This window comes from Lactuca saligna, chromosome 1 (assembly GCF_052625555.1).
Source record: "Lactuca saligna cultivar CGN05327 chromosome 1, ASM5262555v1, whole genome shotgun sequence".
NCBI classification, from domain to species: domain Eukaryota; kingdom Viridiplantae; phylum Streptophyta; class Magnoliopsida; order Asterales; family Asteraceae; genus Lactuca; species Lactuca saligna.
This window is the reverse complement of record NC_136417.1, coordinates 178,479,771-178,551,859: the sequence shown is the minus strand read 5'-3', so window position 1 is coordinate 178,551,859 and position 72,089 is coordinate 178,479,771. Positions and strand designations below refer to the sequence as shown.

The 72,089-nt window shown below is 39.0% G+C and overlaps 1 protein-coding gene across 1 annotated transcript; it reads right to left on the bottom strand.

The window, feature by feature from the left end:
* Nucleotides 1-27,706: 27,706 nt before the first annotated feature.
* On the bottom strand, nucleotides 27,707-49,459 carry LOC145001522 (palmitoyl-monogalactosyldiacylglycerol delta-7 desaturase, chloroplastic-like). Its single transcript, XM_078960897.1, has 5 exons — nucleotides 49,009-49,459; nucleotides 47,035-47,175; nucleotides 45,923-46,063; nucleotides 28,173-28,279; nucleotides 27,707-28,095 (listed from the first exon to the last, which is right to left on the bottom strand). The coding sequence occupies exons 1-5, from the start codon at nucleotides 49,366-49,368 to the stop codon at nucleotides 27,879-27,881; spliced, it is 966 nt and encodes a 321-aa protein (XP_078817023.1). The 5' UTR covers nucleotides 49,369-49,459; the 3' UTR covers nucleotides 27,707-27,878.
* Nucleotides 49,460-72,089: the final 22,630 nt, after the last annotated feature.

Here is a 72,089-nt window from a genome sequence, read left to right as displayed (position 1 = left end):
TGCTAGGCCGTAAACTCCCATAAATGGGTCTATTTGATGTTTTGTAATCATTCCAAGTCCTTAAACCAAGTTTAGAAATTATCCCCTAAGTGTTGGAAGTCCAAATTTGCACCATAAACCACCCATCATGAGTTTACGGCCGTAAACTCATGGGGATGGGTGTTTTGGCCATAAACTCCCATAAGGGGAGTGTTCCTTTGATGTCCCAACTCATTTCCCAAGTCCCTTGTATCATTCATGTCCCTAACGCCACCCGGGTCCCACCAAACACTTGTATCGGAGTGTTATCGCGACTTGAAGCATTTGTCCCTATCCAAGAATCAATCTAAGTCCTAATTAGATACAAATGTGTATCTTTACATCATAATTAGGAACCTTGTGTGTTTACAAGTCCCGGCTCAGCTCTTAGCATCCAAACCGTCTTATATCTCGTCCGGTGAGTTCATACCCCTACGGCTTTTTCACTGTTTTCAATGTTTTCAGGGGGGAATACAAGCAAACTATAACTGTTTTCCAATCACAACATTGATGTGTTTCAAACAATATCTGACAAACCTATAAACTCTTTTACTCCTTATTTATTATGCTGAGCATAAGGAATGACTATTCGATTTCAACTAAATGGATTTTAGTTAAGGAAACAATCAAACTAATCAAATTATTATGGGAATAATTTGGGGGTCTTTACAGTTCTTTCTATCGTATATTGATATCTATATCGAGTTATTAGATAAACTATGTCTGATTCAGTTTATCTCCGTATCATTTTAATGTATTGTCAGATAATTTCATGTATGTACCTATACTTTACTGTACTATGTTTCATAATCTTCTGTATATCGATATCTTACAAGAACCCTGTGAATAGTTTAGTACTAGTTTGTGAGATAGTCACTACCCTTTATGGATGATCAGTAAATCCTCCCCAGAAGTGTAACCAGAGTCTCCTGGAGGGAGAGCGCGGAATTTGTGAATAGATCTATACGGGACTGACAATCCCACACCTTAACTGCTAGCTACAGTTAGGCGGGCACGCCTGGGGTGACAAATTTCTGGATATCGTTCGACGTCTGACAAACGTCAAGGAGGTCACGTTGTCGTATTAGTATGGTTACCCGACTCACAATATGTATTAATACCAGCTTATTCACAGTTTGGGTTCAGAAACTATATCTCGTTCGGGATAGTGATCCCATGGTTTTGCATCTATATTTTATATCTCTTTCGGGATTGTGATCCCATGATATTGTTTCTAGATCTCTTTCGGGATAGTGATCCCATGGTATTATCAAACTATTTTATATCTATGTCCTATACGGGATAGTGATCCCATGGTTTATATTTAAATCTCTTTCGGGATAGTGATCCCATGGTATTAACCAAACTATTTTGTATCTAGTTCGGGATAGTGATCCCATGGTTTTATGCTTATAACTTGTACGGGATGTCTTTCCCCATGGTCTTTAACTATAGATTATACGGGATAGTGATCCCATGGTTTTGTATCTATAACTTATACGGGATAGTGATCCCATGGTTTTCTAAATCTATATCTTATACGGGATAATGATCCCAAGGTTTTGTATCTATATCTTATACGGGATAGTGATCCCATGGTTTTCTAAATCTATATCTTATATGGGATAATGATCCCAAGGTTTTGTATCTATATCTTATACGGGATAGTGATCCCATGGTTTTCCAAATCTGTATCTTATTCGGGATAGTGATCCCATGGTTTCAATCTACATTTACATATATACATCAACTTATCTCGTGTTTTGTTCGGGATGATAGTCCCATGATCTTAAACCTGTACTTTCAGATGTGTCAAACTATCTTATATGTCTTTCGGGATAGTAATCCCAAGATTTTTCATTATATAGTTTTGTGTGTTAAACTATACTTTGTGATATACCACCGATCTTACAATTAGGAAAAATATGGGATTTTCCTGGGGAAAAATCCAATACATAATCGAATTGGTAACCAATGATAACTTAACCAACTTCACATAAGAAAATATGGGATTTTCTTGGATAACAAACTTTTTCGGAAACTAAAGGAAACCGATACATTTTCGTAAAACAAAACCGCTTATGAACTCACCAGCTTTATGCTGATTTTCAAACCGCTTGTATTCTCAGGTCCAAGTTAGACAGGTACCCGGTGATCTCTTTTGATGAAGACGGAGTGCGTAGAAGACTCGTCTCAACTTTAGTTAATATGATGCATATGTATAACTTGTATAACTTTACTTTTGAACAAATGTAAACTTTCATATATATGTAATGTAATGTTTGTTTACTGTGATTACTATGTACATTGGATTTGATACACAACGTGGTAGTCAAGCCCGGAGATGTTTCCGCCTTTGGTTTTCGGGGTGTGACATATTTCCCTTATGTAAGTTCTTGTAATCCTTTCCATCCTGTCAGTCTCCTTGATTGGTAGAAAATGCGCGGATTTGGTCAATCTGTCGACGATGAACCATATGGTATCAAGTCCACCCGTTGTCTTGGGAAACTTGGTTATGAAATCCATAGTAATCCGTTCCCATTTCCATTCCAGTATCTCTGGTTTTTGTAGTAATCCTGAAGGTTTCTGGTACTCGACCTTAACCTTAGTGCAAGTAAGACACTTACTTACAAAGGTAGCAATCTCTGCTTTCATGTTAGGCCACCAGTACAGTTTCTTAAGATCCAAATACATTTTATCTGAACCTGGGTGAACGGAATACCTCGTGTTGTGCGCTTCAGTCATGACCACTTCCCTGAAACCACCATGTCTTGGTGTCTATATACGGTCCATGAGATAATAGGCTCCGCCACCCTTGATTTCTAGATTCTTTTCCATTCCTCTCAGGGATTCACCCGTCGCATGATCGGGTTGTAAAGCTTCCAGTTGAGCCTCCTTAATTTGTGTGGATAAGTGGGAATGGATGGTCATATTCAGAGATTTAACTCTCCGACCAGTGTATTCTTTTCGACTGAGGGCGTTAGCTACTACATTGGTCTTGCCTGGATGATAACGAATCTCGCATTCGTAATCATTGAGTAACTCGACCCATCATCGTTGTCGCATGTTGAGCTCCTTCTGATCGAAAATGTGTTGAAGACTCTTGTGGTCGGTGTAAATAGTACTCTTCGTTCCGTACAGGTAGTGTCTCTAGATCTTTAAAGCAAATACCACTGCTCCTAACTTGAGATCGTGTATTTTATAGTTTACTTCGTGTGTCTTAAGCTGACAGGAGGCATAAGCAATAACCTTCCCTCGTTGCATAAGAACACAACCAAGCCCTTGATTCGATGCATTGCAATACACTACAAAATCTTCTATCCCTTCGGGGAGGGATAGTATTGGTGCGGTGCATAAAGCTTGTTTCAGTGTTTGGAACGCCTTCTCTTGTTTTGCTTCCCAGTCAAAGACCACGCCTTTCTGGGTTAATGTAGTAAGAGGTTTTGCGATGCTAGAGAAGTTCTTTATGAATCTGCGATAGTAGCCAGCTAGACCTAGAAATTGACGAATCTCTGTAGGTGTCTTTGGTGCCGACCAGTTCTTAATGGCCTTACTTTTGGAGGGGTCCACATGTATCCCTTTTTCGCTAACAACGTGGCCCAAAAATTCGACTCTTCGAATCCAAAATTCACATTTAGAGAACTTCGCATAGAGCTTCTCTGATCGTAGTGTTTCTAAGACTCTCCGTAGGTGTTGACTATGTTCTTCCTTACTTCGGGAGTAGATAAGTATATCATCGATGAATACGATGACGAACTGATCCAAGTAAGGACGGCGCACTCTATTCATTAGGTCCATGAATACTGCTGGTGCGTTGGTTAATCCGAATGGCATCACTACAAATTCGTAGTGTCCATAATGGGTTCGGAAGGCTGTCTTGGGAACATCTTCCTCCAGCACTCGTAATTGGTGATATCCGGATCGTAGGTCTATCTTCAAGAAGTAGCTCGCTCCTTGAAGTTGATCAAATAGGTCGTCAATGCGGGGTAGAGGGTAACGGTTTTTGACAGTGAGTTTGTTCAGCTCTCGGTATTCGATGCACATCCAGAACGATCCATCTTTCTTCTTCACAAATAAGACCGGTGCTCCCCAAGGTGAGAAACTTGGTCTAATGAATCCTTTTTGGTGAAGTTCGTTAAGCTGACTGGAAAGTTCTTGCATCTCTGTTGGTGCCAGACGATAAGGTGATTTTGCTACAGGGATTGCCCCTGGAATTAAGTCGATTCTGAACTCGACTTGGCGTTGTGGTGGTAATCCTGGTAGTTCTTCTGGGAAGATATCGGGGAAATCCCATACCTCTGGGATGTTGTTTATATCCTTTACCTCCCGACTCGTATCGACGATGTGTGCAAGAAATTCCTTATAATCCTTCCGCAAACACTTTCAAGCTTGGATGCACGAAATGATGCGAAGGTTTGTACTTGATTTGTTGCCGTAGATCACTAATGTTTCATGGTTAGGGAGATTTAGACGAACGGCTTTTTCAAAGCACATGATGTCGGCGCGAAGAGGACTTAACCAATCCATGCCAACTATAAAGTCGAAACTTTTTATTTGGACTGGCATAAGGTTGATTGGGAAAGAGTGACCGTCTAAAGTTAATGTACAAGCCATGTATATGAAATTAGTGTTTTCCATTTTCCCATTTGCCATTTCTACAGTGAATGATTCTTCTAACATGCTAGGTTTACGTTTAAGTAAGTGAATAAAGTTTTGGCTCACAAAGCTTCTCTCTGCTCCGTTATCGAATAGGATGCATGGATATGAATTATCGAGAAGAAACGTACCAGCAACTACTGTCGGATCAGCTACGGCTTCCTCGTGACCAATAGCTAATACTCGTCCCACTCCGTCGGTACTTGCTGCCTTTGGGTAGTTTCTTTTGTAGTGGCCCACCTAGCCACAACCGTAGCATGCTTGGCCTACACCAGCATCGGGAACTTGAGTGATCGGCTTTATGGGGGCCTTGCAGAAACGGACAGTGTGTCCCTTTCTGTTGCAGTTGGAGCACTGCATTTCCCACTCCGCCGGTACTTGCTGCCTTTGGGCAGTTTCTTTTGTAGTGGCCCACCTAGCCACAACCGTAGCATGCTTGGCCTACACCAGCATCGGGAACTTGAGTGATCGACTTTATGGGGGCCTTGCAGAAACGGACAGTGTGTCCATTTCTGTTGCAGTTGGAGCACTGCATTTCCCGACAAGGTCCGTGGTGGTGGTAATTGCACTTGGTGCACTGTGGGAGGTTGCCCACATAAGGCTTTGTTGGGTAGAGATTTGTAGGAACGGTAGTAGGTACCGTTGCAGCGTTTACGGAAACCAGTTGTTGTTTCTTCGAGGATTCTTGGGAAGACCCACCCTTCCCCTTATTCCACCATCTCTTATTGTTGTTGTTGTTATTGTTGTTTCCCTTGTGTGGTTCAGGTGCAGAAGTTGTTGAGTTTTGATGATTTCCGTGATCAATAAGCCATTGTGCTAGCTCCTTGGCACTTTCAAAAGTGTTAGGTTTTGAAGCTAACACGCTTGACTGAATTTGGGGCGACAGTCCCCAAATGTATCGCTCTATTTTCTTAATCTCGGGAGCAATCATATCTGGGCAAAGGATTGCCAACTCGCAGAATCTGTTGGTATAAGTTTCTATGTCGGTACCAATCATTCCCAGAGTCCAGAGTTCGTGCTCGAGTTTTTGAATCTCTCCTCGTGGACAGTACTCCCTCATCAACATGATTTTCAAGCTCTCCCAGCTTATTGAGTTTGCCACTATCAGGGTAAGTACCTTAACGTGGCCATTCCACCAAGTTAAAGCCCTATCAGTAAGTGTGTAAGTTGCAAACTTGACTTTTCTGTGCTATGGGTAGGAGCAGATTTCAAATACTGATTCTGTTCTTTTAATCCACTGCCTTCAAACCATCACACCACCCGTTCCATTAAACATCCGGGGCTTAGCATTCGTAAAGTCTTTATAGTGCACTCCCGGGGTTGTCCATGACTATCGCCATGGTTGGAAGGGTGTATGCCAATTTCGGAACCAGCAGTAACAGGGGTATTGATCTGTCACATGGCAGTTGCTACCGCTGTGGTGACTGCTGCCTGGAACATTACAGCATCAAATTGAGGAGGTGGAGGTGGTATCGATGCTTCCCCACCGTTGTTTCGTCTTGGATTTCTACGCGGAGGCATCCTTCAACTAAAGATTGAAAAGACAAGGGTAAGAAGTCCATAGTATAGAAAATGTATGTGTCTCATGAACTAAATTGCTATAGTTCAACAACATATGATAGTATGTGTCTCAAAGATAGAAGGGCGAAGGTTATTCGTAAATCCGAATTTATGAACAAGCGTATGGCTTTTCCCTAATATTTTAAAGATTGAACGAGATACTCAACGTAGTAGTAATAGCGTGCGAATTATATTAATATAATAGATGATACAACGATCACGAAAATTTGACCCTTAAAAGGGTCTCCGATTACAAGAATTTAAAGGAAGTAAAAACTTTTAGCCGAAGTCCTATCTTATAACAAAATTTGAGGTTTTTGCAAGTACTACTTGCGACGTGTGTTGCACTTGGAGCTTGACTCCGCATCCGATTGCTTTGACTCCATAAGACACCTATCGAAGGCGACATGTTGTTCCCTCAACTCTGCGAGGGCTGCATTCATTTGTGCTTGGAATGCTTCGGCGTGGAGGTGGATGTCATTCTGCAACATATCCAGACGACGGATATCGGCCGCGTGGACTTGCACTTCCACGTTGACTTCGCGGATTCGATTTGCTTGGACCCCCGATTGGTAGGACTGGTTGGCCAGTTTACCTACCATGACCGGAAGTGCTCGGTCGGCCGAACCTCCGTCCCTGATGTCGTAGAAGTCTCGACACATACCGTAGGGAGAGCGTATCCCTTGTTGGTGGCTCCAGTGGACGAGGTGACTTCCCCAAACGGGAGTCGGTCCTTGGAAGTTCCTCCTAATGGCTGGAGGGTTGACTACTTCTAGTTCCGAGTCTGTACCAGCGTCGTCCCCTCCATCCAACTCGATAGGCTCTTCATCCTCTTACAGATGCTCTTCTACCCATCCTCCGTTGCCTTGGTTTGGGTAGTAGGGGTCCCCATGCGGGTGAAATCCAGCCATTTGACTATACGAGAATAGGGTTATAAGATTTGAACAAAACTTGAGAACATGTAATACAAATTAATCTATTATATGCACCAAATACTCCTATAGTATCTAAATTGTACGTTTGATACTAGTGTCTATTTTGTTAAGTGTTGACTTGTTGCTCACTACGATCATTCCTCGATATACGTTAGTCTAATTTCGGATAAACATAGTTGATTAGGCTATATTCGTCCCAAATTTGATTACATATTTTGATAACTAATCGTAGTGTCCAACTTGTCTTAATACTTTTGTATAGTTCTCATCATGAAAATATGTCGTTGTATGCATGCATTTTGGATTTTCATGACCTAAAATAATCTATTTAAATGAAATAAGGATTTTAGGTATGAAAACTTTTGTCAGAGACTTTGAGTCCCTAAGCATTTATAGTTTGTATATCTTATGAGGTTCGATATACTTAGTTCACTATAAACATTGTTCTGATACCAATCTATCACACCCCCAAACCGGAATGGCGGAAACGTTCGGGGGCAGATGACTTCATGTGGTAACGTAACAAATCAATACGTAGTAAAGAAATCAATACAACCATCATATATATAATTGAAAGTTTACATTGTTTAAAAGAGTACATGTTCAAAACCAATTACAATATGATGTCAAAATATGAATTTAAACTAGTGCCGCAGCATTCCTTCTTCAAAACCTGTTTGTTACCTGTAATTACTGAATCCCTGGGACATACAAGTAGTTTTGAAAGAGTAGATCAACATTTAAGCTGGTGAGTTTTATAAGTATTAAATGACAATGCTTGTATGAAATGAAATGTTTTTGTTGTTGTTTGTTTGTTCCTAGAAAATCCTATATTTTCTACTAGTATAAATGTAGCCTTCTTTCAAGACCAATGTTTGTTTCTAGTAAATGTATGTACGTATAAAATTTCCAATACGTCTGAAAAACCCCGTAAATCATTCTGTTTTTAATACTCTATGCGAGTTTTATAACCATGCTATTGACAAGGAATGTCTATACACAACGTTCTTCAGGCGTTGGAATGTTCTGACGTTTGTCATCCCAAATGGTAGACTGTAGCTAACAGTCAGGGCGCGGGTTGTCAAATCCGTGTAGATCTATACACAAACACCATGCTCCCCCTCCAAGGGATTCTGGTATATAATACAGGACTTGAAATGTGTACTCGAACCTACGTGAAGTTAATGTCTCACAAAACTTAGTATAAAACAGATTTACGTGTGAAAATGTTCGTTTGTTATTGTATATAAAAGTAGCTTCTTGAAATAGTATTTCCATATATGTAAAAGTTCGTAGTATTCTCGTAAAACTATACCTATTATAGTTTCCTAAAAGTGTGTTTCGTTTGTATAATAAACCCTTAGTGAAAATGTTCACTTGTTATGAAAAGTGTAGTTTTTGTAGTGCCAAAACCGACACACAGAAATGTAGTATAAGCAAAGTATCTGATTTATATAAATACATAAACCGTTTCTCATTTCAAAAGATAAAATGTTGTCGTGGTATAATTTGCATATGAAAGTTTCCCTATAATAGTTTTAAATCACATATGATTCCTTTGATAAAACGTGTATAGTGAAAGTTTATATAACACACAAGAATAATCGAGTGTTTTACTTGTATTCCCCCCCCCCCCCCCCTAAAAGCATACAAAAGTACTCATAAAACATTTAAAAGTGTGAATTATAGGGGTATGAACTCACTTGAAAGATCGGAGGTTACGGGATGAAAACCGGACATAATTTCGACTCGAGAAAGTGGATTTCCTCGAGATTCTTGGGAATCTCGGGAGCACAATCGACCTTCGGGACTAGAGCAAAGTGATCGGGGCTTTGGGGTAGCACGGGCATGGAAAACAAGGCAAGAACATAAGAGAAATGAGAGAAATGGTGCATTTTCTTCGGAACCCTCGCATCCCTTTTATAGGGGTTGGGAACCGACCTCGTACGCTGGGCGTACGCGTGCATCATGCATGACCGAGTCCTCGACTACCTCGGAGCTCGGATGGGACGGGGCATAGCCTCGCATAGGCGCGACGTGGACGATCCGAGGCCAAGGCCTCGCGTACGCTGGGCGTACGGGCTTACGCTGGGCGTAACTCGACCCTATCTGATGACTCCCCTTCGGATAATACCAAGGGTTGTAATTAAAATTTATATTTTAATTATTTAATAAACTTCAAAAATTCATATCTTCTCCATACGAATTCCGTTTTCAACGTTCTTTATATCCACGCGAAGGTGAGACCATACTCTACAATTTTCGTTTAGATCCTGTCGGCAAATTTCGTAATTATTTTTATTATTTATTTTTAAAAGGTTGCGGCAAGAAAATTTCTTTAGAAATTCATAACTTCTTTATCTGACGTCAGTTTTTGCCAAACTTTTTACCGCTGAAATACCATTGTCGAGACCTTCGATTCTCGTTTAGGTCATTCCGGCCAAAAGTCGCTCGATCTCCGATTCGAGTTTTTAGCCGTCTGCGTTAAAGCGAACTTGAAAAATTAATAACTTTCTTATACGAAGTCGGATTTGGGCGTTCTTTTTACGTACGATCACAGTTTAATGACATCTAACATAATAGGTAATTTAATTAGTGATTTTTGGATATTTTATTTTCGAAGTTAATTTTTATTATAATAAACGTGGTTACAATACTTGACTTTCTAGGTCGTTTACATGTAGTTGAAATATCGGGTTGTCACAAGAAATATCCGCATCTCTTTCCAAATCCATGATTTGTACCTAAATTCTAAATTTGGGACGAAATTCCCTCTAACGGGGGGATAATGTGACAACCAAAAATTTATTCCGTCACGGTAAACCATTTCCGTCAGTAAAACCGTTCGTATTCCAATTTTTTTCGTTAACTTTTGGTAAATTAATTAAAGTGAGACTTTTATTTTGACCTCATGAGTTTCCAAACCCATTAGAAATGAGTGAAAATACCCTCGTTATTTATTTGGAAAATTTTTAATTATAACTAAGTCGGGTTACGATAATTAAATCGGGTAAAATTGTAAACCCCATTTAGTGTCGGTATCGGGTAGATTTCCACCGGGCCACAAACTCAAGCCTTATATAAAGGATGAGTGACCTTCAATTAAGCTTTTTACCCACCCTCATAACTTTCTCTCTCTACTCTCTCTCTCTAAAACTCGAGTTTTGATCCAAAAACACCTCTTCAAGCTCCCAAAATCGTAAGTAATCTACCCTACCTTATTGTTTAACTTATTAAGCTTGAAAATCTAGGTTTAAATCATCCAAAACACTCAAGAAATTGTGTTTACGGTTTGGGAACACCTCCCAAAACCGTAAACTCCTTTAAAGGGGGGGGGGGGGGGGTTTGAAGCCCCAAAACCCTTCTAAGTCCCTCCTAGTGCTTAAATATGACTTATGGACTTGCTTGAACGAGCCTAGAACACCAAAATCATGTCATTTGGGTAGTAAACATGAGTTTACAGCCCAAGAACATTCTTGGACTGTAAACACACCTTCATAGACCATAAACACCTTTTAAGGTGTTAAATTGCCCCTTAAACACCTCCAAAGGCTTCCATGAGTGCCTAGAACCTTATATTACTTCATGAGATGCACCAAAACATACGCATATGAACTAAACATGATTTTACGGTTTGGGAAGGTCTGCCAAAACCATAAACACCTTCAATGGGGTGTTTAAGTGCCCTTAACACCTTGTAGGACTTAGAATTGGGTCTAGAACATTGTATACTTAACCTACAACCACCAAAACACATGGTTCATGGACAAAGATGAGTTTATGGCCGTAAACTCATGTGTTTAAGGTAGTAAAATCCCCAAGTGTCCTTCGAGAATGGTAAACTTCTTTTCCAAGGTCATTTCAAGTCCCGGTTACTTCCTAAGCCATGGAATCAACCCTAGAACCTTCCCTTGAGCAATGTAAGACCCTTAATCATCCAAGAACACACCACCCATGAGTTTATGGCTGTAAGCTCTTGGGGACATGGTATTTGGACCGTAAACACCCCTAAGGGCTTACTATTGAAGAGTAAACTCCTTATTTAGGCCCTACACATCCTTAGATGCTACCCGGATCACTCCTAACACTTGAAATGAAGTGTTTTCGTGCCTCGGAGTGTATTTTCTTATTTAATTAGTAGTTCAAAGTCTAATTAGATACAATTATGTATCTCTTCATATTACATAGGAACCTCGCACGTGTTCAAGCCCTGAACTGACACTTAGAATCCTAGCCGACACATTTCTCGACCGGTGAGTTCATACCCCTACACCTTTTTCCGTGTTTTCAATGTTTTCAGGGGGGAATACAAGAAAAAGTACAAGAATATCTTGTACTTAAACTTCTTATTTCTTTTAATTGTTTCATATTCCGTATGCTTTTAACAATCGAAACCGTATTAACCAACCGTTTGACTTGCAGAGTTAGTTTTCAAACTGATTGCAAATCTTATTATATAGTGTTATATTGTACATTTCACAAATGATTTTCCATTTCATTACTATTAAAAATCATTAATCGTAGAACTTTAGATGTCCTCTGTAACACTCCACAGAGATACGCGAGTGGAGGTCCGCCTTTGTAACTAGAACTTAAAACAGGATTTTCCGCATTATTACTTGTAAATTCGTTAATCTTAGGGTTGGAGACACGTCCTATGTAACACTCCACAGAGATACGTGAGTGGAGGGCCACCCCTGTAACCAGAATCTCTTCGTAGGAGAGCGTGACTTGAGTGTATAGATCTATATGGGGCTGACTACCCCGCACCTTGCTGCTAGCTACAGTGGGACCGGCAGGTCTACGGGTGACAAAAGTCATAAATGATATTGGCCTTCCTTTGCCATATCTAGTTTATCGTATGGTTATAGAACCCGCAAACTTAGATAACGGAGATTTACTTTTAAGTAATAAAGAACTTAGTAAATTGATAACCTTAGAAATTAGTTTACTATTTAATTGATAGTTTTATATACGTGTTAAAACTAATGTACCTTTCAAGGATAACCAGACTTTCAGGAAACTTCACACAAACACTACAAGTATGGTAGATTCATGTACACTTCATTCAGATTCGAAAACCAACCACAAACTTTTAAGGAAAATAAGGGTTTTTCCTGGGATAACTGAACTTGTTCTTAACCAGATTGTGTAATAACCGGATAACAAACTGTTCTTAACTAAATTGTGTAACAAATGGATAACTAAACTTTACTTATAAGAAAATATGGGATTTTCTTGGATATCAACTTTTTCAGAAAACCAAAGAAAAATTATTCTTTTACCAAAAAACAAACCGCTTATGAACTCACCAGCTTTATGCTAATATTTTAAAACTGCTTGTATTCGCAGGTCCTCATTAGACAGGTATCCCACGATCTTTTGGAGACGACAGAGTATTTTAGCAATCTCGTCTTCACTTTTGTTATACTAATGTATAGATAAAACATGTATTTCTTTACTTTCAAACAAATGTAATCATTCCTATGTAATGTAATGTTTTGTGTTTACTATGCTTACTATGTACATTGGTTGTGATACTGTACATGACGTCCTCCGCCCCGGAATGTTTCCGCCATCAGTTTCGGAGTGTGACACCATTGCAGCCTTGGCGTCATGAATTGAATTCAATTTTTCAAAATTTATTCTGCATGAGTTAATTGTCAACCTTGAGAGAAACAAGAGGGACAAGTTCTTAATGTACCCTAGGTTTCTGCAGATTATCTTTAACGCCATGCACCCCGAGATCGAGAGAGGAAATGAAACTTTGGATATCAAGTTTGTTGGTCTGAGCGCTTTTGGTTTAATGAAACAGAATAGAGCTGGAAAGTTTGTCTTTGAAGGAAATTTTCCGTTGATAAAATTTGGGATCTTTGCTAACAATAGTGACCTATTAGGATCTGAAAATCTCTCTAATCCCACAGGGACTGAGGATATCGTAATCTCGATTTCAGAGCCTGAGAATGAAGAAGGCCATGACTCTCCAGTGGCAATGGTGGCTGAGGAACATGATCAGCTACATAGTGTGGAGGCTGAGGGAAATTTTGATCAAGAGGGAGGTGATGAGGACTTTAACGGAGATGATGATTTATTAAAAGACTTGGATTTTACTGGTATCAACAATGACGACATTTCTTCGGGTCTTGATCTTAATCTAGATGATGATGATGATGATGATGACTTTGGTCCATTGCCGGGATTCGTTGACAGACACTTTAGAAAGGTTAATGAAGTTGCTCATCCAGATACTAAGATCGGGGATGATGTTAACGCTCTCAAAATTGCTTTCCTCTTCAAAACCAATGGAAGATTCTTCAAGTCTAAGAGATGTGGTTTCAGGGATTCCTCCCCTTGATACTAATGTCTCTACTTCTGTTCCATCTCTGAGTGAACCGACACAGCCACAAACCTCCTTGTCTTCTTCGAGGCAGGGAGGGTTCATTCAAAGTTAAGCACCACCGGTTTCATCGATTGTCACCACCATAACTGTCTCTACACCACCACTTCAAACTGAAGAAGGTCCAAGCACAATGTATGAAGTAGGAGGATCGTCTTCTATTCCTGAATATACCCCCACAAGGCCTCCTCTTGATGAAGCTTCTATCAGGATAGCTAAGCATTTGGCTCAGAACATTTCAGATTCTCCTTCCCGAGGAAAAGGCATATCTTTTGAGGAAGAACATTCAAGGGATGATAAGACCTTAGTGTCTAAGCTTCGAGAAGAGATTGGAATTCTGAGGCAAGAAGTCATTGAAAAGAACATTTTGCTTGAGCAACATGAATCCTATATCACTGAGCTTCGAGAAAGAGATGAACTAAAGACTAAACAAATCACAGATCTGCAAACACATCTTGGTTCTTTAATTGCCTTCTACTTCGGATCGAAGAACATATTGTGTGATGCTTTTGGTGACAAAGTCAAGGATCTGTTTCAGCAACCTCATGGAATTGAAGATCCTCCTATGGCTCCCACCCAGTCCTCAGAAGGTGACCTTCCAGTTAATTAACCTCATCCAAGGAAAACAACCATTGTTAATCGCTTAGACAAAGAGCCTAAAAATTCCAGATCTCGGATCACGATTAAGCATGGAAAAAGGACCGTCACTGCCAATTAAAGTGAAGGATTACTTTTTATGAAGAATTCGAACGAAAATCGCAAAGCAAAAGATCCTGTATTGATAGTGATGGATCTCAAGAAAAGAAAGTTTGGTGACGAGTTTGGTGATCGCTCTAGGATCAAGATGTGGGCCTTTGACCATGAAGTGAACATGTGGATCGTAAAGAGAAACTCTGGAATTTCCGAGTACTACCAGAGCATTCATGACTTCAACTCATGGAAAAAAGTTGATCTTGCCGAACTTTCAAGGTTCCCATTTCACAATACTTCACAGGATCCCAGTACGACCAACTTCAAATGATTTCTATACAGGAAAGTCAAAGAAAAATTCCGAAAGATGAAAACTGCAAAAGCCCTGTTCAGAAAAGATGCAGATGTTATCAATCCTAAATCTGGTAAGCCAATGAAGATCATACAATGGCCAACAACAAAGCAACTGAAAGAAATTCCTATCCCTCAACACTTCCATGAGGGATTTCTTAACGACATGGAATTTTGGGCATATGATGATGAAACTGCTACTGTTGCCATCAAATTCAAGAATAGTGAAAAAGTACTAAGGCTTATCAGTGCAAAAGATCTTCTAAGATTCAGAGAAAGAGACATTCGCACTTTGGCTCGTCACCAAATCATCTGCAAAAAATAAGTCATGGAGGCTGCTGCCAAGAAATTCACTTGAATGGTCGCCACAACCATCAATGGAAAGCTATGGATGGGATCCATGTGAAAAATCCAACCTGAAGTTGTATGAAACTCCTGAAGAATGAAGACCAAGTTAATGCTAGCCACAAACCAAGGGGGAGATTGATAGGCTATATTCGTGTGGTTTGGGCTAGGCATTGTCATGTATAGGTCGTGGTAGGATGTTAGAGTGTGTTGTGGTGGTCATAGTATGTTAGTGGGTGTGTGCGTCCATACACGTGTGTGCGGCCGCACACGCTGCGTGCGGCCATACACGTGTGTACGACTGCACACTTGTGTGCTGCTAATTGTGGTATAAATAGGATGTGTCAGTGTATCATAAAAAGTGACATATGTGTGCGTGTTTTTCAAGGTGTAACTGACATTTATACGTTATAGATGTGTGCATGCTTGGCTTTATTCTCCTTCTACTCCTTCTACACTCTGTTTGATTGTTTTCAATTCATTAATTACTGTTTTGGATCTTTAGATCGGGACTTACACTTACATATAATTTATCAAGAACCATGTTAGGTTTTTCATACAAATTCCAGGGGTCACCCCCTAGTCTTCCTATATAACATAAACCAATGGGTCAGCATTGGTGCCTTCTACCCTCGAGTACAGTGAGGAAACTCAACTGAATCACAAAGCCGACTAAGACTCAGCTTAAAACCGCATCGACCACAACTAACTGCTCTTTAGCCAAATGATGAGCATTAAACACTTCCTTACGATCCACATAAAGCAAACCCTAAGTCTACCTTCTAAAATAGAGATTGACCAAAAGTCAACCCAAGCCAAAAGTCAACGATCAAAGTCAAAGTCAACAACCCAATATGTCAATTACTCAGCCTTACGTCGTGACCATCCCTTGTTCATGTCGTGATAGCTCACTCGATCCGATTACAACTCATCTCGACTCAATCAAGCCAACTTAGTCAAGGAAAGTCACATGGGCTGACCTCATGACATGAGCAGCCTTCTATCATGTCGTGAGCTTCAAAAGCTCGATAGAAACGTGATCATTCAACCCACACGACGTGATACCCTATGTCTCACGTCGTGAGCACAATCTAAAGCTAAAAATACAACAATTTAAGTCCTTAATCCATTAAGCCTTTTACCCTAACTTTCCAGGAGGCCTTATAACTCCATAATGCACTTAAAAGTCAATTATTTTTGGGCATGTATGTCCCATACATGTCTAGATCTCATGTGGGACCAATATTGAAGAAAAGATCATCTAATTTTCATGCAAGGTTAAAAAAACCCAACCATTCACTAGATCTAGACTTCATGACACTGTAAGGACCTTTATAACCCATAAAGTTGCCAACTTTATGGTTTCCATTCATTCAAACGTGCTCAACCAAGGAGAAAAGTGGGACAAAACTTAGATCTAGCCATAAACAACAATAAATATGGAAGCTTTGACACTTACAAGGGTCTAGAAGTAATGTAAGGTGATGATGATGATGAATCCTTGCAAGCCTCTTCCAAAGATCACCTTCTTATTCTTCCTCTCTTCTTCTCCAAATAAAGAAATACTCTAAAATGGCCAAGAACCAATAAAGGGATGAAAGCTAGGGTTTTCTAAGGTGAAAGAGGGTTTGGACGTTGATGATGAACCCTAAAATGGGTTTATACCTGCTTAAATACGAAGAAAAACCAAAAAGATCATGAGCTTGGGCTGCATCAGTTCTCATGTCGTGTGTAACATCCAAAATTTACAACCAATTTTAAACTTTTCAAAAACAACCCATTTTCATTAATTCGTTACAAAAAGGTTTTCAAATTCATTTAATATCAGAGTATTTCCCAGAACCACATCATAAGTACATAAAACATGAGGAGCGGTACGATCACGCCTTCGCCTTGCCACGATCTCCCAAAGTACCTGAAACAATACACTGAAAACTATAAGCCCGAAAGCTTAGTGAGTTACCCCCAAAATACCAACCACATACACCATACACATAACAAATCATATCATAAACAGAACAGCCATGCACTTCGGGTCTACTGTGTGATTGGTCCGCCGCACCGGGCCTTCAGTCCACCTGGTCCACCCTCCGAGTCTAGCCATATACATCGAGTCTGCAGTGTGGGTGGTCCGCCCGCACCAGGCCTTCAACCAACCTAGTCCACTTTTCGAGTCTTCGGTATGACTGGTCCGCCCACATCGGGCCTTCAGTCGGCCTAGTCCACTCTACGAGCCTCGGCACGTCTGGTTCGCCCTCGTAGGGCCTACAGCCTATCCACACCGCTCGTTGGGCCTTCGGAATATCCGATCCGCCCTGGGTATGTTGGGCTACAGCACAAAGCAGGACCTGCCTGAACCCAACCCCAGTCAACCAACCATGTGCACATAAACATATAATCATATAACAATTCATCACTAATCAACCGATCTAGCAGATCACATGCATAGCACACTCTAACCAGTATACCAACCTAATCGGTCACTAACATAGCATTATCATATATATCAGGATTCCAACCATAACCAAGTCTCTAACATATACCATCCTAACTACCAGGATGCAAACATATAGCAAAGCAACAACATAACAACTACCCGGATTTCCATCCGATAAAGGGTCGGCCTTGGTACCTTAGACCCTGTCGATATAGTGAGGATAACTCACCTCGCAACTGCTAACTGAAGACATAAGATCACACTGCTCCAACCTCCAACACAAACTCCACCACTGATCAATACCAAATGACTGAAGTCAATAAATACTAATAATTACCAAAATACTCTTGGAAGTCAACGGGTCAACTCTTGGTCAAAGTCAAAGTCCTCAGTCAAATTCAACCTTCCTGACTGACTCTACTCGCCGAGTCAATCCGCTGACTCATCGAGTCCCTATGCTCTGAAAACTTCCCATGATGCGACTCAACTCGCTGAGTCGCCCCAAGACTCACCGAGTCCAACAACTCTGAATCCCTTCACGCTCAGCTCACTGAGTCATTCCTCGACTCACCGATTCACCAACCAACCAGAAGAGGTTAGGACCCCACGACCAGACTTGCCGAGTCTAAGAACAGACTCGCCGAGTCCAAGACAATCTTTAATAGACTCGCCGAGTTGTTTTTCCAACTCGTCGAGTCCATGCCTACCTTCAGAGTTCACCCATGGAGCTCGCTGAGTCTCTTCAGTTCTCATTCCATATAGAGGCTTTTCAAGCCATGTAGGGACTCAAATCTATAGATCCACTCTTCTACAGCCTATCCCTCACATAAAGTTGCAAACTTTACGTGAAACCAAGGAGATATAAGCTCAAAACACTCTAGGGCTAAGGCTAAGGACAAAAGGGCTTCACCAATAACTCTTAACACATGAACATTATGACATATAGGACCATCACAAGCTTAGGTCTAGCGTAGCATCCTCAGATCCAAGCTTCTATCTCGAATTAGATCTCATATCAATCACCATACATGAATCCATGAAGAAATAGCTTAAGGAAATGGTTCCTTGCCCCTGAAATGAGCCTAACCATCTATAGATTTCTGATCTCCCCAAGCTTCCTGATACAAGCCTCCAAACCTTCAAACTTCAATACCAAAGATCCTCCTCCAAGCTTTAATTCACTCACAATTGGGTTTCCTCACAAATTAGGGTTTTCTGGATCTTAAATGGGCAGCAAAGAGGCTGAGGGGAAAACATAAGGTTTCTTATATTGGTTGCAAACTCTGAAAATAGGGTTTCTCATTCCAGCACCAACTCGCCGAGTCCAGCCTCTAACTCGTCGAGTTGGTCACTAAGCACGTGACCAAAATCGCGAATCGACTCACCGAGTCTATCCATTGACTCTCCGAGTCGATCTTCCTTAATTACACCAAGCACCGTTAACTTGCACTTCTGAAATCGGGGTGTTACAATTCTCCCCCACTAAAATTAGACTTCGTCCTCGAAGCCTGCAACAACACATCCCAGATGACACTCCATAAAAACAGCTCCTGGTCTCAACTGACCCAGGTTCCTCCGAACACTGCTATCGGACCTCTATAAAGTCTAACTCTTCCCTCCCAGAGTTACGACAACTGATTCAAGTCGGCCAACAAATTCTTTCTCTGATAACAACTCTTATTAACCAATGATCACCTGATGATACTTTCATCACTCTATTTTACAACAATCACTTGACCCTTACTAAGCTAGATATCACCCTGAACCATCGGGTCCTGACCCCGTACCAAGTTGCTACCCCTTTCCTCGACTGGCATATCCTTTATCGAATTCACTTCTGGGACTTATCCCGCTTTCCTTTCCGAAACCAACTCATTTCTTTCCGAGCTGACAGGATGGCACATCCTTCAGCTCCTGAGCAACTCCCATGAGCTCTCCCCTGCAGTGACCTACGCATGTTGAACCTGCTCTAACATCCTCGGGCTGGAAAACCCGACACCCTGACGATACTTCCAGACATCCCTAGGATGAATTGATACTACATACATAACCTCCTGATCACAACCATAGAGAAAATCCAAGGCTCCCTCCTTGCATCCCTTCCGAACTCCCCTAGTTCTACACTACCGGAAATCCTTCTGCAACCTCAACAGACACCCAACCCGGATGTGCTTCCATACCTCTGGTACAATCCCAGTACTCAATAACCATAATCGAAATGCTCTCAATTATCCATTCACACTGCTGTTTCACTTCCGTGAACCAACACTTTCTCCCGGAGTTACATACCCTTCCCTTTCCTTATCCAAGGAAATCCACTCAACAACCCTTACCACACCTGCACGTGCCACTGAGCTAAACTTCACTCTACATTATCCATGTAGAGCAACTGCTATTCTCGAACTTCCATAAACTCTGAATCTGTTCACAAGGACTCTCGGGTCCATGCACTGCTTTCCACTAACATGATCAATACTTGGGGTCAGACCATATCAATTATCATCCCATGGCGACGTTTTTCCTCATTCTCCTCATACCGATCCACTAACACATACAGAGCCTTCATCATGACTGGACCGCCTTACCAGGCCCTCAGCCTATCTGGACCACTCTCGGAACCTTTAGCATGTCTGGACTGCCCTCCTGGGCCTTCATCCTGTCTGGACCGTTCTCTGAGCCTTCGACCTGACTGGTACGCCCACAGGCCTTCAGTCTATCTGGACCGCTCAAACTGTCTTACGTCACCCTGAACCATTCTTTCCAGGAATCTCTCCCGTACATACTGTTCTAGCCCTCTTGGGGTTCCGAACTCTAAATCCATTCTTTATACTCAAATCCAGGCCTAACCCTAAGCCCAACATTGGTCTGTATCCCGACCCACTCGTCTGCCACTTACTCATACCAGCCCACACTCTTGGCTGATTGAAACACTGCTGAAACACAAACAGCTAATTGACCTCTCATGTTGTCGATCCTCCTGAGAATTTTCCAATTCTCCCTACTTAGAGCACTGACTACAAACCACCGGTGACTGAACTGGCATAAATCAATCATTCCTACTTAACATACTCCTCTTACCCATGAATTGATCCTAAAGCAAGCAACTTCCACAAAATCACGTTCCAACCGTGCACATCTCGTACTCTAAGGGAGTTTAACCCTCAGCTGAGTACTCCTCAAATTGCAAATGCTATACGTGACACTCAGACCAAAAAGCCTAATTCCCCACCAACAATTCCCATGGATGATACCCAACTAAGACTCCCAATACCAAAACCCTCGATCATACGATAAACCCGACGAAAGAACGAACGAATACCATACCATGAATCATGCGAACGAGACTAGCAGATATAAAATACTCCATAACAACCATAAGATAATAAGATATCAAGAAGGAAACATACCCGCAGTTGTATCCGGCTCTGCCCTGACCTCCTCTGCTATAAGCTGAAAACCATGTCCCTGAGCCCTCGGGGGCTCTACTCCACCCTGACCTCCACCCGTAATCCTCAAAGTGGCTGGTGCTGGAGCCTGCACCGGTCCGGCAGTAAGCTGTTGGCAGTTGGCCCTCATGTGACCAACCTGATGGCACTGATAACAAATCCTCACATCCTGAACTGGGGGTTACTGACGGCAATCCCTCGCATAATGTCTCTCTCTCCTGCACTTGTGGCACGCACCACCGGACCTACAAACTTCGGTGTGACCCTTCCCGCACTTCCCACAAGTGCGGATGCTCTGATCTCCCAACCTGGAATCAACAGTCTTGGATAGTTTTGGCGCCGGCTGCGACTGCACCAGGGCCAGCCTCTACTCTCTCAACTGCAACTCAATCTCCAACTCACGCCCGCAGCTGGATCCGGCTCTGCCTTGACCTCCTCTACTATAAGCTAAAAAGCACGTCCCTGAGCCCTCGGGGGCTCTGCTCCACCCTGACCTCCACCCATAATCCTCAAAGTGGCCAGTGTCGGTGCCTGCACCAGTCCGACAGTAAGCTGTGAACAATTGGCCCTCATGTGACCAACCTGATGGCACTGATAACAAATCCTCACATCCTGAACTGGGGCTAACTGGCGGCTATCCCTCGCATAATTCCCCTCTCTCCCGCACTTGCGACATGCACCATCAGACCTACAAATTCCGGTGTGACCCTTCCCGCACTTCTCACAAGTGTGGCTGCTCTGCTCTCCCAACCTGGAATCAACGATCTTGGACCATTTTGGCGCCGGCTGTGACTGCGCTGGGGCCTGCCTCTGCTCTCTCAACTGCAATTCAATCTCCAACTCACGCCGCTGAGCGGCCTCCTGCAACTCTAACAAGGTATCACATCTCTACGTGGACACAAACTGTCTGATGTCCCTCTTGAGCATACTCAGGTTTCGGGACATCTGAGCCTGCTCCGAAGCAAACTCAAGGCAAAACATCACCCTCTCAGTAAACATCCTAGTGATCTCCATCACCGACTCTGTATCCTGCTTTAGCTCCAAGAACTCCTGAGCCAACCTATCTCTCTTTCTCAACCCGTGGAACATAACGAGTGCAGAACATCTCCCGAAACTGATCCCAAGAAACTACAGCCCTCTGCGTATCCAAATATGACCCTGTGGTCAATCTCCACCAATCCTTCGCCCCGAGCCTCAACAGGTTAAGAGCACACCTCACCCTCTCATCAGCAGGGCATGAACATGTGAAGAAAAATCCCTCCACATCCGACAACCATCGCATCGCAACGATCGAATCTTGGAATCCATAGAAAGTAGGGGGCTTCGTATTATCGAAGTCCCGATACTGGAAACCCCGACTGGATCCTCCCCCTGCTGCTGCCACAGCCACTGCAGCTACCGCAGCCGCTGTCTCTGTGAGAGCTGTATAGCGCTCATCAAAATACTCAACCATAGCGGTCTTGATCGACCCAAACAGTTCCGACAACTCAACTCGGAACATAGCAGCAACCTCATCATGCAGGATCTCACGAATCATGGCATCCATCTCGTCTGTACTCATCTGGCCAACGACCTTAGGTGGTGCTAACCCCTCCTGACCACCCTCTCCGGCTCCTGATCCCGAACCAGATCCTGAATCGAAACGTTTCGTAATCGCCATTCTTCAATACACCAAGAGATCCTCAGAAACCTCGCATAACCACCCATAATGACTCTCTAATCAACCACCCAGGGATTGTGACTTCCTTGATACGCATATGGGTCCTGTGCTTTCAGTAGTACGGGCCATACTACCTTTCACACCTACCCATATTTGTCTCAAGTATCAACACAATGACCCAAGCACTAACGAACATAACAATCACTCTATCCTCACTCCTAGAGGAACACTAAAACTTTCATAAAAGGAGACCCTAGGCTAGCATGCATCACAATCAGGCAACTCTATCATGCGCTTCCTGAAGATTCCTAGCCTAACACTAGCATGCTGTTCTAACATATCACATAATAAATAACTTGTATGGTAATTTTGGGGTAACTTACTAGATCCAGCTGATCGTACCCTCTGCGTCCTCTTTTACTTATTTTTGAAAAGCAATTTTAATTTCTCTTTGAAAACTCTCCTTGATTTAAGACTGGATTCACACGAATGTTCCTCCAATTCACTCAAATCAAGGCTCTGATACCAACTTGTAACATCCAAAATTTACAACCAATTTTAAAATTTTCAAAAACAACCCATTTTCATTAATTCGTTACAAAAAGGGTTTCAAATTCATTTAATATAAGAGTATTTCTCAGAACCACATCATAAGTACATAAAACATGAGGAGCGGTACGATCACGCCTTCGCCTTGCCACGACCTCCTGAAGTACTTGAAACAATACACTAAAAACTGTAAGCCCGAAAGCGTAGTGAGTTACCCCCAAAATACCAACCACATATACCATACACATAACATATCATATCATAAACAGAACAGCCATGCACTTCGGGTCTACTGTATGACTGGTCCGCCGCACCGGGCCTTCAGTTCACCTAGTCCACCCTCCGAGCCTAGCCATAAACATCGAGTCTGGAGTGTGAGTGGTCCGCCCGCACCGGAACTTCAACCCACTTGGTCCACTCTTCGAGTCTACAGTATGATTGGTTCGCCCGCACCGGGCCTTCAGTTGGCCTGGTCCACTCTCCGAGCCTCTACACGTCTGGTCCGCCCTCGTGGGGCCTACAGCCTATCCGGACCGTTCGCTGGGCCTTCGGAATATCCGGTCCGCCCTGGGTATGTTGGCCTACAGCACAAAGCAGGACCCGCCTCAACCCAACCCCAGTCAACCAACCATATGCACATAAACATATAATCATATAGCAATTCATCACTAATCAATCGATCTAGCAGATCACATATATAGCACACTCTAACTAGGATACCGACCTAACCGGTCACTAACATAGCATTATCATATATATCAGGATTCTGACCTTAACCAGGTCTCTAACATATACCATCCTAACTACCAGGATGCAAACATATACCAAAGCAACAACATAACAACTACCCGGATTTCCATCCGATAAAGGGTCGGCCTTGGTGCCTTAGACCCTATCGATATAGTGAGGATAACTCACCTCGCAACTACTGACTGAAGAGATAAGATCACGCTTCACCAACCTCCAACACGAACTCCACCACTGATCAATACCAAATGATTGAACTCAATAAATACCAAAATACCCTTGGAAGTCAACGGATCAACTCTTGGTCAAAGTCAAAGTCCTCAGTCAAAGTCAACCTTCCTGACTGACTCTACTCACCGTGTCAATCTGCTGACTCGTCGAGTCCCTATGCTCTGAAAACTTCCCATGACGCGACTCAACTCGCCAAGTCGCCCCAAGACTCGCCGAGTCCAACAACTCTGAATCCCTTCACGCTCAACTCACCGAGTCATCCCTCGACTCACCGATTCACCGATCAACCAGAAGAGGTTAGGACCGCACAACCAGACTCGCCGAGTCCAAGAACAGACTCGCCGATTCCAAGAAAATCTTCAATAGACTCGCCGAGTTGTTCTTCCAACTCGTCGAGTCCATGCCTACCTTCATCCAACTCGCCGAGTTCACCCATGGAACTCGTCGAGTCTCTTTAGTTCTCATTCCATACAGAGGCTTTTCAAGCCATGCAGGGATTCAAATCTATAGATCCACTCTTCTACAACCTAGCCCTCACATAAAGTTGCAAACTTTACGTGAAATCAAGGAGATATAAGCTCAAAACACTCTAGGGCTAAGGCTAAGGACAAAAGGGTTTCACCAATAACTCTTAAACAGGAACTTTATGACATATATGACCATCACAAGCTTAGATCTGAAGTAGCATCCTCAGATCCAAGATTCTATCTCGAATTAGATCTCATATCAGTCACCATACATGAATCCATGAAGAAATAACTTAAGGAAATGATTCCTTACCCCTAAAATGAGCCCAACCGACTATAGATTTCTGATCTCCCCAAGCTTCCTGATACAAGCCTCCAAACCTTCAAACTTCAATACCAAAGATCCTCCTCCAAGCTCTAATTCACTCATAATTGGGTTTCCTCACGAGTTAGGGTTTTCTGGATCTCAAATGGGCAGCAAAGAGGCTGGGGGGAAAACATAAGGTTCCTTATATAGGGTGCAAACCCTGAAAATAAGGTTTCTCATTCCAGCATCGACTCGCTGAGTTGGTCACTAAGCACGTGACCAAAATCACGACTCGGCTCGCCGAGTCTATCTATTGACTCGCCGAGTCGATCTTCCTTAATTACACCAAGCACCACGAACTTGCATTTCTGAACTCGGGGTGTTACATCGTGAGCTCTTATGTCTCATGTCGTGAGACCAGTCCCGAACAAAAGTTCGAGGTATTCCTATCTGACGTCTTGAGCCTTTATGTCTCACGTCGTGAGGCTCCTTTTCTTCCAAAATCCAACCTTTTGACTCCTTGAAACTCTAATTCGATTTATCCAGGAAAATGGGTGTTACAAAATTGTCACTATTTTCACTGTACACATTTTATGGCGAAAGAAACCAAGTAGAATTTAAAATTCTCATGAAATTGCGTAATAATGTAAGATTTGTTTCTTTTTATTGTTGTGATTTTTATAAATTATATCTCCAAATGGTTTCAATAAAATGCAACGGTTCGATGAAATTACCGAACGAGGTAACCGGATTTATATGCATTTATCTTTTGATTCAATTTTGGTGTAGCTTTTTGTTCTCTTTGTATCCAATGAATCAATGTGGTTGGTGTTATTTGTTCTTGGACTACGGATAATGTTTTCCTTCTTTACATGTGATGTAAATTTTGGTAATTATTGTTTACAACCATAAAAAAAAAAAAAAAAAAAGGATACCCATTTTATATGAGGATGAAACTGTATTTATTATGGATGTCAACTTTGATTATTGAAATGTTAAGGTTTGTGGGTTTTGTTTATAATTGCTTATTTTGATCTCTTATTGATCTACTTAGAGACAACTATGATGAGTTGATATGGGTTTGGTGCACATGAGTGGTATTTGTCCCTTGGCAGCTGATTTAAACGCAAAGAACATAGAGGGAATTTCAATGGATAATGTTGTGTGTGAAGGTTTTCATGGTTTAGTGACAATTTATCAAGGAAAGTGCCAAAGTGGACTACATAAAGAATCAACATTTTTGTAACATGATTAGGATGCTTTCCTTGTGTCGTTGTAACCTTATTTCTATAGCATGGCTAAAGATGCAAACGATGGAAATATTTGTCTTAAGTGTGGAGTGGATCATATCCAACTTTTTTTCCCAATGTAATGTTCGGTAAACTGATGCAAATCACCAAGAGGAGCCAATAGTCGAAGTGGCACAATAAGACATTCAAGAGTATATTTTCAAGGGTAAGTCTCAAAGCAACCTTTATATAGAAAAAAAACTAATTATAAAGTATATAATGTAAATAATTTGCTTATATTTGGTATTACAGTAAGCCATATAGCATACTATATTTCTTTGCTTGATAACTAACTATTTTTATATTGGCTCCATGTGATATAAGAAATAGATACTATATATTATTAGATTTATTATGTTTCGTATTTAAAGAACTCGTTGGTAATTTGTGGTTCAATCCATTTATTTAAAATATGCCATTACTTTTCATTATTATTATACATTGAATTACTTACTTATTCATTGTATTTGTTTCTAAATTTTAGTTTACAAAATAATTAATATTTACACCTTCATATTTAAAATTTGTTTTAATCAACCCGTATAATACATGAATCACTCACCTATATGATAAAATTAGAAATATAGTAAACCAAATCATGAGGACTCCATTTAATCAATCTGATCATTCGTTTGTCAAATAATAGAAAGATCGGTGTTGGGTTTTATGTGCTAGAAAAAATGCATGATTGAAACATGGCCACAAATCTGGTGTTGCTGGTAAATTAAAATCTATACAAGTACCAAAAAGTTAACGGTAAAAACCTTAGAAAGAAAAATTAAAAATCGAGATAATTTTCGTGAACACAAAACTTGAAATAAAAAATCCAACCTAAAATTACAATAACCCTCCACAACAAAAAAATCGGAATTCACTATAGAATGAATGAGTGATAGACATAGGCAAACGAAAAGGCATGGGAAATCATTCAAAATTGCCGATTAAATTTATGGATGATTTATAATTCAATTTAAAAGTTCCATTAAATTTTTTCCGGATAATTTGCCTACAAATCCTCTTATATTTCAAAAAAAAAAAAAAAAAAAAAAAAAAAAAAAAAAAAAAAAAAAAAACTTAAAATCATATAAAATTACACCAATAGTTCCCAAAAATTAATCCCCACAAATTAGGAATCAATATTTTACCATGTGACTTCCTTATTAAAAAAATCTATATGTAATTTTTCTAGACTTTCTGAAAAGAAAACCAAAATTATAAGAAAATAATATTTGACCAAATGTTTAAAAAGATGACAAACCGCAAAATATGATACTAGGTGTTATACTCGTCTATTACACGGGTTGATTTAAAAAAAGATTAAATATTAAAGTGTAAAAAAGATATTTTTTAATGTACAACTTTAAAATAAGAAAATAATAAATGTGTTTATTTCAATTTAATATTATATATATGATATTTAATACTTCACATATATAAGTATATTACTTTAATTCTAAAATTGAAACAAAACCAAAAATTGACCAGTGGATAATATTTATTCAAATATACTACAAAATGACAAGTGTCAAAACTCATGAGAGATTATTATGTGGCAAAAAGAACCTTCATTTATTAAGAAGATTTATTATTAGAGTAGATATCAATAGTTCAGCTTGTAGTTCTATTTCCAACTAAAATCAAAGCATAATTTTGGATATTCTGAAAGATATCAACAACAAACAAACCTTAATATACACACATTGATGCGTATGGACATCAGTACAGACAAAATTATCAAGTTCCAATATTTATTTATTGTAAAGATATGCTTTATATTATAAATAAACGTTCAATCATTTGAATTTATTAACTGAACTGAAATTGGATTTTTTAAGCTTTTGGGCTTCTGTTGGCACTTTGACGTTGGTTGCCAACCCTACTACTTCAAGAAACTTTATAATGTACCAAGTAACATCTATTTGCCACCACTCAAATCCATGTCGAGCTGAATACTCAAATGCATGATGATTATTATGCCATCCTTCTCCGAAAAAAAACACTCCTAACAACCTTCACAATATTTGGACAAATATTTATTTATGTTGGATACTAGTATAATTAGCACATTCAGATATTTAAAAACATACCAGTTGTTCTTGGAGAGATCTCCGGTATTCCAAGATTGGTTTCCCCAAATATGACAAACAGAGTTCACAAAAAACGTGAGGTGATATACCCATACAGTCCTAACACCCTACATAAATAATGTAGAGTGAAATTTAATTAAATATATGTATTATCATGCACATATACGTACTATTTTACATTTTTATACACATTATATCGAAAGCAACATATTGTACTACAATTATTTTATGATTATGTATCAAGTATTTTTTGTTTATTTGACGAGACAATATACGAAAAATCATCAATTCGCTTTGAGATAAACAACATTTATTTACCATCACCAATTCGCTTTGAGATAAACAACATTTATTTAGCATACTGTTGTTCCTTTTATTCTTTGTTGTTGCAAATTAACTATCTATGTTTAGTTAATTTGGTTCAAAAAAAATTATATAAACGATGAAATTACATATGTGCAAGCATCTAAGTCGGATATATTTGAAGTAGTGGTCATGACATTTCCCTTTGTTTATTGGCTAAAAAATATAATCGAAGGGATTTGGTGTTCTATTTCAAAGATATAGGAAGACATGGTAGATCTTGCAAGACTTTTCAAAATGAAAATTAAAAATGGCTCAGGAACCACGCTTTGGTAAGATTGTTGGTTTGTAGATGGGCTTCATTTAAAGCGATTTCGTGGGCCTTGAGGACAGTTTTTATGAAATAAGAAAGTGCCACTGCTTATGATATACAAATGATGATACTAGTATTTTCTTGCGTAAAAAATAGAAACAAAATTTATATAGCGAAAATTTGAAAGAATATAAAATATTTGTTATGGTAGGTTATTTCCTAACAGTGTGGTCCTTTTCCTACAAACCGTTTTGGGGCTTATACCGACTTCTATTGGGTCGTTACTTAGGGGTTGTCTGTTTTTTGTGTGAAGATCTGTGCAACCACTTTTGTCTGTGACGCGCAGACAACGCGCAGATATATGCCCTCGCAGATTGTTTGTTTTTTTGGAAGTGCGCAGATCAGAAAACGTCTATACGAGGTCTTCCTGACGCAGACATGGGCCACTGTCTTCAAAGGTCTTCAGACCTCATTTTAACCTAAACCAAAAAAAAAAAAAAAACATGGGCCAGCGTGCAGTTTCTTTTTTCTTTCTTTTTTTTGTTAAAAATGTATTTTTAATATTTATGACATGAAATTAAGTTTAAAAATTCAATTTATTTTAACAGCCCGCAGACGTTAAAAACAAACAGTCTTCTTATTGCAGACTGCATACATTTGGTTCACCTCTTCTGCCGCAAAGGCTTGCAGATGTGGTCCGCAGACTGCAAACATTTTAACTTCAAAAAAACAAACAGCACCTTACTCTCAAAATTTATCCCGTGATAAAATTTAGTAGTTGAATAGTAAAATTTCATAAGTCTATAGTTCAAAAACCGACAAACCAAAAATCTTGCTACGATTGATCTGCCATGGATTTTGAGACGAATTGACTTAGACCATACAAAATGATACAACATATTATTTTTTAACTCGCAAAACAAGCATTAAATGAAAAAAAAATAATCGAGTTAAAAGTTGCTTAGAAGTGATTAAAATCTTTACAATATCCGATCACCTTAGGTTAAAGAATTAGACGGTTATTGTAATTCTATAATTCACAATGAAATAAATAAAAGTTTCTCTCCAATTTAAATGGGTGGGTTGATACAAGAGGCAAGAGGCAAGGAAAGTTGCTTAGAAGGGTGGGTTGATACAATAATAATACTTTTATTTATTTCATTTTGAATTTTATAAATGGGATGCAAGAGGCAAAAAAAAGTTTCTTTCCAATTCAAAAAAGTACAATGACAATTCATCAATTAGCGTTTGGCATGGGACCGGACTCATGGGATGAGTAGTAGAGGATATCAAAGTGAACGATCCAAAGAATGTTTATACAAGTTTGCTAAAGTTGTGATTATCCTCTATCATGGTCGGTATTTACGCAAGCATGTAACTAGCGACATCCACCAATTGTATACGACACATGAAAACAAGCATGGATTCTCTAGAATGCTTTGTAGTATGGATTATATGCTTTGGGGTGGTCATTACGCCCTAATGTGTGGCATAGGTGATTCATGTCAGGTGATCGAAAACAACCAACAATACTTTCATAAGTAGTGACGTTGTATGATCTTTGGATATGACATACATTTTTAGGCCATAGGGTGCCAACAACGACCTCAATGTTCTAGACTTATCGTCAATATTCAACGAAATCTACCTTGAGAAATTGTATGATATGTCATTTCAAGAAAATGGAAAATTACACAAGAATGGGTATTACCAACTGATGAGATATATCTCAAGTTAGTTGTATTTGTGAAATTATTCTCGTGTCTAAACAATGAAAAATGATTAAAGTTTAAGTTGACCCAAGAATCAGCTAGGAAGGATGTCAAGTGAGTCTTTGGTGTTCTAAAGAGACGTTGACAGATACAAAGTACCGACACAATCATTCGAGTATGGAATAATAAGTAGCATGATGTATGCATGATCATATTGCATAATATCATTATGGAAGATGAAGGAAAAAACGATTTGTCATTATAATGAAAAAGACAATTTACTAATATTCGGAGTAGGTATTTGTACGCTGAAAAACATACCGAACAGAGGGGAAGTATACAACAAAGTTGGACACCACAACCTTTGGGCTGAGTTGGTGGAACATGTCTTAAATGCTACTGTAAATCTCGTCATTGGTGAATTTTACGATAATTTTGTTTAACGATACAAATGATGCATCAAATATGTTTGTAGATGATTCGATCGACGATGATGATGATGATGATGTTATGACCGATGATGATTAAACATGTCGTACTATTATATTATGTCTCGATTATGTGTTTTATGTATTTTTTTAGTATGTATTTTTTAGTTAATAATATAGTTTATTTTTATTAATTTTATATAATTACGTTGTAATAAATTATATTTTAACATATTTAATAAAAAAAAGAAAAAAAAGTGAGAGATGACATAAGTAAGACCATTTCCAATCATTTAAACGGGGAGAAGAGCAGAAAATAATACTCCCTCCGTCCTAAAATTATAGTCTACACATAAAAAACACACAGATTAAGAAAACATTAATTACCACTAACTTTATTTAATAAAATGATAATTTTGTCCTTACTTTGCATTTAATGTTCCATTAAATGCTTAATTGGTTAAGTAATAATTAGGGTATTTTGGTAAAAATTTTATTTATTTTTATAATTTGACTATTATTTTGGGATAAACTAAAAAGAAAAAATAAACTATAATTTTGAGATAGAGGTAACATGACTTAATATGACATACCAAAAAATATGATAAAATGACCATACCCGTGGGTCATTTGCCACCTCTATTACCCACCTATCTAAAAACAATATTTTAATTTACATTAACACTGTTTTTTTATATATTTAATGTTAAACAATAAGCAATTTAATATTTTATGGTATAAATTGCACTTAGGTATTCATAGTGTATTTAATTTTAAGGAGTTCAATAGATTGTTACATCACTGTCAAATCAGTATTTTATTTTTTTATTTAATTATACCCTTTAACATCTACTCTACACTCCATTAAACCCTATAAAGTTTAATGAATTTCTATATTTGGTTTAAAATTTAATTAAAAAAGAAAAGATTAAATCCCACTTAATGATCATGCAACTCTCGCATTCAACTTTCATCCATGTCATCACTCACACTCCATTAAGTTCATGAGCGGATCCACAATAGATCACGGGGTATCCCGGGATATCCCTCAAAAAAATTTCAATAGTATAATTTTTTTAGAAAATTTTTGTTTTATGTAGTGTACATATACATAATATTAATATGTTTAACGAGAAAATAACGAAAGATGTAATTGGTTTAGATGGTTAAGGCGTTAAGTGATCTTTCTAGAAGTTGCAAGTTCAAATCTGCTTCCAAACATTTATTTTCTTTTATTTTCGTAGCTCATTTTATATAACTTTATACATTTATTTCGAATCTTGGCTGTTGTAACGCCCGTGTTTCTAGGCTTGCCATTTTTAGCAATGTAATAGTCTAGGTTAACCTTGTAACTCAACTTGAAATAATAAGAATGTATTATTTGTGAATTATTTGAATTATGTGATTTATGTGTGTATTTTCTTAATTTTTATAATTTAATGAATTAAGAATAAAATAAGCGTCAAAATTTAAGTGTGAGATAAGCCCGACATCTTTGCATAAAGTTGTAGTGGTCGAAACAAGGATTCCGGAGATATAAGTAATGCCAAAATCCGAGTTATAACGAAGAAGTTATGACCTGTCGAAGTTTCGCGACAGAACCGACACGACGCCGAGTGACGTAAAATATGAATTTGAGATCGAGCGGTTTTTAGCCAAAACAATCTAAATGAGAATCGAAGATCTTGTTGTTAGTAGCGAAGCAATGAAAAGTTAGGCGAGAACGGACGTCAGACGAAGAAGTTATGAATTTATAACGAAGTTTTTCTGTCCCGGCCTTCTAAAAATAAATAATAAAAATAAAAGTCAAAATTAGCCGACGGAGTCTAAATGAAAGTTGTAGAGTATGGTCTGACCTTCGCGTGGATATAAAGAACGTCGAAAACGGAGCTCGTATGCGAAAGTTATGCAATTTAGAAGTTTGACAAGTCAATTACGCCCCGCGTAATTTGAGTACGCCCCGCGTACTCAGTCGGTTGCAACTTGTCTGACCAATACTCGAGTGCCACCAGTCGACGCACGCAGTGACGTCAAAGTACGCCCCGCGTAACCCGAGTACGCCCCGCGTACTGAGTACGCCCCGCGTAATTTGAGTACACCCCGCGTAATCCCAGACCCAGCAGCCTATAAATAGAACTCGAATTCAGCCATTTTCTCTTGTTCAAACTCTTCTCTCTCTCTCAAAGTTTTGCCTCGATTTGCGTGCCAATCATACCCCAAAGCCCCGGTAATATTCCCGAGCCCCGAAGTAAGATCCGAAGCCCCGAGGATCCCGAAGAGCGTTATTCCCGAGCCGAAACGCTGCCCGCGAGGAGCCCGGTTTTGTGAAGATCTTCCAGATCTACGGAGAAACACCTCTTCTGCAAGCCGTAGTGCGGCCCGATCATCTCTTGATCAAGTGAGTGTGTAGTTATTTTCATTCCAACACAATATTATGAAGTATTTTCTATAAAATACGTGTTATGTGTATATATTTGGTTGTTATACGTGTGAGTGTATATTCACTCTCTTCTATCTTACAGATCTGATGTATTCTCTATGAAATACGTGTTATGTGTGTATGCCTCATCTGTTATGTGGAATATGTGTTGATTAAAACATGTTATACAGGTTTTTAAACTATGTATAAAAACGTATATTTTTATCTACTAATATGTTGGGTAGAACATGGGTAGGTAATTGGTGTGTAATAAACAGATGAGAGGCCTCGGTGTTATTGGTGTTATTCTAGTCATTCAGCAGAGTATGGATGACGACCACAGACTATTCTAGACTGTCCTGTGGAACACTAGCAGGCTCATTACCTGTAGGTGTTGTGAACGACGTGTTCACCGGTGTACTCTATCCCCCACATGGTTGCCTTTAGGATACTTATTGTTGAGGAAGCCCCTCTGCAGTAATATCCGTCCCGATGAAAAATCCTAAAATAAGTTCCTTATAATAGACGTTATTTTTAGGAACGTAAGGTGAGGATAACGGGAATGGGTAATCGGGTTTATTGTTGATGGTTGAAATTAAATATAATTATTGTGGGTTTGAAAACCCTATATGCTCACCAGGCTCCCAAGCCTGACCCACTCAGTTGATTTACTTTACAGGAAGTGGCGCAAGAGCTTAAGATGGGCGAACATCAAGTTGTTTTTGTTTACAAGTCTGTATATGTATATATTTGTTGAACGACTTGTAATGTTATCGTTTATGCTTTATGACCTGTATCGGAACATGACATCCCGACTTTTGATTTTGAAATGAAATCATATTTCTTTATGAAATGTTTTGATAAATATCTATTTTATCATGTTTTGTCTTTGGGAACAAATTCCGCATCTCTTTTAAAATTAAAAGGATTTACTCTGAAAATTATTTTAAAAAGCATAAATGAAATCGGTCTTTTCTGGCCGAGATTTTGGGGATGTCACAGTTGGTATCAGAGCATTAGTTTAAGCGAACTAGGAATTTGTAGGATTTCTAGACTTAAACTTAGCATTCTAAGTGGAGATTGCGAGGTGTGTGTCTGTTGGATTTTAGACACAAGCACTAGTTTATTTTAGGAAAGTTGCCTAAAATGCTTTTATGTGCTAAATGTTATATGTTGCCATATATGATATTATTTGTTCGGATCTACGGTTTGTTGCCAACCGGATCTGAAGGTTTATGTGTTTAGGATTCTAAGCGTATGTATACGATATTAGAACTAGCATGTAATCGTTTGGAGTAATAAGGTGAAATTATTCGGTGTATAGATCAAAATGGTGAGAACAAGAAGCGGAGTTGGAAATGCTAATGAAAACAGGAATCAACCGCCTATAATCGAACAAGTACTTGTCGTAGCTGCTGCACCTGAGCCGATAACAATGGCTGGTGTACAAATGATGATTCAAATGATGTTGGATCGTCAGATGGAAGAAACAAGACGTCTGCTTAGGCAGAATCGTGAAGAACCGTCAATTCAAGCGGAAGAGCCCGAGGAGAATGGAGGGCAGTCTGAAGGAGAAAACTTTAGTGGGATCATTGGTCAAGACGAACAACCAGTGGTTAGACGCAATAACCAGTATGGAGGAAATGATGGTCGTGGGTGCAAGTATAAGGATTTCATGGCATCCAAACCACCATGCCTATCCGGAAGCCCGACGCCGGTACAAGTTATGGACTGGGTCTCTGAAATGGAGACTATGTTTGAAAGTTGCGAATGCAGCAACATGCAGAAGACCGCTCTTGCGATCCCTCTGCTAAAATCTGGCGTGTTGAGTTGGTGGAAGCTGTTAGCTGACTCTATGCCCAAGGGAGAAGCAAGCAAAATGTCTTGGGAAGACTTTCTGGAACAACTAAAACTGCAATACTGCTCCGAGCAGGACCTTCTGGAAATTAGTAATGAGTTTCAGAATTTGAAGAAAGGGAAATTGAGCGTTACTGAATATGCTACAAGTTTCACGGAAAAGATGAAGTTTATCCCATATTTGGTGCCTACAGAACTCTCTAAGGTCAACAAGTTTGCCCTTGGACTACCAGCGGACTATGGTCCAATGGTTAAGCAAGCAACCACATTGAAAGCCGCCATCTGGGCTGCTAGAAATGTTGAGACCCAGATCAGGGAAAAAGATCTAGAAAGGTCAGAGGTTGGTGAGAAAAGGAAAATCGATGGATTTTCAGGGTCCAGCAAGAAAAGTAAATTCTCGAAGTCTAGTTTGAGAGGAAGTGGAGGAAAGGTAGAGGCGAAATGGTGCGACAAGTGCAAGAAGAAGCATCATGGGAAGTGTGGCGGGGAAACCACATGCTACAAATGTGGAAAGCCAGGGCATTATGCCAACGAATGCACCTTCACCAAGAATGTTTGTTATGGTTGCGGTGAGGAGGGGCACATCTCAAGGGATTGTCCGAAGAAGAAGGAGGCAGCAAGACCCAATATTACGCCAAAGCCAAAGGCGAGAGCATTCCAGATGACACTGGAAGCTGCTAAAGATGAAGCTGATGTCGCTTCAGGTACCTTTCTTGTTAACAAATTGTCTGCCCAAATTTTATTTGATTCTGGAGCCAACTACTCCTTTATATCACATGAATTTGGTAGAAAACTAGCTTTGCCTATTGTGAGACTAGATAATGCTTTATTAGTTGAAGTTGCTAGTGGCAAGATTGTACCTGTTAGCCATCGTATGAAAAACATTTTAATTGATTTGAATGGGAATAAGTTCCACGAGGAATTATTACCTATAGAACTTAATGGTTTCGACATCGTTTTGGGAATGGATTGGCTTAGTGCCAATGATGCCGAAATTTTATGCAAGAAGAAAATAGTGAAAGTGAATCCGCCTGGAAAGGAATCGTTTATGGTGTATGGAGATAAACGCAGAGTAAATTCTGGAATCATTTCCCTAATGAAAGCCAGAAAGTGTTTGACCAAGGGATGTACATCATATTTAGCATTCGTGATCGATGCTAAGAAGGAAAAGAAGGTGATGCAAAATATTCCTGTTGTGTGTGATTATCCGGAAGTATTTCCCGAAGATCTTCCTGGATTACCGCCCGATCGACAAGTAGAATTTTGTATTGACTTGTTGCCCGGAACAACGCCAATTGCAAAAGCACCTTATCGATTAGCACCGACGGAGATGAAGGAGCTAATGATGCAACTTCAGGAGTTATTGGACAAAGGTTTCATTAGACCTAGTTCATCGCCCTGGGGAGCTCCGGTGTTATTCGTAAAGAAGAAAGATGGAAGCATGAGGATGTGCATTGATTACCGAGAGCTGAATAAGGCAACAATAAAGAATAGATATTCGTTGCCGAGGATTGATTACCTATTCGATCAGCTACAAGGTTCAAGTTATTTCTCAAAGATCGACTTGAGGTCAGGATATCATCAGCTAAAAGTAAGAGAGCAGGATATAGAGAAGACCGCATTCAGAACCCGATATGGACACTATGAGTTTTTGGTTATGTCGTTTGGACTAACCAATGCTCCAGCAGCATTCATGGATTTAATGAACAGTGTTTGTAACCCGTTCCTTGATAAATCTGTGATAGTGTTCATTGATGACATTCTGATTTATTCAAAAAGCCAAGAGGAGCATGGCAGACACTTGCGAGAAGTTTTGGAAGTCTTGAAGAAGGAGAAGCTGTATGCGAAGTTCTCCAAATGTGATTTTTGGATTCGAGAAGTCCAATTCTTGGGTCACGTGGTCAACCAAGAAGGTATAATGGTTGATCCAGCAAAGATTGAAGCTGTAATGAAGTGGGAACAACCAAAAAGTCCCACGGAGATTCGAAGCTTTTTAGGATTAGCCGGATATTACCGAAGGTTTATCCAAGGCTTTTCTTCGATTACTAGTCCATTAACAGCTTTGACCCACAAAGGAGCTACTTATGCTTGGAGTGATAAGCATAAAGAAGCATTCGAGAAGCTAAAGAAGAAACTATGCGAGGCACAGATACTTTCTCTACTCGATGGAGTTGAAGACTTCGCTGTTTATAGCGATGCATCTGGTGTTGGATTGGGTTGTGTTTTGACCCAAAGAGATAAGGTGATCGCGTATGCATCTCGACAGCTGAAAGAGCATGAAAAGAACTACCCGACTCATGATTTGGAGTTGGCAGCGGTAGTTTTCGCTCTGAAAATATGGAGGCATTACCTCTATGGCACGAAGTGCAAACTTTTCACTGATCATAAGAGTCTCCAATATCTCTTTAGTCAGAAAGAATTGAATATGAGGCAACGACGCTGGCTGGAACTACTTAAAGACTACCACTGTGAGATACTTTACCACCCCGGTAAGGCTAATGTTGTTGCTGATGCTCTCAGTCGGAAAGTCAATCTTGAAAAAAGAAGGCCAAGAGCGTTGAGAATTGAAGTTGTCTCAACCATTTTGGAAAGTATAAAGAAAGCTCAAGAGGAAGCTTCGGAGAAGAATGACCGAAAGGAGGAACGTTTGGGCAAAACGTTGGTGTTCGGTGTAAACAGTCACGGACTGAAGGTGTTCCAAGATCGGATTTGGATACCTAAGACAGGAGCAGTCAGAGATCTTCTGATGGAAGAGGCTCACAAGACCATGTACTCAATTCATCCCGGTAGCACTAAAATGTATAGGGACCTGAAACCCTATTATTGGTGGCCGACGATGAAGCTCGACATTGCGAAGTATGTGGCCGAGTGTGTGACTTGTGCAAGAGTCAAGGCACAACATCAGAAACCGTACGGGAGTTTAGAACCATTGCCTGTGCCTATGGGTAAGTGGGAAGACATTACTATGGATTTTGTCACTAAACTGCCCAGAACAAAGAATGGTCACGACATGATTTGGGTGGTCGTCGATCGATTCACTAAGAGTGCGCATTTCATAGCAGCCAATGAGAAATGGTCTATGGAAAAGCTTGCGAATTCTTATGTGAAGGAAATTGTGAGACTTCACGGTGTTCCGCTAACAATTGTGTCGGATCGTGATAGTCGTTTCACCTCAAGATTTTGGAAAACTCTACAAGAGGAATTGGGTACCAAGTTGTGTTTAAGTACAGCTTACCATCCGCAGACTGATGGTCAGAGCGAACGGACGATACAAACACTTGAAGATATGTTGAGAGCGTGTACCTTGGAATTCCTAGGTAATTGGGATGAACATTTACCTTTGGTAGAATTTTCCTATAATAATAGTTTTCACTCGAGCATAAAGATGGCACCTTATCAAGCCTTGTATGGACAGAAGTGTCGTACGCCATCTTGTTGGCTTGAGGCTGGGGAAAAGCAGTTTATGGGGCCGGAGATAGTCCATCAAACTGCTGAAAAGTTGAAAATAATTAGGGAGAGAATGTTAGCAGCTCAGGATCGTCAAAAGAGTTATGCTGACAAAAAGCGAAGACCGATGACTTTTGAAGTTGGAGATTCGGTTTTGCTTAAAGTCTCGCCGTGGAAGGGACTTATAAGATTTGGAAAAAGGGGAAAGTTAAGTCCAAGGTTTATTGGACCGTTTAAAGTTCTTCAGAGGATTGGGAACCAAGCTTACAAGCTCGAACTACCAGAAGAACTGAATGGAATTCATAACACTTTCCATGTGTGTTATTTGAGGAAGTTCACGGGAGAAGTTCCCGACATAATTCCACTTTCAGAGTTGAGAATCGATGAGAACAAAAGGTTGATTGAGGAACCGGAGGCAATTGTTGACCGAAAGACTAAGAAATTGCGACGTAAGATGGTGGAGTTAGTGCTTGTCCGATGGAAACACACGAATGGGCCAAATCTCACCTGGGAGACGGAGAGTGACATGATGAGTCGCTATCCACATTTGTTTGCTGGTGTGTGATTCCGGGGACGGAATCATTCTAAGGTGGAGAGAATTGTAACGCCCGTGTTTCTAGGCTTGCCATTTTTAGCAATGTAATAGTCTAGGTTAACCTTGTAACTCAACTTGAAATAATAAGAATGTATTATTTGTGAATTATTTGAATTATGTGATTTATGTGTGTATTTTCTTAATTTTTATAATTTAATGAATTAAGAATAAAATAAGCGTCAAAATTTAAGTGTGAGATAAGCCTGACATCTTTGCATAAAGTTGTAGTGGTCGAAACAAGGATTCCGGAGATATAAGGAATGCCAAAATCCGAGTTATAACGAAGAAGTTATGACCTGTCGAAGTTTCGCGACAGAACCGACACGACGCCGAGTGACGTAAAATATGAATTTGAGATCGAGCGGTTTTTAGCCGAAACAATCTAAATGAGAATCGAAGATCTTGTTGTTAGTAGCGAAGCAATGAAAAGTTAGGCGAGAACGGACGTCAGACGAAGAAGTTATGAATTTATAACGAAGTTTTTCTGTCCCGGCCTTCTAAAAATAAATAATAAAAATAAAAGCAAAATTAGCCGACGGAGTCTAAATGAAAGTTGTAGAGTATGGTCTGACCTTCGCGTGGATATAAAGAACGTCGAAAACGGAGCTCGTATGCGAAAGTTACGCAATTTAGAAGTTTGACAAGTCAATTACGCCCCGCGTAATTTGAGTACGCCCCGCGTACTCAGTCGGTTGCAACTTGTCTGACCAATACTCGAGTGCCACCAGTCGACGCACGCAGTGACGTCAAAGTACGCCCCGCGTAACCCGAGTACGCCCCGCGTAATTTGAGTACACCCCGCGTAATCCCAGACCCAGCAGCCTATAAATAGAACTCGAATTCAGCCATTTTCTCTTGTTCAAACTCTTCTCTCTCTCAAAGTTTTGCCTCGATTTGCGTGCCAATCATACCCCAAAGCCCCGGTAATATTCCCGAGCCCCGAAGTAAGATCCGAAGCCCCGAGGATCCCGAAGAGCGTTATTCCCGAGCCGAAACGCTGCCCGCGAGGAGCCCGGTTTTGTGAAGATCTTCCAGATCTACGGAGAAACACCTCTTCTGCAAGCCGTAGTGCGGCCCGATCATCTCTTGATCAAGTGAGTGTGTAGTTATTTTCATTCCAACACAATATTATGAAGTATTTTCTATAAAATACGTGTTATGTGTATATATTTGGTTGTTATACGTGTGAGTGTATATTCACTCTCTTCTATCTTACAGATCTGATGTATTCTCTATGAAATACGTGTTATGTGTGTATGCCTCATCTGTTATGTGGAATATGTGTTGATTAAAACATGTTATACAGGTTTTTAAACTATGTATAAAAACGTATATTTTTATCTACTAATATGTTGGGTAGAACATGGGTAGGTAATTGGTGTGTAATAAACAGATGAGAGGCCTCGGTGTTATTGGTGTTATTGGTGTTATTCTAGTCATTCAGCAGAGTATGGATGACGACCACGGACTATTCTAGACTGTCCTGTGGAACACTAGCAGGCTCATTACCTGTAGGTGTTGTGAACGACGTGTTCACCGGTGTACTCTATCCCCCACATGGTTGCCTTTAGGATACTTATTGTTGAGGAAGCCCCTCTGCAGTAATATCCGTCCCGATGAAAAATCCTAAAATAAGTTCCTTATAATAGACGTTATTTTTAGGAACGTAAGGTGAGGATAACGGGAATGGGTAATCGGGTTTATTGTTGATGGTTGAAATTAAATATAATTATTGTGGGTTTGAAAACCCTATATGCTCACCAGGCTCCCAAGCCTGACCCACTCAGTTGATTTACTTTACAGGAAGTGGCGCAAGAGCTTAAGATGGGCGAACATCAAGTTGTTTTTGTTTACAAGTCTGTATATGTATATATTTATTGAACGACTTGTAATGTTATCGTTTATGCTTTATGACCTGTATCGGAACATGACATCCCGACTTTTGATTTTGAAATGAAATCATATTTCTTTATGAAATGTTTTGATAAATATCTATTTTATCATGTTTTGTCTTTGGGAACAAATTCCGCATCTCTTTTAAAATTAAAAGGATTTACTCTGAAAATTATTTTAAAAAGCATAAATGAAATCGATCTTTTCTGGCCGAGATTTTGGGGATGTCACAGCTGTTACATTGGTATATTTTATTTTGTTTATTAGATTTTCAACTTGTTTTTTAAAATTTTAAAATTGTCTCACATCGGCCATAACATGAAATATAGCTTATATACATCTGTTATATAAGCAACACAAGCTACTTAACTCTCAACAAGTTAAACTTTTGAATGACTTTGAGTTTAAACCTGAAACCGAGTTTGGAAAACCGAGAAACCGAACCCGATTTGGGATACACCTTTACTTTGAATCTGGCTCCACCACTGATTAAATTTCTATTCAATTATAGTCATCATCTTTTCAACACTTATTGAACCCTCATTGTGGATGCTCTTATGACCTATTTATTGAACTCAATTTCAATCAAGCGTAATTTAACCTCAATAATTATAAGTAATTCACCCTCAATAATTTTACAGTAAGTGAATCTACAATTTTTTTTATTTTATATAATGAATACATGTTATTGGAATTTTTGTAAGCTTAAGACAAAACTTCATAAAAGGTCTCTGTAAGTTTAAGATAAAACTCCATTTTTGTGGCTTCCTAAAATCTTAGATATAACCCCTAATTTTAGAAAACTTTATAGAAGGTCTCTGTGATTTTTAATTTCTATTATGACTGGTCTCTCACCTACATAAAAAAACCTTTTATAGCATTTTTAATTTATTTTATATTTTCTTTAACTAATTTGAACTTGGACAAAAGAAAAGAAAAAGAGAATAAAAAACACCCCCGCCCCTACCTGTCTACCAACCCCAAATGTATACACTTCAATAGTGGAAGGGAATCGGCGTCATACTCTATGGAAACACCCCATCCCCCCCTCCCCCCCCCCCCCACACACACACACTTAATACCTACTGACTACATATCCCAACTGTTGATGTTGTCTTTCCCTCTATGAATCAGATTACACCACAGACAACCATATATTCTTTTAATCGATAGTCGCCACATATCTATGCATGATGGTGATCACCACCTCACTAAGCAACTGACGGTCATCATCGCCACTAAACTACGAACCGTTGGACCAGCTGATGATTGAAGTCATTTCTCACTAATACACTAGACGATCACCTCCATTTTTTCTTCCTTAAGCCACCAACGAACCATAGGTATGTCGTCGCTAAACCACCGATGGCAGCACAAGAGCACAACTTCGGTTATATTTTCATGAAATTATTGCTATTTTACTAAAATTATATCTATTTTCATGAAATGTTTCTTCCTCTATGCCATGTCGAGCCTTTTTAACTTTGTTCCTCATGAAATCGATGTAGATTTTAACCACTATGGAATCTGAAATGTATTTTTATTGATGCTAAAATCAGAAATGGCTTCGTGAATTAGTAATTTTGTTGATTCAAAACCATCTGCCAATTATGTCGTGGATCGTGATGGTGACGTTAACGGGTATGTGGTAGTTTGATAGGTGGGAGTTTATAATGATAATGGTGGTGGATAGTGGTGGTGTGGAGGTAATGTGGGATATCAACCGGAAAGGAAAAGGCAAGGTGTAGGGTAGGGTATGGTAAAGATGGAGTGAGTGGGTAGGGTAAATGGTTTTAATTCTTTTTATTTTTTAATTTTTTTAAATGTAAAATTAATTAAAAGAAAATATAAAATAAATTTAAAAGGATATACAAGTTTTTTTAGGTGGGATAAGAACCACAGAAAATATAAATCACATAGACTTTCTGTAAACTTAATTAAAGTTAAGGACCATTGTAAGAAATTATAAGGAAAATGATGTTTTGTCTAGATTTAATTTTTTTTTTCTATATTCTTCTAATTTTATTGATTATATTTGAAATTTCACTTTATAACCATACATTAAAGTAGTACACCTATATATTCATAATGCTAAACATTATATAATATTAAAATTAATTATTTTAAAATAATCAATAATTATTATCCATTAACATCATATCATAAATTGATAATATCTATTTATCTTCCTTCATTTTATATTTTAAATCATTCAAATAAAATAGTTAAAAACAAACAATTTATTTTTTATAGGGAAACGAACACTAGCTATGCCATTATATTAGCGTTGTCTATTATGATGTAATGTTAGACAGACCAACTATTCATTGAGGAGCCGGAGATATCAAAATATGTAATGCTTTCATTTAGCCAAACCATCTAGACTAGATCTTGAAAGACAAGAGACTTTTATAAACATGTATGAAAAATGGAGGGTTAAGAGAGGCTTAATGCATAATCTACCCAACCGCTAATAAATTTTGCATAAGATAAGAGAGTGGGAGGTCGGTCCCTACCCAAAAAGGAAAAAAGTCTTTTATTCGTAGATATAAAATGTCTATCAATAGAATTAGCTTTCTTTTATTTAGAGAAGGAAATACTATATTAATTCCATCCTTTAATTCATTAACTCCCACAAATTTATGTAAATATTTGACATGTTTGATAATCTTATTTAATTAATTATATGTAATGAAAATAACAATGAGAATTTATTATTTAAATAATGAGAATTTGTTTTTATGCCACTAAAAGTATACCTAAAGAAATATTTTTCATCTTTATATATATATATATATATATATATATAGGTTCAGGTTCATTTGAGACCATTCTAATTTTGTGAGACCGTGAGACCAAATCTAAAAATAATTTTAAAATGCAAAATAAATGGAAAAATCCAAAAATTCTTTTTTTAAATATTATTTTCGGAACTTGAATTAACTAAAAAAAATATAAAAAAAATAAAAAAAATTCCGTTTTTTTTTTGAAAAATACGTGAAATATTCTAAATAGAATATTACACTGATATATTCTAAAAAATAATTTTAAAATGCAAAATAAATGGAAAAATCTAAATATTCTTTTTTTAAATATTATTTTCGAAACTTGAATTAACTAAAAAAAATAAAAAATAAAAAATTATATTTTTTTTGAAAAATACGTGAAATATTCTAAATAGAATATTACACTGTACATATTCTAAAAATAATTTTAAAATGCAAAATAAATGGAAAAATCAAAAAATTATTTTTTTAAATATTATTTTCGGAACATGAATTAACTAAAAAAAATAAAATAAAATAAAAATAAAATAAAAAAATGTGTCTCATGGTCTCACAAAATATAGGTGGTCTCAAATGAACTTAACCCTATATATATATATATATATATATATATATATATATATATATATATATATATATGTATATATATATATATGTATGTATGTGTGTGTGTGTGTTTGTGTGTGAGGAATACACAAATATCTGCATATTGAATATTAAAAGAACAGTTTAAATTAATTAACCATAATAATAGCTAAAACTAATGTTAACTACAAAAGTAAAGACATTTTTTTTAATATAGAACCAACCGATAAAGACCACTAAGTTGATCTGGTTCACAATCAATATTAATCATATTAATCATATTAATTTCAACCTTCTTAAATACATATATTTTCTGATATGATTTGAATAACCATAAATTTTAATATTTTATAGTATAATAATAATTCAATCATTGATTGATGATAATAACTTAGTTAATTTTAACAATATAGTTAATATGCAATTTTATTATTATGTAATCCTATAAAATTTGGCTAAGAACATAAAATTCTTAGTTTATCTTTGGATTAAATGTAAGAATAAAATGAGGAATTTGTAGAGGAGGAATGGTCTTGTCCCATTCTTTTTTCTATGTATTTGTTGCTTTGTGTACTCTTTGATTTGGTCATTGTCTAGCTTCTTGCTTTCGGGGTCTTTTTAATAAAATTGGTTGTTTCCAAAAAATGTAATGTACTTTGTTGGTTTATAACGTATTTAATTAATGGAGGGTAATCAAGTTATTTGATCAAACCATATGATCATGATCTAGATCTGTCAAACCTTCATTTGGTTTTCGTTGATCTTTAACATGTAAGATCATATTTTTATGGACCATATTGATAGGTTTGGCAATATATATCATGTCAACCCTAACTTTAAACACGATTTTTAAGTATGAGGATATGTTTTTCTATAAAAAAGTTGTCTTTTTGTAGTTATCATTCCTAGTCAATAAAGATTTTTTTTGCCATGTGTAACATTCTTATTTATTTTGTTACAAGTAATTTTGTGGTTGTTTTAAATTAATTTTTATTCCATATGTCATTTTATGATTTTTTTTCATTTTATTAAATTGTAAATAGTATTTATATTTAACAATAAATGCGTATCAATTTTATTAATAAATTTTCCTTCTAATTTTAAAAATACCAAATTAAATATTCATTAATTTTCTTTATTTATTTATCTAAATTATTTGTTTAAGTAGAGAAAAAAGACACTTTAATTTTTATAATTTAATATTTTCTTATTTTTCTTATAAATTCATACTTTTCAAATGTTTAGAATTTTGTATTTAGTGTTTTTTTCATAAATAAACTCATGTAATATATGGGTCTCACACGTAGTTTATCATATAAAAATCAAAAGTTTATAAAAATGACGTATTCAATATATGGGAAATAATTATTCATAATGAGTTTATGAAATGAATTCAAATGAAACTTATATACCATTCCCCAAACCAGGTATGTGAATCCACCCCATGCATATAAGAGAGCACCACATCCAAATAAATGCCACATGTATGTTTTCCGTATAAACATGTAGAATGTCTGATTTTTTAAATCTTCTACATTTTTACGTTCCCGATACTGCATTAAAACAACCACATATAAAATAATTTCATGACGAGTACTATAACATGAGTTTTGACTAAGGGTGTGTTGGGATTTCTTTTTAAACTTAAAAATATTTTTTTATAAAAAAGAGTTTTTGTAAAATGACTTTTTCTAAAATAAGGTTTTTAAGATTTGTTTGGATTAACTTTTAAAGTTTTTAAGTGTCAAAAGCCAAAAGTAACAAAAATGGATGATTTCATGACTTTTGAAAAATCAGTTTTTTTGTTCTTAGCAAAAAGTTGTTTTAAAAAGAATTTTTATATACATCTTTTGGACATTTTTGACTTCTTGGAAAGGGAAATTGTCCTAAAAATCCGAATATTTTTTGGAAAAGTTTCATTTTAGTCCCAAATGTTATTTTTTTAAATAGAATGGTTTCGATTGTTTGATTTTACACGATAATATGTCATTTCCTATTAAAAGAAAAAAATGATATTTTTTTTTGTTAATTTGAGCCAAAATGAAATAATCGGGACTTTTCTGTTCAAAAAATAAATTTCGAGACTAAAATGAAATTTTTCCAAAAATATTAGAATTTTCCTGATAGTATTCATTTTAGAAAAGTTAAAAGTACAAAAGTCATTTTAGGAGGTGTTTGGTATGACCTTTTTTTTAGCTTAAAGTCCTTTTTATAAAAGGACTTTTTGTATTTTTTTTGTTTTCCAAAAATAATGGTTTAAAATGTGTTTGGATGGAAAAGTTGTTTTTGAGTCCAAAAGTCACCATTTTGTGACTTTTAGAATCAACATTTTTTTATTGCTGAAAAGTTGTTTTAAAAAGAACTTTTTGAGTTAACAAACATCTTTTGAACTTTTATGATTTTTTGGAAAAGTGAAAAGTCCAAATGATGTTTTTAAAGCAAACCCAAACACCCTCTAAAATTATGGAAAAGATAAATTTATAATACTAAATTAAAATTATAACAAATTATCGAAACTTTATACCTTTTCAACCATATATTCACTGTCAAAAAGCCAACCCATATGACTAAACCAAAATCCATTAAGAGGTGAATGTGTATCATTATTCGAATCCACATATTTGTGATGGTATCTATGAATACTCACCCAAAATATTGGATCTCCCTGCACGTAAGAATATAACATAAATATTATTTATATTGTTCATTCTATTGGAATAAAAATAACGTTTGATTTTAGTTTTCTCACAAAATCTTGGAATATAAATATAAAGAAAAGTTGTAATCCAAATAAGATATTTAAATAGTTATTAAATAAACAAAGTTTCTTATAAAATTATATGATTCTGATTATTTTTTATTTCAATAATATAGAAAAATATTTTTTATTATAATGTTATTTATATTTTAATGACCTTTTCATTATGAAAATCTTAAATATTATTTATGTAAAATAAATCATAGTGATTATTTTTGTAAATTACAAGACTATAAGGACTAAATGTCCTAATAATAAATAGATGTGTGGTAAAAATATGAAATAGACAAAACGTATTACTCATAAGCCACTTTATATATATATATATATATATATATATATATATATATATATATATATATATATATATATATATATATATATATATATATATATATATATATATAATACTAGTTTATAGTCCGTGAGAATCATAGTTACAAAATTAATTAAACTATTATAATAAAAATTCAAAGTTATTAATCAATTATTTTAAATAAATTATTAATTAAGAGATTTTTTTAGTTATAAAGATTTATAATCATTGATTTAAATAAATATGTGAAATTATATCATTTTATTATTTGTATTAATTTTATTTTAATTTTAATTTTTCATGCTATTATTTTGATATAGATAGAGTGAAAATTTTTAATTTTAAATTTTCAAATGAATAATCAAGAGTGACAAGTGTCAACAATTAATTAAGAGACATAATATGGTGACACATAGTATATATATATATATATATATATATATATATATATATATATATATATTTTAATAAATGAATAGTTTTAATCTTCTTTTACCAAATATCACACTAATAAAACTCTTCATCGATATTATATCGTGTGTCATATAGATATATTAGGCAACTCATTTCAAAAATTCAAATTTACATTTTCTAATTATATGTTAAATTTGAAGTTATAATAACTTTAAAATTTTGATATATTTCTTAATTAATATTATATTTAAAATAATTTATTAATAATTATAAATCTTTACTATGAATGTTCAATTGATTTTATAACCCGTGGTTTCCATGGGTTATCTACTATAATAAATGAAGATAATTTTTCCACATATCAATCTCTAATAAGTTTTAACGGTTGTCATTTTGTGATATTTTTTAAATAAATAATATCCACATGTCAATTTATGGGGTTTTTTCAATTTTTAAAATTAAAAAAACACATAATCTTATACTTATATATATATATATATATATATATATATATATATATATATATATATATATATATATATATATATATATATATATATATATATATAAGTATCAAATGTAATAAATATTATAATAAATTGCAATTAATATGTTTCTTTATTCTTTATTTCAAAATTTTATTTTAAAAAATACTTATTATTTACATTTTAATACTTTATTTTTCTTTAACAATCCGTGTAATACACGGATCTTACACTTAGTAAACCAGTATGCATTAATTAAGAGATATAATAAGATGACACATGTCAAAAGGAGAATAAAACTATTCTTTTTATTAGAATATAGATTATATAAAGTTCATTAAATTCATATAAAACTTCCTAAAAAACATAAGTACATTTTTTTGTTTTTGTTTTGTTTTTTTTTTTTTTTTTTTTTTTTTTTTTGCTTACTTCATTCATTCGTCAATACACATGTTTAAATAAACAAAATCCTAATCAAATTGAACAAAAATTATATTCGGTATAACAGTGAAGCTAAATACAAACCTGGGCAGCTAGGACCCCAAAGTAAACACACATATACTCGAGCCATTTGGGGAGTTTGAAACTATGATGAGACAAAAGTCGATGATAAGAAAGAGTTATACCCAAAATTCCAGTAAGCAAGTAACCACAAAATGCGATCCAAAAAGCATCCCAAGTGAATGCAAATGGTGCAAAGAGGGTTAATATATGGACAAAAGCGAACCATAATGCCACTTGAATGTCTATAGGTTGCCATTTTCGACCATAAAATTGATCTCTAGGTTTTGTGACCATAACATCTGAAAACGGTATTTTCCGGTGATCCGATTGGTTTCCACCATCAGAGTCGGAGAATGGCAACGCTAAATTAAAGTTTCTCATATTGTTTTATATCGGGAATAGTCTGTGTGTTTCATAATTCATACGGTTTGGTATAAATAGCCAAATTTTATGGGCTAATTAAATGCACAAAAAAAAAAAAAAAATACAAAATACAAAATCACCCCATTGGTTTAGTTTTCTTTTCTCAAAGAGCACCCAATTTTAGTTAAAGATGTGAATGTACGTAAATCCTCCCTTGTGGAAATATTATGATGTTAGTGGTCAAAATTGCGTATGATTTAATCAATGAGAATCGTCACGCATTTGCTTAGAGTTTGATTTTATCTTTATTTTGTTGAAAGATATATAATATTTTAATTAGACTAAATTACATTAGTCCAATGATTTATAAAAAATTATGAGTTCATTTCTTAATTTTTTAAATAAGGGTGTTCCTTGCTGTTTAAATTTTATAGGTTGTCGGTGATGAGTCAAAAATCTAATCGACGGACCAGATAACGAAAATAAAAAAACGAAAAACCATTTCAATATAAAATTCTACATTGTTGTTGGACACTGTTTGACCAACAGTAAATTCAGTAATATTTTTCTGATTGTATTTACAATTTAACAGAACAAAAATTGTAGCTCCAATCGTTTTAGTAATATTTTTTATTTTTCCAGTCAAAATATATAAAATTTTATTAAAAAAAGTGAATTACATGAATGGTCCTTATGGTTTGGGGTAAATTGCATGGTTGGTCCCTAACTTATTTTTGTAACTCGAAAGGTCCCTACTGTTTGGTTTTGTTACGCGTTGGATCCCTGTCTTACCTAAAAAGAATATTTTTACCTTGATTTTTTAACTTATTTAAATAAACACACATCAACCCCACCCCTCTCACTTTACCTTACCTACCCCACCATTTTTGCTATTTAAATAATAGTATTTTTAGGTAAATCAGAGACCAAACGCGTAACAAAACAAACTGTAAGGATCTTTCGAATTAAAAGAAAATAATTTAGGGGCCAATCACGCAAATTACCCCAAACCATAGGGACTATTCCTGTAATTTACTCCTACAAAACAAATTAGGACTTGAAAATTTCAAATTTCTTTTATTTCTAAATTGTAGATCTCTTTAATAAATTATATGGTGTATCATAAATCTTCATAGTTTAAAATCCAATATTCACAATTTAATAAACATAATAACTCATTAATACATAATTTAATATTTTCATGCATTATGCAAACAATTGTTCCAAAACCAAACAAAGTAAAAATGTATTTTTCAAAAATCAGAGTATCTCAAAAGTAACTAATATGGAAAAAGCCATCAGGGGATGCAGTGCAGTTAAGCCGGGTTATTCCCTTTAAAACTGGCAGCACCTAAAAAATGTTGAACCACAAACCGTAAGCATAAAGCTTAAGGAGTTCCCCAAAGTACCATATAACCATACATAATCTCAGGCATTGCCCACCATACAATCGGGTCCCGCCTAATATACATAACAGACCCCGCCCAACATAACTAACAGGTCACGCCCAACATATAAATGGGCCTAGCCCAAATATACAAATAAAAAGGGTCCAACCCCACATACAGATGCAAGAGTCATAAAGACAGCTAACATCCTACATAACACAATCTAGTTGGACAACATTAGTGCCTTTGACCCAAAAGTATAGTGAGAAGACTCACCTCAACCCTGAAGACAAGATAAACCACTACTTGAGTCGATGATATCAAGCCACCCCCTGCTAAACATATCCACAATAAAACCCTAATTAACAATTAAGGAAATGACGGGCCCACGAAAGGTCTAGACTGACAATTAATGTAACACCCCCATCTGGCACGTATCACAATATTGTCCGCTTTGGGCCACTCGGCACGAGGACTTCCCAGGGGGTCACCCATCCCGGTACTACTCCCGCCCGAGCACACTTAAATGCAGAGTTCTTATGGGATCTGCTGCCCTCACGACTTTAAAACGCGTTGTGATCGGGAAGGTATCCACACCCCTTATAAGGAATGCTTAGTTCTCCTTCCCAGCCGATGTAGGATCAGGTGCAACCCACCTTCACCCCCCATTATAGGGTTCGACGTCCCTATCGAACACATCGACCCGTGCCCTAGCTCTGATACCATTTGTAACACCCCCATCTGGCACGTATCACAATATTGTCCGCTTTGGGCCACTCGGCACGAGGACTTCCCAGGGGGTCACCCATCCCGGTACTACTCCCGCCCGAGCACGCTTAACTGCAGAGTTTTTATGGGATCTGCTGCCCTCACGGCTTTAAAACGCGTTGTGATAGGGAAGGTATCCACACCCCTCATAAGAAATGCTTAGTTCTCCTTCCCAGCCGATGTAGGATCAGGTGCAACCCACCTTAAAGTGGGTTAGATCTGATCCCACATCGGCTTGGAAGGAGAACGAAACATTTCCTTATAAAGGGGTGTGGATACCTTCCTTATCACAACGCGTTTTAAAGCCGTGAGGGCAGCAGATCCCATAAGAACTCTGTAGTTAAGCGTGCTCGGGCAGGAGTAGTACCGGGATGGGTGACCCCCTGGGAAGTCCTCGTGCCGAGTGGCCCAAAGCGGACAATATTGTGATACGTGCCAGACGGGGGTGTTACAATTAAACATCCTTTGAGCAAAAGACTATTTTTCCCTTGCTATACTAAGTCCCAACACAGTTGACCAAAAGTCAAACTGGTTAAAAAGTCAATAGTCAACACTCAGTTGACTTATGCCCTGTGTAAGTAATCTACACCCAGTGTAGAGCTACGGATTGTGTACAGAGGTTACACCCCATGTAGAACCTGTAACGCCCGCGGTTCTGGGCTAAGCATTATTAGATGATGTAATAGTCTAGGTTAACTATTGTAACTCCTTTTGAAGTAATAAAAGATGATATATTTGAGTATTATGTGAATTTATATGCTTATTATTTATTTATAAATTTATAATAAATAAAGGATAAAAATAAGCATCAAAATTAAAGTGTGAGATAAACCAGATATCTTTACATAAAGTTGTAGTGGTCGAAACTAGGATTCCGGGGATATAAAGAACGCCGAAATTTAAGTTATAACAAGGAAGTTATGACCCGTCGAAGTTTTGCAACGGAACAGGCACGACCGTAAATAGTGAATTTACGATAGAGCAAGTTTTAGCCTTAGTGACCAAAACGAAAGTCGTAGAATATGTTAAACCAAGAGCGTCCATAAAAAGAACGCCCAAATCTGACTTCGTATGAAGAAGTTATGATTTTTCGAAGTTTCGGCTTAGCAGTGTACAACCCAGAGTTCGAATATTAGATCGAGCGGTATTTAGCCAACACAACCTAAACGAGAAACGAAGATCTCATTAATAGTAGCGTAATGATAAAAAGACAAACGAAAACGGATGTTAGATGAAGAAGTTATCAAATTTTAACGGACCAATCCTGTCCCAGCCTGTTAATAATATAACTTTTAAAATAGAATTAAAATTAGCCAACGGAGTCTAAACGAGAGTTACAGAGTACATTCCCGCCTACTCGTGGATATAAAGAACATAAAAAACGGAGCTCGCATGAGGAAGATACGAATTTTTGAAGTTGGAATTAGAAATTGCGAAGTTGGTGCGAATAGTGATGACATGGCTCGATTTGGGCCGTCCATCGCTGATCAGAGGCTCGCTTCGGATTGCGACACGTTGCCTCACAAAATACGCCCTGCATCCGAGATCGGTACGCCCAACGTACGCCTCACACCACTCGGCCCAGCAAGCTCCACGTCGCACCACTCGGAGACCGCCACCTTGTACCTTATCCGAACTACGCCCATTGTAGTTGAGTTGTACGCCCAACGGACGGTCCGAAGTCCAGGCCTATAAATACCATGCGAAATGTTCCAGATTTCTCACTCATTTTTTCATTCTTTCTCTCACTACTTTCTCTCTCTAAGGTTTCTAAACCCTCCTAAAGCCTAGGTAAACCCCCTAGCAACCGAAGGAAGCCCGAGGCTCCCGGAGTCTCCAAGAAAAAGGGTTTTTCAGTTTGAAACTATGCCCACATGGAGCCCGGTTCTCAAGCAAACTTCCCAGTTTCGTTAAAGAAGGTTATTTTTAGAAGCGAGGTGCTGTCCAAATCACTCTGTATCAGGTGAGTGTATAGTCACTTTCATCTTACACATATATATGAAGTATGTTATAAAATTATGTGCTATATATATATATATATATATATATATATATATATATATATATATATATATATATATATATATATATATATGTCATCTGTTTACTTGAGATGTTTGTTGGAAGAGAAGATCTATACTTCTTTCTTTCAGATCTAAAACTTTTTCCTTCAGATCTACACTTTCTCATCTCAGATCTAAACTTTTTCTTCAGATCTAATCTGTATACTTTGAGATCTATGTTGAATGAAAGATTTGAACTTCTTTCCTGCAAATCTGAACTTTTTCTTCAGATCTAGATCGTATATGTATTTTATGCTTTGAAATTTATGTTGGATGAAAGCTGTAAACATTATTTTTCAGATCTAGACTGTATAAATATTTTATGCTTTGAAAGTTATGCTGAATGAAAGATGTAAACATTGTTTTTTTTCTCAGATCTAGACTGTGTATGTATTTTATATCTACAAATATGTTGGGTAGAGCAATGGGTAGCTGAAATAAATGATGTGTGTTAAAAAGATAAGAGGCCTCGATGTTTACGATGTTTAAGATGATCCAGTCATCTAGCGGAGTATAGATGACGACCACAGACTTTTCTAGGCACTCCATTGGAATTCTAGCATGCTCGCAACCTGTGGGTGGTTTTTGAAGATGTACTCCATCCCCCTCCATGGTTGCCTGACAGACACATATGGCTGAGGAATCCCTTTAGCAGTAGTGCCCATCCTGATGAAATTCCTTAGGATAGGACCCTTATAATAGATGCTTTAGGGACATAAAGTGAGGATAACAGAAACGGGTAATCGGGTTAGTGATTTGATGAAATTAAATAATGAACTTATTATTATGGGTTGAAAACCCTATATGCTCACCACGCCCCGCAGCCTGATCCACTCAGTTTCTTGTATTATAGGTAGTGGTAAAAGCATAGTTGGATGATTTGACGAGAGATTACGGATTTGAGGCAAGATAGTGTTTTGTGGCCTAAGATGTTTATTTATTTTTAGTTTATGCTTATGGTCTGTATCGATGATTGACATCCCGAGTTTTTGTAATGCAATGAAAATACATTTCTTTAAGAAATGCTTTGATGAAATTTATATCATATTTTGTTTTGGGAACAAATTCCGCAATACTTTTCTTAAGAAGTTACTCTGATTTTTTATTAAAAAGCATAAAAAAAATCAGTCTTTTTTGGCTGTAATAACGGGGATGTCACAGTTGGTATTAGGGCATTAGTTTAAGCGAACTAGAAATTTGTAGGATTTCTAGACTTAAACTTAGAATGCTAAGCGATGATCGTGAGATAAGTGTCTTCCATATTTTAGACAAGAGCACTAGTTTATTTTAGGAAAGGTGCCTAAAATGCTTTTATGTGCTAAATGCTTTATGTTTGCCCTGTATGCTTTTATTTGTTCTGATCTATGGTCTGTTGCCGACCGGATCCGGAAGATTCTAAGCGTACGAGTACGATATTAGAACTAGCATGTAACATTTCAGAGTGACAAGAGGAAATTAAATGTTTATCGTGAATAAAGATCTAAATTCACCTAATTTGGTGTATAGATCGAAATGGAAAAGACTTGAAATGGAGCTGGAAACGCAAATGAAAACAGGAGTCAGTGGCCTCGTCCTGGAGTGATTGAGCAGGTGCCGATAGTCGAAGTTGAACCTGAGCCAGTCACTATGGCCGGAGTGCAAGCCACGATTCGGGAAATGATGGCTGAACAAAGGGAAGACATGAGACAAATGCTACTGAATAACAGAAGTGGACCTTCAATTCCTGTTGAACAACCAGAGTGAAGTAACAGAGAGCCTGAAGAAGGGAATAACAGCCACACTATCAGTCAGGTGGAACCACCGGTGATTAGGAGGAACAACCATGATGAAGGAGACAAGAGGAATGAATGCAAGTATAAGGACTTCATAACTTGTAAGCCATCAACTTTCACGGGGGAGGAGGAACCAATTGGAGTCATGGACTGGATATCGGAGATGAAATTAGCTTTCGTAACATGTGGTTGCAAGGGAAAGCTACAGACCACATTTGTAGTGTGTTAGTTCAGAGGCGGCACTGTTCGGTGGTGGAACACTTTGGGGAAGAACCTAAGCCCCAATGAGCCACTGCAGTTGACTTGGGTAGAATTTTTGGTACACTTCAAGCGCAAGTACTGCTCAACCCAAAATATGCTTGAGCTAGAGAACCAGTTCTTGACATTGAAAAAGGGAAACATGTCCATTGATGAATACACTAATGCCTTCACTGACAAAATGGAGTTTGCTTTGTGCATCATTCTAGACGAGATGACGAAAGTTAACAAGCATGCAAAGGGACTTCCATAGGAGTACGTTGTGCCAGTCCGCCAGGCACCTACTCTGGAGGCAGCTATCTGGGCTGCCAAGTCTGTTGAGGAAATGGTCAAGGGGAGAGCCGCCAACAAGGTTGAGGTTGGCGAAAAGAGGAAGTTTGAGGGGTCGTCAAAATCTAACAAAAAGAACAAGTCTAGTTCAAAGAAATTTGGAGGAGGAGGAAACGAAGCAAAGTGGTGTGAGAAGGGTAAGAAGAAACACTCGGGGAAATGTAGCGAGGAGGTGACTTGCTACAAATGTGGAAGGAAAGGGCATTACGCCAATGAGTACACATCTAACAAGAAGGTGTGCTATGGATGTAATGAGGAAGGGAACATCACTAAGGATTGCCCAAAGAAGAAGGAGGCGACAAGGCCCAATGTCCCACCGAAGCCAAAAGCCAGAGCTTTCCAGATGACCCTGGAAGCTGTAACACCCCGTTTATTTAAATAAATTAATAAATGTAAGTCCCAGACTGATTTGTGAAGAATTTTAGATGTTGAGGGTTAAAAGTGTGAATTCCAGATTATTTTTGTAAGAATTTATGAAGGCAAGGAGTAAATGGTAAATTATGGGACTTCATTTGAAGAGATTATGGAAGATAGGGGACTGTTTGGTAATTTCCGTACCTAAGTTGTAATGGATTCTAATATTCAGGGTTTAAATTGTAAATATTGGGTTAGATTTGAAAAGATACCTAGGGGGAGGGACCACAGATGTAATTATGGGAAAGATGTTATATGGACCGGGTATATATTCATTTCGTCAACTCATTTGTAACCTAACCCTAAAGAAGTGTCGGCCGCCACCCCTCCAACCTTATACCTCCTAGCCGCCGGCCGCTATCACCACTCATCTAGTTCGTGTTTCCGACCAGATTGAGGCTGCCAAGCGAACGCCGAGCCTCCACCATTCTTCTCCTCCTTCTCCGCCGTCAAGGTCACGACTCGTTAGTGCCAAAGAAAACGTTTAATGTTGCTGCTCCGTTGCCAATGACGTCGAGGCCGCCTCCACCACCCTCATTTCCTGTTACATCATCGCATTTACCATTCCATGTGAAGTCGGTTGCCTTGTGCCATTAGTGAAGACGAGCAGATTCCCTCCTTCGTAGCTACGCTGCTGATGTTAGTCCTGTCCCGTTGTCCGCCGTTGTTGCTGCCATGAGAGCCACTCCTGTTGCTGATGGTGTTGTTGCTGCCATCCTAAAATGATTTCTGCCGCCGCTAACACCGACTCTTAACGCCGTTGTGGTGCGTTTCAGGGAAGGTGTAATGCCGCCAGATCCTTGTGGATGGCTCTGTCGAAGATGCGTTTGTATTCGTGGGTTATTGTTGTCCCACCGTGAATTGCTGCCATCCTCCACCGCCACCAGCCACCGTGGATGGTAGCTGTGTGCACGTCTTACTATGTGTAGATGGGTGTGGGTGTATTTTCGTTAGCAGCAGGTGTGTTTGGGTGCTTTGTTTAGTAGGAGTTCACGGAAAATCCACCGCCACCACCGTGAGGTGGTGGCTGCCGCCAAGCACCACCGCCGGCCACCATGGTGTGGTTGTGTGTGTGTTATTGAGTGTATGTGGTTATGTTTGGATTAAACATTGTAATTGTAATTAGCTTTGGTTAAGGTGGTGGCCGCCGCCGTGAGCCACCATCGTCTACCAATACCCGAGGTGGTAGTGGGTGGTGCCTCGCTATCAAACCCTAATGGGCTTAGATATTGGTTTTGGGCATATTGGGCCATGTTTGGGTGGAAAACCATAATTATGAGTATTGAGCCTTAGATTTATTGGTCCCACTTGTGGGCCATTGGGATTGGATTGTGAATTAAGCCCAAACTATTCCATGCCATTTATCTAGTAAAGTAAAGGAATTAATGGATCAAGTCCTTAATGGACTAATTGAGAAAATCCTAATATTTGAGAATTTATCAGGACACACACGAGACTTATTTAATAAGTGAAATATTAAATAATAATCATTGGCAGAAATTAATCTAAACAATAATCTCACTTAATCCTAAGTATCATTTTATATGAAACCCTAATTTCACTTGGGCTTTGTGTTGGGCCATCCAAGAATAATCAAATGGACTAGAGTAATTAGTTGGGCTCTAGGGTAAGGCCCATATGAAGGATTGGGCCTAATTTGGAAAACTGGTCCATAGTTTGGGCCTAGATGGCTGTATGATATTGGGCCCTTAGAATGAGACATGTTGGACTGGACTGGACACTTGGGTCTTAAGGGAAGCCCATGTAGACGTTTGGGCCTAATTTGGAAAATTGGGCCATATATTGGGCTTTGATCCCTAGTTGACTTTGGGCCTATGTATTGGACCTTGGGCTTGGGTAAGCCAAGCTTGGGGTAATGTAGTAATTATCCAAAGTATATAATTATAGTTATGTAGTGGAACCTAATTATTAATTGAGTGTTATTTTGATGTTGACAGATCGGGAATCTGTCATCTAGCAGCTGAGGTCGAGTTTGCGGGACTTCAGCAGTGTGGGATTGAGTATGTGGGACTTCATCAGTGTGAGGTGAGTTTCCTTCCAGTAGGAATGGGTCTACGGCCACAATGCCGACTCGTTTAGTTAGCAGTAGTTTCGGACTTTGGTCCGATGCAGTAGTTCAGTATGCTTGATGTCTTTATGATTCAAGCATGTCTTTGTGTTATGTGATCTGGACTTTGGTCCGATGCAGTATACAATATATGTGTTTATGCTAGTTGATATGTTTATGCTATGCTATGTTATGCTCAGTCACTTTCCAGAATTTGGTCCGATGAAGGGGACAAGGTCCCAGTTAGTTCCGGATTTTGGCCCAATGCAGTTAGTTCTGGACATCGGTCTGATGCAGGGGACAAGGTCCCAGTTAGTTCCGAACTTCGGTCCGATGCAGAGGGTAAGGACCTGGTTAGTTTCCGGACTGGTCCGATGCAGTTTTCGGACTTCGGTCCGATGCAGTGGGCAAGGCCCAATATGTGTTTATATGTTATTGTTCGTTATGTTGTAGTTTGGGGGAGCTCACTAAGCTTCGTGCTTACAGTTTTCAGTTTTGGTTTCAGGTACTCAGTTTTCAAAAGAGGAGCTCGGGAAGATTGCAGTGCACACACCATTTGTTCAACCTGGGATGTTTATACTCTGATATATTTGACAATTGTTATGATATTTTGAGATACATTGTTTATGATTCTTATATGACATTCGATAGCTATGGTTTTATTACTGATTTAAAACAAAATTTTCAAACTGTGTTTTTGGGATGTTTTAGAAGTCGCGAAGGAAGAGCGGATGTCGCTTCAGGTACCTTTCTTGTAAATGGATTGCCTGCCAATATACTATTTGATTCCGAAGCCAACTACTCCTTTATATCACATAAATTTGGTGAAAGACTAGCATTGCCTATAGAAAAACTTGATGATGTCCTAGTTGTAGAAGTTGCTAGTTGCAAATTCATACCTGTTAGCAATTGCATTAGGAATATCGTCATCGACTTGAACGGAAACGAATTCAACGAGGAGTTGTTACCTATTAAGCAAAACAGTTTTGATATCGTGCTGGGAATGGATTGGCTTAGCACCAATGATGCTGAGATACTGTGCAAGAAGAAGATAGTAAGAGTGAACCCGCCTGCGAAAGAGACATTTTTCGTCTATGGGGACAAACGTAGAGTGAATTCTGTAATCATTTCCCTAATGAAAGCCAGAAAATGTTTGTCCAAAGGATGCACATCATACTTGGCATTTGTGATCGATGCTAAGAAAGAGAAGAAAGAGATGCAAAATATACCAGTGATGCGTGACTATCCAGAAGTCTTTCCCGAAGATCTTCTTGGATTGCCCCCTGATAGACAAGTGGAGTTTCGAATAGAATTGTTACCAGGAACAACACCAATAGCAAAAGAACCATATCGATTAGCACGGACGGAGATCAACGAGCTTATGATGCAACTTCAGGAGTTATTGGACAACGTTTTCATTCGACCTAGTTCATCACCCTGGGGAGCTCTGGTGCTATTCTTAAAGAAGAAAGACGAAAGCATGAGAATGTGTATAGACTACCGAGAGCTGAACAAGGCAATGGTAAAGAACAAGTACCCATTGCCGAGGATTGATGACTTATTCAATCAACTTCAAGGTTCGAGCTATTTCTCAAAGATCGATCTTAGGTCAGGATATCATCATCTGAAGGTAAGAGAGCAGGATATTGAGAAGACTGCGTTCAAAACAAGATATGGACACTACGAGTTCTTGGTTATGTCGTTTGGATTGACCAATGCTCCAATTGCATTCATGGATTTGATGAACAGGGTTTGTAAACCATTCCTCGATAAATCCGTAATAGTATTCATAGATGACATTCTGGTTTACTCTAAAAGCGAGCAGGAGCATGGTAAGCATCTTCGAGAGGTGCTAGAAGTTTTGAAGAGCGAGAAGCTGTATGCAAAGTTCTCCAAATGTGATTTTTGGATTCGAGAAGTCCAATTCTTGGGTCATGTGGTTAACCAAGAAGAGATCATGGTTGACCCAACAAAGATTGATGCTGTGACGAAGTGGGAGCGACCAAAGAGTCCTACACAGATTCGAAGCTTTCTAGGATTAGCTGGATATTATCGAAGGTTTATCCAAGGGTTTTCTTCGATAGCTGCTCCATTGACAACTTTGACCCATAAAGGAGCCACTTATACTTGGAGTGAGAAACATGAAGAAGCATTCGAGAAGCTAAAGAAGAAATTATGTTGTAACAACCCGAAATTTACATCCTTAATTGTAACCCTTTTCGCGACTCGTTCCGATCACCCAATCGCCGTTTCCGATTTCGTTTTCGTTTCCGACCTTTTATTAAGTCATTAATGTGAATATTATTTTATGACTTAATAAGTGTCTTATTACCCTTAGAACTTAATCTAACGTCTCATATTAATGATCGGAACATTTTTAGAACCAACCATATCGGGTTACGGCAAATTGGCCGGATGCGACCAAAAGCCTCGTCTAACGCCGGTATCGGGTAGAATTCCACCGCGTCCAAGTTTTGGGAACTATATAAACGTGTTAAACCTTTCATTTGAAGCTTTTTCCTTCTCTCTCTACTCTCTCTCTAACCTCTCTCCTAAAATCCAAGATTTAGGGTCCAAAACTCAATTTTAAGGCCTCAAATCCTTAAGGTAACTTCCTAACCTCATTGTATAGTTTATTTGACTTCCAAATTCGAGACTTAATCATGAAATAGGGCACAAAGTATGAGTTTACGGCCCATGAAGGTGCCTAGGCCGTAAACACCAAAAATGAAGGGTTTTGAGCCCTTAAACCCCTCCTTGACAAGTTTGGGACTTAGATATGGCTTAATGGCTTCAAGATTTGGACTCTAAACATTTAAAACATGGATTTTGTGAGGTTTGAAGGAGTTTACGGCCAAGGCATGTGCTTGGGCTGTAAACTCATATAAATGAGGTTTTCATGCCCTTAAACCCTTCCAAATCTCAAACAAGGCTTAGATATGAATTATAGAATATTGGTTTTAGCATTTGGGCACCTTAAACATAAATTTTGGGGGATTTGTGTGAGTTTACGGCCAAGGCATATGCTTGGGCCGTAAACTCCTTATAAATGGGTATAAAATCAATTCTAAAGTGTTAGAAAGCCATCCAACACCACCAAAAGCCTTGGAATAAATCATAGAACCAACCAAAAATAGTTTAAGGACTTTAAACACATCAAAATCCCACATTTGAGAGTTTACGGCCATAGAACATGTCTCATGGCCGTAAACTCATAAAATGGTGTCAATTGGTGCCCCAAACTCATTTCTAGGCTTGTGGGAATTTTTAGAATCACATGTGATTAATTTTAACACCTTAACAACACTTATTCTATGAGATATGTGAGTTTACGGCCATAGAACCCATGCCTAGGCCGTAAACTCCCTTAAGTGTTGTATTTCATGATTTTAATTCAATCCAAGCCTTAGTTAAAATTTTTCCAAGCATTTCCAAGTATCCATACCCATTTGTGAGCCATTAAACACCATAAACCACCCCTCTATGAGTTTACGGCCGTAAACTCATGGGGAATGGGTGTTTAGGCCGTAAACATCATTAGGGAGTCTACTTTTGGGGAGTAAACTCAAATCCCAAGTCCCACGCTTCAATTCCCGTCCGTAGATGTCACCCGGGTCACTCCAAACACCCGTTTTGAGGTGTTTTCGTTCGTTGGAGTGTAACTTCATATCTAATTAGAGTTTGTAAATCTAATTAGATATATTTGTATGCCATTTCATTTTACATAGGAACCTCGCATGTTATCAGGCCTCGATTCGACGTTTAGCATCCGAAATCGACACATTTCCGCGTCCGGTGAGTTCATACCCCTACCCTTTTTCAATGGTTTTTCAATGTTTTCAGGGGGGGAATACAAGCAAAAGTACAAGTATATCTTGTACTCAATCACATGATTTCAATTTAATGGTTTTATAATTGTACACTTTAAGAATTGAAAACCTTTTAAACAAACCGTTTTAAATTGCAGAGTTGTTTGTTTTAACCCGATTTTCAATTCTTATTATACACTGTTATATTGAGTACTTGGTAATTGATTGTTCACATTTAAACTGATAGAATACATAAACCATTGTAATGTCTGTAATAAAACACTAAGGTTCGAGTGTAAAAGACAGACTCCATTAGAAAACATGAAACATCTATATGTCCTTAACAATACACCTAGGCTCGAGTGTGATAGATAAATACCATCATAACACACAAATCACTGTAACGTCCTTAATAATACACCTAGGATCGAGTGTAAAGGACCATAATCATTAAATAACACCTAGGCTTGAGTGTAATGTCCTTAATAAAACACCTAGCTAGGCTCGAGTGTAAAGGACAGGTACGTAGAATATAGTCAGTTGTAAATACTACTTTCCTAGTCGAAAAGTAAAGAGTAATCTTAATGATTGGAGACACGTCCTTGTAACACTTCCATGGAACGAGATAGTGGAGGACTAACCCTGTAACCAGAATCTCCATTCGTAGTAGAGCGTGGCTTGAGTGTATAGATCTATACGGGACTGACAATCCCACACCTGGCTGCTAGCTACAGCCGAACCGAATGGTTCAAGGGTGACAAAAGTCATAAATAGGATACTGACCATGGTCCGAGTCATATCCAGTCTAAGTATGGTAGGACTCGCAATCTAGATTATTAACGTTTCAGATTCATTTACTAGCTTTATGTACGTAATAAAGCTAATGTACGTCTAGGGATTGCAGATACACACATAGTCAGGGAAACATGGGGTTTTCCTGGGGAGAACATTGAACATAACCAGAACCAGTAAAGACACACTCACACAGTCAGGGAAACATGGGGTTTTCCTGGAGAGAACATTGAACATAACCAGAACTAGTAAAGACACACACACACACAGTCAGGTAAACATGGGGTTTTCCTGGGAAGGACACCTAACATAGTCAGAAACTAGTAACAGTTCACACACTCACAGTCAGGAGAACATGGGGTTCTTCCTGAGTAACAGTAGTACGAAATTAGAGAAGTGTAATAAGTTAAACAATTGAATTACATTTCACAAGAACAATCATGTTTTAATTAAACATCGTTTACTTTACTTTCGGATTTGGAAACTAACTTTACATAAGAAAATATGGGATTTTCTTGGATAACTACTTTTCAGGAAAACAAAGGAACTCGTACATTTTCAGAAAAACTAACCGCTTATGAACTCACCAGCTTTATGCTGATTTTCAAACCGCTTGTATTCTCAGGTCCGAGTTAGACAGGTACCCGAAGATCCTTTTGTGTGAAGATGGAGTTCTCAGAAGACTCATTTTGTATTGTTCATATATACTATGTATTACTTGTATAATTTATACTTTTGAAACAAATGTAAAACTTTCATATATGTAATGTAATGGTTGATTTACTTTACTTACTATGCACATTGGATTTGATACTCTACGTGGAGTCAACCCCGGAAATGTTTCCGCCTTCGGTTTTCGGGGTGTGACATATGTGAAACACCGATTCTTTCTCTGCCCGATGGCGTTGAAGACTTTGCAGTTTATAGCGATGCATTTGGAATTGGGTTAGGTTACGTTCTAACCCAAAGGGATAAGGTGATAGCATATGCATCGAGGAAATTGAAAGAACACGAAAAGAACTACCACACTCATGATCTGGAGTTGGCGGCGGTAGTATTTGCACTAAAGATATAGAGGCATTATCTTTACGGCACGAAGTGCAAGCTTTTCACTAATCACAAGAGTCTTCAGTATCTCTTTGATAAAAAAGAGTTGAATATGAGGCAACGACGCTGGCTAGAGTTTCTTAAGGATTGCGATTGTGAGATACTTTACCACCTTGGTAAAGCAAATGTCGTAGTTGATGCTTTGAGCCGAAAAATAAGCCTTGAAAGAAAAAGACCAAGAGCGTTGAGAATAGAAGTTGTATCGACTATTGTGGAAAGTATCAAGAAAGCTCAAGAAGAAGCTTCAGAGAAGAATGACCGAAAAGAAGAATGTTTGGGAAAAACGTTGGTGTTCGGTACAAACCGTCAAGGACTGAAGGTATTCCAAGATCGGATTTGGGTCCCTAAGACGGGAGGAATAAGAGATCTTCTAATGGAAGAAGTGCACAAGACCATGTACTCGATTCATCATGGCAGCACAAAAATGTATATGGATCTAAAACCCTATTACTGGTGGCCGACGATGAAGCTCGATGTCGTGAAGTATGTGGCAGAGTGTGTAACCTGTGCGAGAGTTAAGGCACAACATCAGAAACCATATGGGAGTTTAGAACCTTTACCTGTTCCCATGGGTAAATGGGAAGACATTACTATGGATTTTGTCACTAAACTGCCCAAAACAAAGGACGGTCACGACATGATTTGGGTAGTCGTTGATCGGTTCACTAAGAGCGCACACTTCATACCATTCAATGAAGGATGGTCGATTGATAAGCTCACAAATACTTATGTGAAGGAGGTCTTAAGACTTCACGGTGTTCGTTTAACGATTGTATTAGATCATGATAGTCGTTTCACGTCAAGGTTTTGGAAGAGTCTACAAGAGGAATTGGGTACGAAATTGTGTTTAAGTACAACTTATCATCCACAAACCGATGGTTAGAGTGAAAGAACGATTCAAACATTGGAGTATATGCTAAGAGCGTGTACCCTAGAGTTACAAGGTAATTGGGATGAACACTTACCTCTGGGAGGGTTTTCCTACAACAATAGTTACCATTTGAGTATTAAGATGGAACCTTATCAAGCCTAGTACGGATAGAAGTATCGTACGCCGTCTTTGTAACATCCCAGATTCCCAGGTATTATTCATTTCTACATTTTTAGTATTTTGTGAGGAGACTCGGCAAGTTGGAGCTAAAACTCGTCGAGTAGGATCGCGATTTGGACAAGGATTCGTGTCTGGACTCGACAAGTCCAAGGAGTGGGCTCGGCGAGTCCACGCTGTTTAATGAAACCCTAATTCTTTGGGTTTGGAACCTATTTAAGGGCACGTAGAGCCTCCCATTGCGGCTACCAGTCCCTTGAGAGAACCCTAAGAGAGGTAATTCGTTTTGGGAGAGAGGAAGTCACTTTTGAGCCTTTGTATTCTTTCTTTAGCAAGAGGAAGGTGGCAAGAGCAAGGAGGAGGTGAGGTTCCAGCAAATCCAGAGTCCAGAGGCATCATTTTGAGGTAATGTTCGAATCTCCTTCAGTTATAGGGTTGATCTTTAGAGTTGGGTGTTATATAACCCCTTTGGAGAGTGATTATGTGAAGCAAATGGTTCCTCTTCGAGTTTTTGCCTTGGATCTGGACTCAAAGAGGTCCAGAGACCTTAACCTTTGGAGATTTTTGGGTTATTATGGAGTCATTGGACCTAGGTGGTTATTTTTGGGATAATATATCCTTTTGATGCCTTCTGGGGGTTAATCTGCTTCGAACTTTATGTGACATTCATGCTTGGGAAGGCTAGATCTATGGTTTGGGAAAGCAGATCTGACCTTAGAAGGTCAATAAAGTTTGTGCATGGCATGAACTCGCTGAGTTGTTCTTGGGACTCGGCGAGTAGGGTTGGGGTTTCACGTAAAGTGTTCAGCTTGTGGACTCGCCGGGTTGGGGGATAACCCAGTGAGTCAGGAAGAGTCAGTATGGGGTTGAGTCAAGCCGGATCTCGCCGAGTTGTTCTTGAGACTCGGCGAGTTGAGTCGTGGTTGCCCTGCGATTCATGCCAGGTGGAACTCGTCGAGTTAGGGAAGTGTTCGACGTGCCAAGAAAGATCCGAGGGAGTCAGTGAACGCATTAGACTCGCCGAGTTGCTTTGGTGCACTCACCAAGTCCGGTCAAAGTTGACTGTTGACCAGAGTTGACCAATGTTGACTTGATAGGGTTAGTCAACCTTAGTAGTAAAAGTGTTAATTAGAGGTATATTGTATTATAGGAAGATTATAGTGTGGGGGATCGAGCACGAGTGATTCCAGGGATTTGCGAGTTATCGAGATACACGAGGTGAGTCTTCTCACTACACTTTACCTTGAGTAGGTAACTAGAGTTATGCGATACAGTGTTTGTATGCTATATATATATATATATATATATATATATATATATATATATATATATATATATATATATATATATATGTGTGTGTGTGTGTGTGTGTTATGTGTTTCACTACATTATTCTTTGTGATTTATCCTGTGCATGTTTACAGAGTTAGAACCTGAGGGTTCACAGAGTTTGGGTGCACGGACCCACAGAGTTATAGCCTCGAGTGGCTAATATGTGTTATATGTGGTATTTTGGGGAACTCACTAAGTTTTGTGCTTACAGTGTTGGTGTTATTTGTTTCAGGTACTAGTGACAACCGTGGGAAGGCGCCGACTTGATCAGTACACACACACACGGATTTTATGTTATGAGATCTTGGGATTTTGTATGACATGAATTGTATTTCAAACATGGGTGTTTTTACGAATATTAAATGAATTATGTTTTCTTATAAAATGCGAAAAATTGTTTTGAAATTTAGGTTGTTACAAGTTGGTATCAGAGACTTGGTTTGAGGGATTCGGGTACACCTTCGGGAGTATTTGATCTCAAACTGTGGATTTGGAAAAAAAATTTCAAAAGAGAACCAAATTTTCTAAAAGAAGTAAAAGATTTTTAGAGAAACTCAGAGTAGAAATGTGTGTACGATCAGTCAGCGCCCGAACGGTGATTTCCCAAAATACCCTTATGTTATATGTTTACGAGATTGATATGATGTATTCTCTTGCTAAAGTAGGCTAGGTATTCCTATTAGGACTAGAGTGCCCTGATTTGTGATGCCTTAGCCTAGGGAGAGGTGAGCTGCTATGAGATGCTTGAGAGTGAATAGGTAGCAGCGAGGAGCTTGTGAGAGATCTGTTTGAGAGTGATAGAGTACTTGAAATTTGGGATCTGAAGAGGAGGATTTGGGGTGTACACTGAAACGGTGTGGACAATAGTATTGGGCCCGTACTACTGAAAGCACCGGGGCGGTGTACAGTTCAAGTAAGAACCTTCGGTATGCCAAGGATCAAGGAGGGAAGAGTTGTCGAGTGTGAGTATGCTCGAATGAATTCTAATTTATCGTATGTTGTATTTCATAGATAGATCATGGTGAGGACACGTCTTATGCCAAAGAGCAGTGGGGCTAGTGATGAGGAGATCCGCCGGATCATCCACGAGGAGGTGGCTGCAGCCATCAGGGCAGAGATACCAGAGATGTTTGGGTCTATTAAGACCATGCTGATTGAGACTTTTGACGAGCGTTATGCTGCTCTTTCTGAGGCTGCAGTTGCGGCGGCCACTGCATCTGTCGCTGTTGCGAGGCCGCAGGGTGGTGATGCATTGCTGTTCCGAGAGTTCAGCAATACGAAACCGCCAGAGTTTGATGGGACCCAGGACCCGGTGGCGGCTATGAGGTGGATTTCAGACATAGAGGGGTGTTTCTTCACTTGCTCATCTCCTGAGCATTTGAGAGTCCGATTCGCGCTGAACCAGCTTCGCTTGGGAGCGAAGGACTAGTGGAAGTTTGTGACGCGCACTTTTCGCCTGCTGAGCTTGTGGCAGTGACCTGGGAGAGGTTCACTGCCATGTTCCGAGATAAGTACGTTCCCCAGGTGGAGAGGGAGCGTTTGGACCAGGAGTTTCTGACCCTCAAGAAGGGTACTGAGTCTGTTACGGTGATTACCAGGATGTTCCACGAGAGGGCGATGTTCTGCCCTGAGCACGTGTCCACTGAGCAGCCACGCATGAGCCGATATTTGAGTATTCTGAGGCGAGATATTTGGGAGTTCGTGGCGAACTCCTCGTACTGGACATTTTCCGAGCTTCAGGAAAATTCCCGGAAGAGGGAGATTGAGCTAGAGACTCAGGTCAGGGAGGAGGCGGAGTCTCAGGGGAGGGATCGGCGACCGACACAGTCCCAGCCGGCAGCCAAGCGGGCCAAGCCCACTGATCCCAAATCTGGGAGCCAGAAGGGCCACACTTGTGGAAAGTACGACAAGGGTCATGATGGAGTATGTAGGGCTGGTTCTTGCTACAAATTTGGCAAGGAGGGGCATATGGCCAAGGACTTCCCCAAGGGGTTTGCAATATGTTTTCACTGCAACCAGACCGGACACTGGAAGGCGGAGTGTCCGTTGTTGCGGGGATCAGCTCAGGGAGCACCTCAGGGATCTGCCCCTACCGCCATCAGAGCTACCGAGAGTCGGCCAGTGAAGGCCGAGGCGTCGAGGGCACGATGGAGAGCTTTTCAGTTGACCGCGGAGGAGGTTCGTGTAGCGCCCGATGTTGTGGCTGGTATGTATTCTTTCGTGTATTTATTTTGATGATGGAGATATTATGCTTATATTATCTTATGCGTAGGTACTTTTCTTGTGAATTATGTACCTGCCTTGGTGTTATTTGACTCGGGTGTGAGTTGGTCTTTTGTATCTTTGGCTTTTAGTCAGCTTATTAGTGTTAGTCGCGAGGCGCTAAGTCGGACTCTGAGAGTTTCCATAGCTGATGAGAGGGTGAGATATGCCACAGAGGTGATCCGCGGGTGCGTACTCGAGATTTTCGGTGTTGAGTTCCTGATTGACTTGGTTCGTATTGCGATGGTTGATGTCTGTGTCATTGTGGGCATGGACTGGTTGAGCAGATTCGATGCGGTTATCGACTGTGAGTGACAGGTGGTGACCATACGAGACTCTAGTGGGGGAGTTCTTACGGTGTACGGTGAGGGTACACGTTCTGGATCAGTGTTTTGTTCGACCGCTAGAGTGAGGCAGTGTCTACAGCAGGGCTGTAAGGGTTTTGTGGTGTACGTGATGGATACGCGGGATGATTTCGAGAGGTCGAGGTCAGTGGAGGAGGTTTCGATAGTGTGTGAGTTCCCAGATGTCTTTCTAGAGGAGTTGCCAGGTGTACCTTCCGTGAGGAAAGTGGAGTTCAGAATTGATTTGGTTCCGGGAGCCGCGCCTATTGCCAAGGTGCCTTATCGCCTTGCACCTTCAGAGATGCAAGAGTTGTCCTCGCAGCTTCAGGACTTGTTGGGAAAAGGATTTATTCGGCCGAGCAGCTCACCGTGGGGAGCGCCTATCCTTTCTATTGAGAACAAGGATGGTTCACACCGGATTTGCATTGATTACCGGGATTTGAACAAGCTGACGGCCAAGAACCGTTACCCGTTGCCGAGGATCGATGATTTGTTCAATCAGTTACAGGGAGCATCTTGGTTCTCCAAGATCGATTTGAGGTCTGGATACCATCAGGTGAGGGTGCAAGATGAGGACATCCAGAAGACAGCATTCAGGACGCGTTATGGGCATTACGAGTTTGTGGTGATGCCTTTCGGGCTCACCAATGCCCCGATAGTGTTCATGGATCTCATGAACCGAGTGTGCAGGCCGATGCTGGATCGGTTAGTGATTGTATTCATCGATGACATCTTGGTATATTCGAGATCTAGAGAGCAACATGATGAGCATTTGAGGGAGATCCTCGGAGTTCTGAGATCGGAGAGGCTTTATGCCAAATTCTCCAAGTGTGATGTCTGGTTGCGAGAGGTCCAGTTCCTGGGACATCTCGTTAACCATAAAGGGATATTGGTCGACCCGGCCAAAGTTGAGGCAGTGATGAGATGGGAGGTGCCAAGGTCACCCTCTGAGATCAGGAGTTTTCTAGGGTTGGCCAGTTATTATCGGAGATTTATCAAGGATTTCTCTAAGATCGCAATGCCACTCACCAGATTGACCCAGAAGGGTGTCACTTTTTCATGGGGCCCCGAGCAGCAGGCCTCCTTTGAGATGCTTCGCCAAAAGTTATGCGAGGCCCTGGTGTTAGCCCTCCCGGAGGGAATGGAGGACTTTGTGGTATACTGCGATGCATGGATCTTGGGGATGGGAGCGGTGCTGATGCAGAGAGGGCATGTGATAGCATACGCATCGAGGCAGCTGAAGCCACATGAGATGAGGTATCCCACCCATGACCTAGAGTTGGGGGCAGTGGTGTTCACCCTCAAGATTTGGCGTCACTATCTGTATGGGGTTCGGTGTACGATATACACAGACCATAAGAGCCTGAAATATTTGATGGATCAGCCCAACCTAAATATGAGGCAGATGAGGTGGTTGGATGTGGTTAAGGACTATGATTGTTAGATCCTGTACCCTCCGGGCAAGGCTAATGTGGTAGCCGACACCCTGAGTCGCAGGGCGGAGGGCGCCTCGTTGTGAGGTGTATGCTTGCGTTTGATCGTGATGGATCCGGTGTTGGACACCATTCGTGGAGCACAGGCTGAGGCCGTGAGGTCGGAGAACCAGAAGAAGGAGCGAGTGGTAGGGTTGGTATCGGAGTTCGTTACCGATGGTCGGGGGCTTATGACATTTCAGGGGCGGATTTGGGTGCCGTTTGTGGGAGGGACGCATACCATTTTGATGGAAGAAGCTCATCGGTCGAAATTCTCGATCCATCCTGGGGCCACTAAGATGTATTTGGATCTGAGGAGGGAGTATTGGTGGCCCTGTATGAAGAGGGATGTTGCGTGGTTTGTTGAGAGGTGCTTAACCTGCCGTAGGGTTAAGGCCGCGCACCAGAGACCGCATGGTAGGTTGCAGCCGTTGGAGGTTCCCGAATGGAAGTGGGAACATATTACCATGGATTTTATCACCAAGTTTCCAAGGACTGCAAGGGGAGCCGATGCAATTTGGGTGATTGTGGACAGGTTGACGAAGAGCGCCCACTTCCTTGCTATTAGTGAGAGCTCCTCCGCAGAGAAGTTAGCAGAGATGTATGTAAGGGAAGTGGTATCTCGGCATGGGGTGCCAATCTCGATTGTCTCAGACTGGGATGTGCGTTTCACTTCCAGATTCTGGAAGAAGTTTCATGAAGAGCTGGGTACTAGGCTGCATTTTAGTACCGCATATCACCCCCAGACAGATGGACAGAGTGAGCGGGCGATTCACAAGCTCGAGGACATGCTCCGGACATGTGTGATGGATTTCGGGGGGAGTTGGGATACGTACTTTCCATTGGCAGAGTTTTCTTACAATAACAACCATCATTCGAGTATCGGTATGCCACCTTTTGAGTTGTTGTATGGGAGGAGGTGTCGGACCCCCATTTGCTGGGGAGAAGTCGGACATCGTGTTATGGGCAGTACTGAGATCATACTTCAGACAACAGAGCAGATCCAGCAGGTAAGACAGAGGTTGTTGACCGCTCAGAGTCGGCAGAAGAGTTATGCGGAAAGATGCCGGTCCGAGCTTGAGTTTCAGGTCGGCGACTCTATGCCCCTGAAGGTATCTCCTTAGAAAGGAGTGATTCGATTTAGGAAGAGGGGCAAGTTGGGGCCCCGATATATTGGTCCATTTCGGGTGGTCACGAGGGTAGGTAGGGTAGCCTATCGTTTGGAATTGCCAGCAGAGTTGGGGCAGATTCACGACACTTTCCATGTGTCGCAATTGCGGAAGTGTATAGCCGATGAGTCGGCAGTGGTTCCATTAGAGGATATTCAGGTGGATGCGAGCCTGAATTATGCTGAGAGACTAGTGGCAATCAGAGATCGGAAAATCAAGGTTCTGAGGAACAAGGAGGTACCCTTGGTTTTGATTCAGTGGCAGCATCGGAAAGGGTCCGATATGACTTGGGAGCCAGAGCGTGAGATGCGCGAGCAGCATCCAGAGTTATTTGCAGAGCGAGA

Bases quoted from the DNA above. Each gene is read 5' to 3' on its own strand.
- LOC145001522 (XM_078960897.1), bottom strand. From the start codon at position 49,368: ATGAGAAACTTTAATTTAGCGTTGCCATTCTCCGACTCTGATGGTGGA. The intron at 47,176-49,008 runs GTTTGTATTTAG...TCTTACGTGCAG, and splicing joins TTGGGGTCCTAGCTGCCCAG to GGAGATCCAATATTTTGGGT. The intron at 46,064-47,034 runs GTATAAAGTTTC...GTTTTAATGCAG, and splicing joins GTGAATATATGGTTGAAAAG to TATCGGGAACGTAAAAATGT.